Genomic DNA, 59,949 nt, shown 5'->3' with positions numbered 1-59,949 from the left:
AAAATAATCGGCGCCATCTGGTTATAAATCGGCGCCGGTACAAAAAAATCGACGCCGCCTGAGTTCTTAACCGGCGCCGATCAAGGATAATCAGCGCCATCTGGTTATAAATCGGCGCTGCCAGAGTCTTAACCGGCGCCGATCAAGAATAATCAGCTCCACCTAAATCTAAATCGGCGCCGGACAAGAATAATCGGCGCCTCCTGGTTCTAAATCGGCACCAGTCAATTATGAATTGCCGCTGCCTGAATCTTACGTGACGTCGGTAAAAATAATCAGCACTACTTGTTCTAAATCGGCGCCGGTCAAGAATAATCAGCGTCCCCTGGTTCCAATAATTAGGCGCCGGTAGAATAATGAAGAAGGGCCTATTGCCAACCAAATCTAGATCGGCGCCGGTCAAGAATGATCAGCGGCACCTGGTTATACATTTTATTGTTGAATGGTCATAACAAAGCTTATCGCATGCCCTTACAGAGTGGACTGGGGCGGGGCAGTTGCCCACAGAATGACAGATGTCATGAAATCTTTAATTTATTTTAAAAATCCCAGAATCATACAAAAGCGTAGAGCAAATCCTCCAATTTTAATCTTATTTTTAAATGCTTTAATAAAAAGAAGGTCAGTCACTTTTCTTCTTTACACATTCCACATTGTGCCACCTCTATGGCCTTTAGTTTAAGACAGCTACTATAGTGTTTTATGAAGATGATTCGATATTTTAGCCCAAAACTTTGCTAAAACCCGTTGCTAGTACCGGGAGTGTATAATTACGCAACCAGTCGTATATTGAGATTGAGCTACACAACTCGTTCTTTATTTAAAATCGTGCTTAAATTATCCGCTTCTCAGATTGGAATATAAAAAATTTCAGCTCGCGCTTCGCGCTCGCATAATTTCTGTAGCAAAACCCCATACTTTTCATGATTAAATAGGTGAATAGAATGTCCCTTTTTCAGGACTCAACGTCAAAAGAACTCCCACTTCGATTTGCAATAATCTTTTGCTGGATATAATCTTGTTCTTTATTACAAACGTCCATTAAACTGTCATTTTTTTGTCAGATCGAAATATCAAAATTTTAAGCTCGCGCTTCGCGCTCGCATCTATTGTTTTTTTAGATACCCATCTTAATCATTGGTACCAAAAATGCATAGAATATCAAGCTTTCTGGTCAGAATATAAAGATATTTCAGCTCGCCCTCGGCACTCGCATTATCTGTGTAGTGAGATATGTATCCTCCTCATGAGTTACTACAAACAGTCCTAAACAGGCACCTTTTTCCTGTTTTCAGGTCAGTATACTAAAAAATTTCAGCTCACGCTTCGCGCTCGCATTAATTTGTTGGTGAAATATGTGTTTCTATCTCATGAGTCATATAAATATATATATATATGCGTATGTGTGTGTGTGTTTGTGTGAGTTTGTTTGTTTTGTGTGATATCGAGCGCCTTTGGAAAGTTGATTCATGATTTTGCCCCCATTTGCCCCCAAAATCTTAAAAAAAGGATCGACGCCCCTGTGTATATATAATATATATAGTTAAAAAACTTGTATCTCTATTAATATACAAAAGTATTGGCCTCATCGCAATAAAAGGGTTAATACACGAGATTTTGAAATCGCACATAACATGCATAATTTGTGTTACTTTTTGCTTGTTTCTTTCTTTAATAAGTTTTTTAATCTCTCTCTATATGTTTAAATTGGTGTATATTTCTGTTATAATGAAATATGTTTAAGTGGACTTCAGGGAATGGTCGTACGCAGCAAGGGGGAAGGGGGGGGGGGGCACATTCGCAATCTGCTGTTGTGAAAAACATTTTTTTTCCTTAACATTTCATGAAAACTATGAAAAATGTGCAAATGTGAGATGTGCACCAAATTTTCGAGTCTTGCCCCCCCCCCGGAAATATTATCTGCGTGTGGTCATGCAAAATGGCATGACTGAAAATCCTACATTTTGAAAAGAGCATTTGACAGGGTCAGACTTTACCCCTTTTTCAACATTTTCTTTTATGGCGCCGGTGAAGTGCAAAAATATGTACGCCGCTCGGCAGTGCGCCCCCCCCCCCCCTTTCGCCAAAAGCTGGATCCGCCTATGGCGTGTACCAATTACTGAAAGGAACGTGAAATAAGTCTCCAACTATGAAATTCGTATTCAAATCAGCAGGTACTTAATCTTAGGGTGCATTTAGTGTTGGAGGTTAGGTTTTATATTTGGCCTAATGTGCATATTTTCCATCGGAGCAATAATTATCGACGGAGCAACCATGGCAACTGTCACGGAATCAACTACTCATGCATGCGAAACGATTATCATAAATATAATAATAATAATATAGGGCATTTATATGGCGCACATATCCACCTTGTTAGGTGCTCAAGGTGCTCCTATATTACCCGGCTAAGCTAGGCGTTCACAGCGCACACAGCTTCTTAAGGAATAAGTGTATAACACTAGCAAATTGAGTAGAGGACGGGTTATAAGTTCATTAGAAAGCTTTACGTGTTTTGAAAATGGTGAAGGGGGGGGGGGGGCTGAGCCAAAACAGTGCGGCCTGATCAAAGTCAAACTTAGATGGTAAGTTTACGGGGTTTTTTCAACACATTTGTTGAAAATAAATGGGGCTTGGGGCTGAAGGCCCTACCCTGTTCTGGGATCCCTGCTTATACTGTAAATGATGTTTTTGACACGGGATTTTTCACTCCTATCCAAGGCCGTAATAAATTGTTTTCAATATTTTGGAAAGCTGCGAGCGAGCAAAAAAATTCACCTTATTTATTGATATAAAAATTGTATTTCTTTGGATAGATTTTGACGTTATATTTAGAAAGAAATATCAGATTCTCCATTTTCCCTTCCTTTTTTTTCCTTTCTACTAATTGTCTTGGTCATGGAAATTTGGGGGTTCATACTAAGATGGCTACCTTGCCCCCCCCCCCACTTCTCTCTCTCTCTGTACGCCAGTGTTCCATCGAAATGTTTGTGAAGATCTAGCTCGGCCGATGAGTAAAATTGTCATTTGCTATCTCCCGTTAAAGGAATCTCTGTTATATTTGATGCTCTTGCTCTTCGCCTGTAATAAAAAGGGGGAAAAACCGGTAAAAATTATTAAAAAAAACAGTACATTCACATATTAATGCACGTGACCACGATAACAGAAAATGAAAACAATGGGGGTGTTTTAGGAAGCTGGGTGTTGGTACGTTACACAGATTGATGACATGTTCTCGTGCCGGTCATACGTAACAATGGGAGCTTACGAACAACATTATGCATGGCATGTAACACGTCATCTATCATTATTCAAATATGTTTTATGGCCCGAAATGTTTTGTTTCAAGACAGTCTAAGAACTTACATGTAGGTTTGCTGATATTTCGATATTTTCTTTTGAAAATTATTTGTTGATAATTGTGCTCTTTCATGAATAGCTAGAATAATTTAAAAATATGATTAGATTATTCATGCTCACAATGATTAAAAATACAAGGGGATAACCAACCAAAACATCGTAATAGATTTGCACACACACACCCTCACCCACATAGACATCCCCCTTCCCCTCTCTCTCTCTCTTCTTCTCTCTCTCTATATATACATATATATATATATTTATATGTGTGTGTGTGTGTGTGAATAAGTATGGGTGGGGGTGTGTGTGTGTATGTATATGTATAAATCTATTACGATGTTGTGGATGTAGGTTATCATCTTGAATTTTTTCAATCATTGTATCAATTATACATATAAATATATATATAAATGTGTGTGTGTGTGTGTGTATGTATGTATGTATGTGTGTGTAATATAATGTATATGTATCTACAGTAGATGTAGAGTCACTGCAAATTTGCAGTGTAAGAATTGGCGTATTAAAAGTGACGCCAATCGGCAATATTATTGGTTTACTAGAGCACCACATCCTAAGGTGTTAAGATTACACCCTATACTGTAGAGATTGAACAAAACACCAAAGAGTTAAATTGTGTTGTAATAATACCTATATGTGTTGATCACCATAAACTTAACACTAGAGTAAAATGTCTGGTGTGGACATCTTTGCCGGTCAACACCACATTTCCTTTGTAATATGTAGACCAAACACCGGCCTGGAAACTCTATCTGTCCACACCAAAGTGTTACAATCACACTATTTTTTGGTTTGAATTATGCTAGATATGTGTTGAAACAACACTGGCTGGTAAAGAAAACTGGTGTTTGTCAACACTTTACAGGCATGTCTGTTGTATACAAGTGTTCCGGACCGGTGTTCTTTATTTTTCTGGTGTTGCATTACGCATTTTGCATGAACTACTGCGACAATTCAATATTTATACTCATGATCATTGACTTATACAATTAGTATTCGTAAAGAAGAAGTTGTTTCATAAAATTATAACTACTAACAAATAATGAAAAACAGCTTTATAAGGGTTAAAGATCTAACCTATTTTCATAAATTTACTTCAAAATAAAATCGAGACATCAGTTTCTGCTGTCGTCGTTTTGTTTTCTTTGTCAGTAGCGTATTTTAGCATCTACCTCACAGATGCTTTCTGCAACGTTGATAATCTATTGAGAATGCCCCTCAAATCCCAAATGGACAGATCAAAAGTCATTGTCTAGTATTTTTGGACCTAAACAGCACATCGTCTTTTTATAATACAGACTGGACAAACATTTGCAAACATGTCGTTTGCCCAGTGTACAGGACGACACTGCGGATTTGATTCACCGATTTTCGGCAAAGGCTGCTTTGTTATGAAAAGCTTTCGACAAAAGATTCTGTCCGTTACAGAAAGCGTCTGCGAAGTGATTGGTAAAATGTCCTATTATACTCTTGGATAAACATTTAAGTCTCCTCTCCTTCTACCCCGTTTACTGGCCAAAATATTAAAATGAATAATAGAACAAATACAATACCTATAGTGCTGCATCCGTATTGTCAATAAGACAATGACAATCAGGGCAACGACAATGTACACCGCCTGTGCAATGATTAAAGCTGAAAATTGAAAATACGTTTGACATAATAAAAACTAATTACAAATATGCTGATAGCATAACACAAATCAGGGCACCGTAGCACAAAGGCTAGTGAATAATCGGTAAATGAAAAGGCTTATGAAGATCATCGTCCTATGCGTATTCTTCTCAGTAAACCGACCAGGAACTAATCAGAATAGTTCTATCAAATTAGCGAATAATCGCTAAACTTTGTGTTACCGCCGGGCCCTGGAGCCCGTTGCAGAAAACCTTTCGTTTAAACATGTTAAACGCAACTGAATAAATCAAGGGCGAGTCGCGGATGCGCGTATGGGATTTAGAGTTGCGTTTGGTTGCAATGTTTTTCCACTGATGTAATAAGTGTACAAGTATAAATTGTTATTTTGCTTTTATAAATAATTCATAAAACAAATTGTATAGATAGAAATGTAGATATCTGTGGAAATATAATGATTCCAAGATACAAAAAATCGGCCATTTTCACAACACTTTTTAACCTGCTGTCCAAACAAACATGGAACTTCAATTTGTTTTGTGGTAATATTAAAATACAACTAGGTAGTGATGTAAAAAAGAAAATGAAAAAAAAAACGCTTTCCATTAATGAATTTAGGGGTGAAAATGTTGCGTGTCGTATGGGACATTTATGAGTCCCGAACGACACACAACATTTTCACCTTTAATTCACCCGTACTAAAACATTTTTTTGTCGGTTTTCAGTTTTTGACATCACTGCCCGCTTCAACTTTATCATTGAAAACAAGAAAATGTTATTGGTCAAGCATTCAGTTAAGAGACTATAAATTATTGTCAAACTGTCCCATACGAGACGTATGGAATCGCCCTACATGTATTAATGACACATATCAAGATAATTATACATTGTTTTGCATTTATTCAACCTGGACAGTTTCGCTAATCTACTAATATGATAAGCAGAAGAATTTTTGGTATTTCTTTATTTTAAAAAGTAGAAGAAATAGGAGACTTAAGTTATAAGATAACGAATATGATTGCCTCTTTTGCTGGATTGTTAGTTCTAAAAAAAAATGTAAAAGGTCGGGTTTCAATTAATGTTTCGGCAAGAATGCACGTAGGCCTACCAGGCCATCAGAAGTTAAAAAAGAGTACAAAAGTGTGACGTCAGCATTTTCCCCCCAATTTTTTGCATTTTAGTATTTTTTTATTCAATTTTACCGTAGAGCATGATGAAATACCATAACTACCCAAATTTTGGGGGAATCGGTCTATAGGGGCCCAAGATGAGACCTCATGAATGAATAATAAGCGAATGGAAATCATCAGAACATTGAGGCCCGTATTCTGAAGTCAGGTTTAACTTAGACCATGGTCTATCTCTTTGCTAAAATTATGAGAAGCCAAAAGTGTCAAAATTTTTATTAAGTTGTATGTTTCTTAATATGTTTGCTGTGCTCTTTCCTGATTTATCGATGGTGAAGACAATCATCTTTTTATACTTCTTAGACAATTACGAATGATTTTAGAGCCGAATGAGCTGCAATATGATATCTCTACTGTTAGTGGTTTATGTAACAATTGGCTATCCATACTTAAACCACAGCTTTAAACCTGAGTTTAAGTTGAACCCGACTTAAGAATACAGGCTTTAGAGTCGGGCCAAAACACATTAATTTCAATGGGGCTAATTATGTATTAAAAAGGGCTCCATGACATTTGCTTTAGCAAACATTGCTCCGCTGTACATTCCACCGTTAATGGAATGACCAACTTGAACCCCCGGATTCAATACTATTCCCTATCCTAAGCCGATGACCCTATTAAAACCTAACATAAATCTTTATTGCAACCCTAATCCTAACCCTATATCTTAGACGAAATAAAACCCAGAGCAATTTTCGCTGGAGCAAAATGTCGTGTACCTACCGAATGTTCTTCTTGTTGGCACGGTCCAAGGCGGCATCGCACTACTCGTGACTTCACTGTTCCTTGCCAAATTCTCGCCAGTATCTGCATATTACAATATTACTAATCAATGTCATATTGACCACTTCCAGTGGCGAATAACGTTCTAACGCCAAAAACAAAGCTTTGGGTTGGGGAGGAGGTCTGGGAGTATGTTAGTTTGCGTTTAAGGGGAATCCTACCCAAATACCATGTAGTTTCTAGAGGAAAAGGGGGAAAATCAGACAAGTAGATGAAAGTTTGAACGGGCATCGGACAAAAAATAAAGTTTTATGATTTTGAAAAGTTGTTTAAAAAATGTTAATCACTATACCCATCGACAATTCAAATTCAGAAGTTTAACTTAAATATATATGCTTTTCTTTAACGAGGACATAAACTAACATATGCTACCTTGCTTATATTTTAATTACTGCCCCAGGGTAATAGTTACTTAGGAGAATACCACAATCCCTGTTAATCAAGTACAGGGCCTATGTGAAAGTTGTCCCTACCATTGGTCAGAATTTACTTACCCAGTTGCCAATTTTTGAATTTACAGTCTTAGATATTTAAATTTAAAACAGCCATAGTTTTTCATTGCTTATCTGATTTCTTTTAACTTTCATCATTCTGTTTTACTTATTTTCTCCTCTCTCACACAACATTTAATGAGCAAGGATGGATTCCCAACTAAGAATGGTCCAATACCAATTTTTTGTCGTTTTTTATCGTAATGGGCCATTACGTATCTGTGAAAATAGTGGCCTAATTATTGAAACGTGCCGACATTTACAGTATAAAACTACTTAGAAGTGCCAAAAAAGAAAGGTTCCAGAATAGCTATAATTATTGACGGCTTCTCTGGCAACAACTGGCCACTGCATACTAGATCATTCAATTCCACCTTGCTTGAAAGGGACACATTACCAAGAAGAGATGTAACAGCAACGGGTCGTGTGGTCCAGTGGTTAGAGCATCGGACTCATAATCGCAAGGTTGTGAGTTCGAATCCCCACTCTACCATTGTCTCCACTTTGATGAAAAAGCCCGAGAGTACTATCTGTCGTCTATAAGGTCAATCGCTATGACTGATTTACCAGACGTAAAGTGTTACCTATGGTAATTGGTTATATACCAGCTGGGCGTTTACCTGCTAAAATGCTGTACTGTCGAGTTCCTACGGGAGTTACGATAAACAGAAACACTCTTAAAAAGGATAGGTCAAAGCACTATATATCTGTTGGTTCTAACCGATAAGTCAACTAATCGGACGCAAACTCACCAGCACTTTGGATTTTGACTAATCCTTTGTGTGTTACAGAATAATGTCGGAAATGTATGTCCACTATTAATAAGAACTCAAAGTAGGTTGCCACTGTCACAAAACAAGGGCCGTTGCCAAAAGTCAGGGCCGGGTCTTTTATGTAGGAATCCTGCAAGAACCTTTCCATCGTTGATCCATAGCACATTCACAGTATAGGGAAATCAATCGAAAATGCTTGAAAGACGATATGTGAAAGACGCATATCCCATTTGAATCCTGCCTTTGAGAAATGTCTATTTCTAGTTCAGTACTTTCACAACCATGACAACGACTCTCCTGCATTCCCAATTTTCCTGTCAATGGTGAATATGCGGATTACAGAAAAGAGGTTTACACGATTCTAGGGGCGTATTTCATGAAAAGACTTGTCGGATGTTTTATCCGACAATCCTTTTCCCGCTAATCAAAGTCAAGGAAAGGCGTTATATCTGACAACTCATCGGACGAAAAAAATTTCTCCTGAGGAGCGTTTCAACAACATTTTCGTCCGACGTGTTGTCAGATCTTTCCCTGATTTTGATTGGCTGAGATGCAATGTTACTACGGTAACTGTCGGATAAAATGTGACTTGTCGGATAAAACGTCCGACAAGTCCTTTCATGTAACGCTCCCCAGATGAAAGACGCGACTCTGTCTCTTGGTTTTAAAGGTACCGTTGTGGAAGGGTCCATTCTTTGGAAAATGGTAAGAGAAAATACCTTTACCTGTTATTTTCTTTGTGTTACTTGGGGTTGACGACGCGGATGTAGTCCAGTCGACACATTTCACTTCGACGTCCTCGTCGTGTGAGCAATCATGCCGATGATGAACTCGACAATGTCCGATGTTCGTCTCCGTCCCATCGCATTCGACCTCGTCAAGGAGGATGGGTCTACGTTTGGACGTCTTCTCGTACAGGCCGCGGGAGTAGCTTTCCGCCCGCTCGTAGCCGAGCATCCTGCAGACTACGTTGGAGTCTGTCAAATCCCAGTTGTCGTCGCAAACTGTCCCCCAAATGCTAGAGGCGTCTGACTTCACTTCGACCCTGCCCTCTAGTGGGGATGGTCCACCAAGAAGCCGGATTTGATAGTCAACTGTAAACAGGCAGAGTTTCAGAAAATTAACCCATCCATGCCATTGGAGACTGAATAATTTGTCTATAACACGCGTTCTCAATAGACTCTAGCCCTCATTTGTGCTGACTCAGTCTCCGACGGGTTAAAAGAAATGTCTGAGGACAATAATAGAGCTACAATTTTCCCCTATTAGGCTACTCTTTAATTATGGTTTGAAATGTTCGATTTGATTAAGTTTTATTGATTAATTATAGTGAACGTTTTGTGTTCATTTTCATACGAACTATAATTGTTCCATTCATATAGAATTTAATATATTCAACATATCATTTCAGATTGTATAGATCTTTAGAGTACATGTACACGAAAAGAGGTACATTCCTAATATTCATCTTCAGACATGGTCTGGTTTCACGTTTTATGTCTGTTGGGTCTATACATCAAAGAAGACGAACCATTCGGCTGGCAAGTGACTCCGAGGTCCATGAAGTGATTGCATCTCCTGTGCAATCCCTGATCGCTCTTTGGGCATTCCAGAATGTTGGCTTCCTTGCCACTGCATTTAAGGGTGTCCAGGTAGATTCCTCCGGTCCCATGCCCGTACTGACCGCAGCACTCGTAGGACAACGCCCTCGGGAACCCAAGCATCCTACAAAGGACGTTTGCGATGTTCATGGCGTAGTGCTCATTTCCGGTCGTTCTGATCAGGTCGCCAGTCGCGCAGATTGTACCCCAAGACCCGTAGTGGAATATTTCGACCCTTCCCGAATTTGTGTCTTCGCTTCCCTGTAGTCTGATTGGGACATCCACTGAAGTGAAAGGATAACATATCGAAAGTAACATAGGCTTAGTAATGGGATATACATATACATATTAATGCCCAATTAGATGATATTTATATGAGGCCAATACATCGTTACTCTGCAGAGTATGAAACTCTAGTTAACTGAATGTATGGTTATGAGGAGACAAAAGACCATATTTAAGAATTAATTGCAGTGAATGATTTCGTTTGACTGATCGTTTCTGGTAAACAAAACAAGTAGATTTAAGATTAAGAAAAGCAAAAGACATAGTCCGTAAAATGTGGGTGTAGGAGTTTATTTGCCTTGATAGCTTGATTGAACAATATTTTAGTTGAATTATGTAAATCACACTGCACCGAATTCTCTACCTCTTAAGAGATGTATTTCTTGATACTTGCCATTAAAAAGTGCTTTATGTTTCACGTAATGTGTTCTTAATCAATATCTTTTCATGGGTGTGTGTGTGTAATTGCTAATCTTTAGTAGGCTGTTGTGAGACCTACGTGAGCTATATACATACTCTCTCCTTCACACCTTGCAGCTGCATATCCATCTGGGCTGTAAGTCAACCTCCGAAACTCCGACATGTTGCAATGGGCAATGTTTCTTTCTGTACCGTTACAGATGACTCTCTCCAACAGGACATTCACAGAGGGCGCTTCATACAGTTCTCCATCCCGGTACGCTGCAGAAGCGCCTGCGTAGCCGAGCATGCGACAGACAACATCGGCAGCACGGGAGTTCCAGGAGGAATAGGAGATAGCAGACCAAGATATTCCATGATAGACCTCAACTCTTCCCTCATCATCCTTTCTGGAGACTAGGCGGACTGGCACTGTAATGATAAGAATTTTTCAATGGGTTGGATTCAGGGGCGAAACCAGGACTTTACAAGGGGGGAGGCAAAAAAAGATTTTCACTACAAAATGGAGATCATTCTTTTCCAGGAAAAAAAATGACAAGAAAAAAAAGGTCCTCACTTGCGTATGCATGACAAATACCCCTAAAATGTTTTGTTTTTCTCTAAGGGGGGGGGGGGGCGGGCCTGATGTGCCCCTACCTGGATGCGGCAGTGGTTTGATTCTCTACATCAAATAGGAAATGCATACTCTCTTGGACACAATTAACAGAAAATACATTAAATGGATAACCTGGACTTCCTGTGCTGACCATATCAACATAACTGTTCTCATGAATGGCGATTTTAAGAGGGTCTTTTGAGGGGGTTGGAAGGGGGTGCCAGACATCCCTCTCCCATGTAGGCTGCGGTACTGAATTAGAATCTCGAGTGATTCAACCCCAGACCACCCCCATGACTGATCTACCTACATGTATAAACTGGCAGTAAAAAGAGATTTTGAGGACATCGGGATTATACTTACAACTGACGCACGTAATCCCTGACACCCATCGTTCCCGACTGCAGTTAAGTGTTGTCCTGTTCTGTTGCTCACAGTCAGCGACGTTGTCTTCTGTTCCCTGGCACGAATAAGTAACATTAAGGACAGCGCCCTCTTCATGGTCTAACAACTCGATATCATAGAAAGATTTAGCAGTATGTTCTCCAAGCATCCGGCAAAGGACGATGGCGAGGTTTAGGTCCATGGATTCGGCACAGAAAGCCTTCCATTGGAGGTTCTGTGCAAGTTCCACTCTGCCCTTTTGGTGACCAGGACGCTTTGATCCATCGTGAATACGAATATCAGCTGCATGTTTATGGAACATCAATAGATATCCGATACAATAAATAAAAAAATAACACAGGTGATCATAGAACATAGGCCATTAGAAGAGGTGATTCTTTTCATTGCTGTGTGATAATTTATATCGTCGATGGAAAATATTCCGCAATTATACCTGAGTGGTGTTTCATGAAGCTCTTCGTAAAGTTACGACGATTGGAACATTATTATTTTTTTATATATATATACTCTCTAGTGTATTGATGAATAATTTGAAAATTCAAATGGTTTCAGATAATTTCAATTGAACCAAATTGTCAATTGAACTGCCAATTGAAAAAAAATCATTTCAATTAAAGAAAGAGAATGTTACCTATAAAAAAAACAAATTGCCTATTCAAAGCAATTGGCAATTGCCTCCCCCCATTACCTACATTAAATTGAGACCAATCAGTTTTCAATGGGTCGACTTTACGTGGGCCTACCTACTGTTGCCCGTTCCACGTGCTCCCAGTTGAATACTAAATTTTGATTCAGTTGTGAGCTCCCATTGGGATTCGATAGCATATTCCTCTTGAGCATGCAGTCCAGCCTTATTTGCCTCTTGAGTGTTTCATAAAGCTGTTCATAAAGTTACTAATTATACGCACGGCTGGAACATATTCTTACGTGCTGCGTCGGCTACATAAGGTATATATCGTTTAGTGCAAGAAGGGGTCATCAGTCGTGAGTAAAGTCAACCAATGAAAGGCTTTCTGAAAGACCCATCAGGCGGGTATTTCATAAAGCTGCAATATTTTACGCTCGACTAATGACCCTTAATTTGTATGCTAAATGATACATTCCAATGTAGCAGACTGAGCATCTAAGAACATGTTCCAGTCTTGCATGAAGTTGTGAGTAACTTTTCTAAAAGTTTTATGAAACGCCCACCTGATATGTGTTTCATAGAGCTGTTCGTAAGTTACGAACGACTGGTGATTCTTTCTTTAAGCTCTAATTCAACATCAATGAAAATTCGGTGTTAATATCATTTACCACAGGAAAGGATCACCAGTCGTTCTGAAACTTTAAAGTCACTTACAGTAACATACGAAGAGATTTATGAAACATGGCTCACCTGGTATGCACACGAGTCCTAGATCATCAGAATGATCACAGTAAGTCCCTCTGTAATCCGAAGAAGAATAACCCGGTTGTTCCACACCATGGTCAAATGTGCAATCCGTGATATTCGCTTCATTCCCTTCACATCGTACATCACGTATCATATTTTCCGCAGCCCCTCGACCGAATTTCCCACAGCAGTGGAAGCTGCTGGCCCCGATGTGCCCCAACATCCGACAGAGGACATTGGCTTCTTCATTGCGGATCCTTTCGTCGCATACCGTTGTCCAAGCGTCCTCGTAGTAAATCTCTACCCGCCCCTCGAATGGAGTTGCACCACCTACTAGTCGAATGTCATGGGGGTTGTTCCAAGCGGTTCCTGCAAGAGGATCGGAGAAAATGATGAAAATAACTGCGGGTCAACTACAGTTTTGGTAAGGTCTCACTAACGATCAAATTGGTACAGTTGCTTGACTGTTTTAAACTCCGAATTTCCTTTTGTTTTTATAACGCGAGTATAAACGAACAAGAGGCAGAAATGAGTCAAACCTTCACAGCCTTTCATGAAGACTTGTCGGTGGTATTCACGATAGAAACAATGCTTTTTAGCCGATGATATTTAAGGACAATTGTCAGATCCGACAACTTGTCGGACAAGAATGTTGATGAAGCTCTCTTGTATTTTAAGATCATTTGGACGCGTCAGTATATAATATACAACTTTAAAAGTAGATAGTTTGGCAAACAATTTTCATTATGTTTCAGATCATACCTTCCTGCCAATATTGAAATTTAGGGGACGTGTGCCGACGTAAAGTTCTTCTCGTAGGTTTTAGGATATTTATCATCAGAACGACTTTCTTGAAAGATTATCAATCATAATAAACGCACATTTTATTCATTGTCTTTGATGAGTCTACACTGTTAAAAAACCCTGATTTTACAGAAAAAAAGAAGATTTTGCAGAAAGCAATAACAGAATAATTCTGTAAATTCATTAAAAAAAATTCTGCAATTTAACAGAACAGGTCTGTTAAAAAAGGGGAAAAGGGTGTTTTATTAAAGGAAATTTGTAAAGTTCCATACACCAAAAACCAATTTCCTGTAAAATAACGCAATCTGGTAAGATTACAGTTGTTCTCGAGACTCTGCTGCAGGAACTTCTTTTATTTGAAGGATAAATTTTCTAACAGTGTACATCAGCTCTAGATCTTACCATACATGAACGCTAGCGCTCCGCTGGTCTAACTTGGATGTAGACATAGCCCCCAGCTTTGTACTCACCTGGGTCGCACTCCAGACCAACGTCTTCATTATGCTCACAATAGTACCTCGAGTCGGAAGAATAAACCGGGTCAACTGGCTCCGTTGCAAAGTAATGGCTACAGTCCGTGATATTAGCCTCATCCCCCTCACAGTACACCTTTAATTTTCGTTCTGACGATCCTTCCCCGAATTTTGCGCAGCAGTAATGCGTAGTGGCCGAGGCGAAACCAAGCATCCTACACAGTACATGTGCTGTTCCGGCATTAAAGTAATCGTCACACACAGTCGACCACACATCATCCAGAAAGATCTCGACTCTCCCTTCATATTGGTTGCGTCCACCTACAAGACGAATATTTTTACCATTGGTCTCGGCAGTTCCTTTTGAAAATAAAAACAAACATGTGTAACCATATATTATTCAACTCGTGCAAGACAGTGGACTGAAAAGGGGAAAGTAGCGTTATCACTTTATTAATTCATTCATTTGAACATTTTTATGACCATTTTGCTGAAAAACATGCTTGGCGAAGAATTTCGTCATTTGATCATCTCTTCGAAATGATGTCGAAAGGATGAGATCCTGATCTCATAATCTAATAGTCTCTGCTAAAGGATATCGACATCAGATCCGACACCTCGTCTTCTGCTCATCTCTGCCAAAGGATGTCGATATGATGAGATCCGAGATCTCGTCATCTGCTCATCTCTCCTAAAGGATGTAGACATGATGAGATCCGAGATCTCGTCATCTTATCATCTGTGCTAAAGGATGTCGAAAGGATGAGATTCGGATCTCAATCATCTCATTGTCTCTTTTAAAGGATGTCGGCATGATGACATTTAGGATCTAGTCATCTGCTCATCTCTGCTAAAGGATGTAGACATGATGAGATCCGAGATCTCGTCATCTTATCATCTGTGCTAAAGAATGTAGACATGATGAGATCCGAGATCTCGTCATCTTATCTTCTCTGCTAAAGAATGTAGACATGATGAGATCCGAGGCCTTATCATCTAATCATCTCTGCTAAAGGGTGTAGATATGATGAGATCCGAGATCTCGTCATCTGGTTATCTCTGCTAAAGGATGTAGACATGATGAGATCCGGATCTCAATCATCTCATTGTCTCTTGGATTTCGGCATGATGACATTTAGGATCCCGTCATCTAATTATCTCTGCTAAAAGATGTCTAAAGGATGAGATCCGGATCTCATTGTCCCTTCTAAAGGATGTCGGCATGATGAGATTTAGGATCTCGTCATCTGATTATTTCTGCTAGAGAATGTCGAGAATAAGATCCAAGATCTCGACGTCTAATCTTTAGCTAATAAGATGTCGACTTTACAATTATCTCAACATCTAGGTGGCGCCCTTTTATTTTAATTCAAATTTTAATCAAAGTGCTCTTTTACCCTACATATAAATGAATTGAAATGGCATATGCATTCTTGGTAGCTATATGTGCAATTGGAGTTTTTTACGGATTTGCAAAAGCGATTATGAAATGTGTGTATTTTTATTTTTATTTTTTGTTCACAAAATACAAATAACATTAAAAAGCCAAATATATCATAAAGTATGTCAATCATCAAAAAAAGAAAGGGTACACTTGAACTTTGCTAAATGGAATACGTGAAATAGGCATATTATTCAAAACTAAAACCAGCATGCAAAATTAATGAACGACCAATGGTGCATAGTCTCATTTTTTAAAGATTGGATTGTAAGACATGTTAGATCATGCTTTATTTACAAAATCTTGTATAGCTAGGTATCAATTGAGAATAACAAGATCAGTTTTTAAAAGAAAAAAACACCGCTATCTTAAGCATACAAAACAATCGAAAGAGGAAAACGGTTGGTGGTTACGTACTTCTCCTAAACCAATCGCAAAACTTTCAAAACCCATGATTAAGTGTTGCATGTGCACAATGTTCGAAAGACTGACAAGTGACTATCCGGAACAGTTCTATCACCAACTACTTGTGTAATGGAGACTGTATAGTCATATGTCTTACCTTTACGGTGGGCAAGTGCAAGAAGATAAAGAATGCATATACATCCAACGACAAAACGCTCCATGTTGAAAGACATCTCTGTGATGAAATAGCCCTACCTTTATACGGCCAATCAAATGACGAACCGGTGACGTAATAGGTCTACCTAACAGCCAATCAAAGAAGACTATAACATCCGATACTACCAACAATTGGTTCTTAATTTGGACGCAACTGAATTTATCTCCTCATAATCCATTAGACCTATAGACCTATGCGTTATGTCTTTGCATGTTTACCATCATTCCTATTAAAAATAGTCCTTATATCCTAAATTTATGCAAAGTGGTAGAGCTATAGCACACAGCAGCCTGAAAAAAAGAGTAGAAATTGGCATGACACAAGTCACAGCACATCTCTTTGCATGAGTTGACGCCCCAAAAAGACGAACTTCCAATTATAGAGCTAGCCTAAAACAATTTAAAGCGTGTTTTCATTTTGTGTTCCAAAACGGCATTTAGTGTCGAAAGCTCCTTGAAATCATTAATAATGGGTGGATGGAAAGAGGAAATGGTTTATTTTTGTTTTAAAATCCGGTAGCCACATCGAGAGGATGTGATCACTTCCAGCCCTGCGTATTTGATGTTTCCACTTGGCCAGACAAATTAAAGGTCAAGTCCATCCGAGAAAAATGTTGATTGGAATAAATATGGAGAATTAAATAGCATAACGCTGAAAATTTCTTCAAAATCGGATGTAAAAAAAAAATTATGGCATTTTGAAGTTTCGCTTATTTTTCACAAAACAGTGATATGCACAACTCAGTGACATGCAGATGGGTCAGACGATGATGTCCCACACTCACTATTTCTTTTGTTTTTTATTGTTTGAAGGATACAATATTTCATTTCTTTTTACAGATTTGACAATAAGGACCACGCTTGACCGAACCATAAATTAAACAATGCTAATTCCACATGTCAAGGGAGGAATTAATCGTTGTTTCACTTGACAATGAGGAGAAAACTAGAATATTTCATATAATTAAATACAAAAGAAATAGTGAGTTGATGACACCATCAGTATCCTCATTTGCATACTGAACATGATGTGCCTATAAAACTGTTTCGTGAAATTAAGCAAAACTTTAAAATATCATATAACTTTTTTATTTTACATCCGATTTTGATGAACTTTTCAATGTTATGGTTGTTGGATTTTCTCTTTCTATTCAAATCAACCTGTTGTTGGGGTGGACTTGTCCTTTAAAGCAACGATTTTGTTACCATGTGGACAGGATGCGTACAAGTATATCCATTAAACCAAGGGGAGCTTGTTTTGCTGAAACAAAATAATGAAACTCGAATAGTGAGCATGAAAAAGGGATTTCTAAAGTCACAAGTTATCCTCTTGAGCAAATCATTATCTCATTCAAGGCGATTCAAGGCAATATGAGCGCGAATTGAGCGAGCTATTTTTTTTCGTTTTATAGGAATGTTGACCTGAAAAGGTTTTTTTTTCGATCATCACCCTTCTTGTTTCATTAATTTTTTCCCTCTCTTTTCTTATTTCTTTCTTCCTACCTCTCCTCCCCTTTTTTTATGGTCTTGAAACATTGACCTTCAATAATATGCCAGTTCGTAGTTCCACTCTGCGCATGACCAGAGGAAGGTCATTGGTACTAAAGTGAGATGGTGTTTTAAAATTGAATGAGATGAGCACTAACTTTGACGTCTTGATTATTCATATATTTTGCACTTTTTTTCATTTATATCCACAAAAAACAACAATGCGTTTCACAGTTTGCCAAGTACATTGTACAACATGCTATAAAATGCATTTAAAGGAGAAATATAACAATACCTTCATAGAGTGTTCATTGGTGTGCTATTCTAGTCACCTGGTCCATTCAATTTCTTCATACTGCTATGTAAGGCATGCTCACGTAATATCTTGCTTTGAAATCTGCCTATTTTAATGAAAGAAATGAAGTCATTTGATCAAACTTGTCCATGAAGTAACTACATACTGGTCTATTTGTATAGAGAAACTGAAACATAATTGAGAGGAAACATACTTGTTTAACATAATTATTTCTATATGATAATTGGCTTCTTGGTAACGTATTTCATAGCGATGCGAATGCATGTACTGAGTAGGAAAACTGGTCTCATTATTCCAGTGGGTTTTTGTTTGCAGGGGCCGCGGAACCGGGGGGGCTTCAGCCCCCCCCCCCACTTTTTTCCAAAACCGTGTACAAAAACGTAAAAATGACCATATGATTGTGATTTTTAGCATGGTCAGCCCCCCCCCCCCACTTTTGGCTCAGCCCCCCACTTTGAAAACCGTTCCGCGTCCCCTGGTTTGTAATATTACAAGACTATACTGCTCGGAAAGTTGCATTGAGGGTTAGAAATATGGCCAGATTTGAGTAGCGGAGGACTTGATGTGGTGCTATATTAGTCTCCTGCATGGCTCGTATCGATTTTATATCAATAAAAGGCTAAAAAAATTGAGGCCTGTCGTGAGTCCCCCACTTTTCCTCTTGTATTTTGTCCTCTGAGAATTGGGGAAAAAAGATTGACAACTGATTTAATGCATTAGATATTCATTACTGGAACTTATCATAATATAAAGAAGACATAGCATATAGGCCCTACACATGTATACATATATGAAAATATGGAATATTTATGATTTCATGTAATAAAATAAGAAAAGGGAAAGTTGGGACATGACATTACCTAATGAATATTCATGACGACGTGCATATAACCGTTTTCACAAAATATTGCTTTAAATTTAAAAATTCAATAACTTCATTATTTGTTATCAGATATTGATGATATTTTCAACTTTTTTCTCAATGAATTTTACCCTATATAATAAAAAAATTAGTTTGAGCCAGGAGTACTCCTTTAACCCTGCTTTTGCAAAAATAATTTCTTATACAACTTTTTCTGTAAAAAAAAATCTTCAATCTCTACTGTGACGAGAAGGGTCATTTCTGGAGGGTGAAAGTACTGTATTGCCCATAATAGTCTATTTGTCACAGAGGAGGTAAAAATAAAAATAAAGAAAAAAAATGACTACTGATAGCACTTCCATCTTACATTTTCTTTTCAAACATAGCATGACAGTAATAAAGAATACTTCAGAAAACAAACAAGGCATTATTTTGTGAAAATGTGCAATTTTTTTTTATTTTTCATTGATTGCCTCTACACAAAAACAAAAAGGCACATGAAATAATGGACAGTGATGGACGGACATATGGAAAGTTCCTCTTTCAACAATTATTATGTTAACGCCTGTTTTAGCTATCTCCATGTATATGTGTGATACAAACTGAATGTAGTTTTCAAAGGTGTACCAAAACACTTTCAATTATTTGTCACAAAGAAAAGAGGGACTCCTACAAAATAAACATTAAATCAATCCATTCAGAAAATTTAAATACAAATATTGAAGTGAGATTTCTATGATATTGGTTTTTTGTTCTTATTCTTTGTTCTACATGAAAAAAATAAGGCTTACATATAACACAATAAACTTGGGGTTAAACATTTCATCATATTGTGTGGTATATTTTCATAGCATCTATAGTGAAACCAACATACAATTACACTATATATTTTGATGGATTGGCAATTCCCCAAGTACAAAACACAGCAATTAGGCAAGACTATTAACATCAAATTAACACAAAAGGAACTAATGTACATTTGTCAAACTATACTACAACCTCAAAATGAAAATAATTTATTAATACCCAACAATCACACACACGTAGCAGAGATGTTGCACAATTCAACGCTGTTGTTCAAGTAGAGTTATACAATGTATACATGTTAATAAGTGCACTTAAGGATGGTCAAGGCTAGAAATATTTATGTCTCAATAAGTAGAGTAGAATTCACAAAGCAAAATGCTGAAAATTTGATAAAAATTGGATAACAAATAACGAAGTTATTGAATTTTAAAGATTTGCATTATTTTGGTGAAACAGTTCTAGGCATGTCTTTATGAATATTCATTAGGTAGGCTGATGATGTCATATCCCCACTTGTTCTTTTGTATTTTATTATATGAAATTAGGTTTATTAAAGATTTTTCTACCAAGATCTAAAACAATTGGATTGACAATTGATTAAATACATTAGTTATTTATTGCCGCAACTTATTTCATCATAAAGGAGACACATCATTTACACATGTATGAAAAAATGAAACATTTATGATTTCATGTAATAACATGAGAAAAAGGAAAGTGGGGATATGACATCATCAGCCCACCTAATGAATATTCATGACGATGTGCATATAACTGTTTTCCCAAAGTATCTATAAACTTTTAAATTCAATAAACTTGTTATTTGTTATCCGATTTTGATGAAATTTTCAGTATTTTGCTCAGTGAATTTTACTCTATTTACTTAGATATAAATATTTTTTGCCTCGATCATCCCTTTAATCACTATATGGACTAGTAACACAGAAGTTTGCATTTGATAGCAACATGACACTTAAGATTAATGTTGGTTACACAGACTGTTGAACATTCATGCACCTACCACTATCCAATCGCAATTCGTGTTTGAAAAACATAATTGAACACAAATCGTTGAGCTGCAAGCAAGGCATATAAATAGGCTTCTATTTTGTTTCATACCTGGGGGCCGTTTCATAAAGCTCTTCGTAAGTTAAGAGCGACTTTAAGAACGACTGGTGAACCTTTCTTACGCGCTAAATAATCACAAATGAACATTAATGGTGAATATCATTTACCATAAGAAAGGATCATCAGTCGTTCTTAAAGTCGCTCTTAACTTACGAACAGCTTTATGAAACACCTGTCGGATTGGAATGATTGTGAAATTCTTAGTACCAATCACAATTGTTGTTTGAAATTTGTTATTTATCGCAAATCATTGTGAAACAAGGTTCATCCAATGGGATATTTCTTGTTTCATAAGAAATTGGAATGATAGCACACTCTTTACGAGTTCCTTATACCATGCTGAAATGATCCTGATAACTGCTTCCAACGAAGCTAAAATGGGATATCTGTCAACTCTGGGCTTATTTAATAAAAACACTATTACCATCATATAAGCATAACAAAAAGATTTCTGTTTACCAAATGACAATTCGGTGGGCTATGAAAACCTGGTATCTCAAGATTTTGAGATTACCTCCGGACACATAAATTTGAATGAGCTAATTGTTCATACTATACACTTCCTGACATTAATACGATCACACACACACACCATGATAACTTACAGGACATTTAAGATTCAATGAATGAAATATACGGCAGAACTGAGGGCAAAGAAAGCTCAAACTTGCTCAAGAATATGGCTTCCAGACAGGAAAAACAACAACAAAATTATGTCATTCATGTAAATATCAAATATGCAGAAATAATGCTGAATGCTGCTTAGAACTTTTATTCCTTTTTTCATTCAACATCTGATTTCAAGTTCAGTGTTGGTGTATTCAACACAGTCCTTCTCCTCCTCCTCCTTCTTCTTCTTCATCATCATCATCATTAACCTTGTTTCAACAAACGGTCCAAAACCTAAATGTCAACACCAAACTTGAAATCACCAAATGATTGTTTAGAGCCAATTCAGGGTTCCCACAGAAATTTGAAAACAGAATTCCATGACTTTTCCATGACTAAATTGCTGCTTTCCATGACTCCCCGGGAGTTATATGTAGAATTTGGGGTGTTACAAAACTGGGAAAAATGGAAATCATGAACACCAATTATAATAGCAGAGTATGAGAGTTGCGAGACACAACAAAGCTGCCATTGCCAAGAGGAAAATGCGATTCCATGACTTCACAAATTTTCAGAATTCCCTGAATTTCCATGACCACAAATTTTCAGTCCAGGATTTTCCAAGACTGTGGAAACCCTGCAATTCAATGCATATTTTTAGAATGCCCCTTTTCTTAAATAGTCCTGAAACATTGTGTATAGTTTACCCTAATAATAAAAAAGCATGAAAATATATGAAAGGCACTTCAGAATACTAATGCATGTTCTGCTACTGATTTGCACATATTTGCAAACATAACAATCGCATGAAGTACAATATAAATCAAGATTTCCATGGTAGTTTTCACAATAGTAAAGTGACCACAATCATAATTCTTTGTGAAACAGGTCCCTAGCCTGTTGACAAAACTGTCTGAAAAGAGGCAGGAGTAATTATTCATATGTCGTATATCAAGTACAGGTGTTTACAATATACTGACAATGCAATTGAATTTCCAAAAGAAATACTGCTTTAGTAACAAGAGCTAGGCACCATTTACAATAAAAGGCACAAGTGATGTGTTCATAAAAGTGACAGCACCAGATATATATCAATGGATTGTTATCAAAAGCTGAGCCAGCTGCAAAAAAGGTACAACACTATAAACTTACCACAGTTTAAAGATGTAAAAGAAACAACTGTGGTATTGGTAACAGAAAATAAAATGTGCTCAGAATATATAAAAACTTATCTGCCGAGTGTTTTTATTCTTTTTTTAGGAAAATGCATAATCATGGAGTAATGAGCAAATGAAGATCAGTAAAATTACTTTAAAAATGCTGGTCCATTTATAGAGTAGTCCCATATGTTGTTTCCTGTGTTAGCTAAACAGTTAGGAAAAGCATGTGGTAATGAAATGAATATAATTTCAAACATGCCTGAATAATTTACATTCAACACTTTAGGATTGCTCTAACCATTTCCTATTAGACTTTAGATTTCTATACCAGAATTCGAATGTAGCTTTAACACAGGATGGAAAAAACTATGATAGTGAGTTCAATGCAGCAAGGCCCAAGTGTATTTCTTACAGGTGTGTGGTGTTGTGAACTTATGGGTGCAAAACATAGTAACAAAATAAACATTCCAAAATAAAAAAATATATTATAAATGTCGAAGAATAAATGGTTTCAAATTGATCGTCTCAAAATTTGATCTTACAAAATATACAAATGTGTGACATAGTGGAATACTTAACAATATCTATTAAAAATATATTGCAACTTAGAATTGGTCTTAAAAAGCAAAATACAATAAACTGTCTATATTTAGGCCAACTTTAATTATACATTTGTAAACAAGTAAACAATCATATTTGATCATGGCAATCATAGACAGAAGTTCTCACATCCTTTAAGAAAATGAATGCATGATTTCGTCTAATTCTTAATTTTCTCTTTTTACAGAAAAAACAGCTAACAAGAGCAAAGTCTGTGAAGACACAGCAAGACATTTGGACCTATATACACACGTTATAAATATATACACACACTCAAAAGGGATGAATCAACTTTTTCAAAATTAGAAATCTTGCTTCTGATCGAGGCATACTGTACAAAACTATACCTCTTCCTCTTCACCATATGTCGCAACATCTTAACATATAAACATGACTGCTTGTCTGACCTAAAGGATTGCAATTATAATTACATCAGGCATGATATTCCCCTCTGAAAAATAGACAAGGGTCACTAAGTCATTTACAAAGTCTGAGGCGCCCCAGTCGGGGTTACAAGCTCTTGCACAGTACAGAAATCAAAAGTGATTTCTCAAGGTGAGTCTGCATGATAGTTTCATCATTTGCCTTTAAAAAGCAGTAAAAAAAAAAACAGCATGAGAATGTTCTTGGGGAAAGGATTTCACGTAAAAAGAAAAAATGATAAATAAATAAATGAATTTTCAAAAATTAAATAAGTCTGAAATAAAAATTATTTAAAAACCAGAATTCCAATTTTACTCAGGAGAATATCATGCCTGTTGCATTCCCAGCTGAATGAGGAATATCAATAAATTACCGAATGCTTTTAATAAATAAATAAATTCAATCATTGCATAAGTGCTAACAAGTGGATGTATTTGACTTCATTACACTACTATACTCTATGAAAACGATTACACAATTGTCACCAGAAAGATTGTACAAAATGAACAAATTTCCTCACTTATCCTACCTGCATATGCCCAAAATACAAAAATATGTACACTCAACATGCATGATTGTCATACATTTTGGCAAAGCTATACATTTTGGGGAACAGGGGCTATTTTCTTTAAAATAAGTTGGTAACAAATTTGCAAAAACATTTAAAAAGCTACTGAAATAATCCACTTTTATTTGTTAATTGAAAGCTTGGAACAAAATTGCGCATTGTCTCTATCACTTGTAACAACACAATAATTCAATAATAATAAATAATTCAATTTGATTGCCTGATAGTACACTATGTTATAGGAATTGTGTATTTGTACAGAATATACTTAAAAGCTTTCCAGTTATAACCAGAGCTCTGTAACACAAACATTAGCGATCAATCGCTAAATGGACTGACCAATCAATATCAATGTTAAAAGCGCATTTAGTTAAAAATACTGACCGTGACCCAATCAGAAGTCTTCTTTCAAATTCGCTATCCATTGCTAATGCTGATGTCAGTCTCAACGCCTTCTCCACAGGATTTCTCTAAATCTTCTTGACTTCCAGAACTTTCAAGATCCAGTTGTTACCTGACCAGAAACTGGTCCTGCCGCATTTCCTGACCCGGCCGGCGGTGGCGCCGAAGGGGGCTTCGGGCGGGGTCGGAACCCTCTCTTCTTCTCCTTTGAAGGGAGTCGCCTTTCGTAAGTCTCCCGCGGCCATAGTACATAGTAGCTGAAAACCCATGGTCTTGTCATGCCTTGGGTGGAGCGCATCCCGTTAAGATGGCTCCGCTGTTCATTATTGCGCTCCCGACGCCTCAACGCCCACAGACGACGGCTCTCGAGCTTCTTCTGGACGCGTGCACGGGCCTCTTCCTCCATCGCTTGAATCTATAAATAGATAGGAATATATTTAATGATTAAACTAATTATAATAATTATGATGATGATAATAATGATAACAGGAAGAAGAATAAGGATAACGATAACAATAATGGTAAGGATAGAACAATGCAACAATAACTATGATAATAATAACGATGATACCATGAGTAATAGTAATGATAACAAATAATAACTAATAACTAGTCTTTAACTAGTCTATAAAAATGTACATTTTTGGATAACCATCAATAATTACAGAGAAAGAATTAGCCTATAACTTTATTCATAAAGAGAAACTAAAATGTTTTTAGAGCATTGGATCCACTTTTATCAAAGATCAATGAAACTGAAGTCCACCCCAGAAAAATGTTGATTTAAATCAATAGAGAAAAAACAAACAAGCGTAAAGCTGAAAATTTCTGTGAAATCGGATGTAAAAAATAAAGTTATGACATTCTAGAGTTTCACTTATTTTTCACAAAATGGTTATATGCACAACTCTTTGATATGATTACATCCCTCACTAGTCACAATTTTTGTTTTCATTGTTTGAATTATACAATATTACAATTTTTACAGATTTGACAAAAATGAACAACTTGATTAAACCACAAAATCTTAAAACAATGGTCATTCCACATGTTGATTGAGGAATAATTTTTTTTGGGGTCAGGTCTTAGCCAGAAACTCAATCCACGCCATCTTTACAAGGCCCAGTCCTTCAGAATAAATTTTGTTTCACATGACGATGAGGAGAGAATTACAATATTTCATATTTTGTATAATGAAATATGGAAGAAACAGTGAGTGGGTGATGTCATCAGTCCCCTCATTTGCATACCAAGAAGGATGTGCATAGAATTGTTTTGTGAAATTAGGCCAAACTTAAAAATATCATAACTTTCTTATTTCACATCCGATATCGATGAAATTTTCAGTGTTATGCTTGTTCGATTTTTCTCCTTTTTTTAACGAATCTTTTTGTTCGGGTGGATTTTTCCTGTAAACTTAGAGACAGAAGTTAATTTACTTTTCTTATTTTCTCAAGTTCCTCCTGCCTCTTCTTCTCAGCGAGTATCTGACGCTGTCTCTCTTTCTCTTCTTCCTCTGCTAGTCTCTTCAGTCCTTCCTTCCTGCAAATAAAAAAACAACAAAAAGAAAGGTTTGAGCCATAAGAGAAACAAAATTTTCTTTGTTAATCTACAAAACACTTTAAACAGCACAAACAGTACTTTGTTACTTGTATTGATTTTCATATGAAAAGTTATTTTATGCTCGAAATGAGAGGAACGAAGACTGATTTAGACGTTTCACTTGTACCTGCTATTTCTTTCCATGACCATATTCTAGATCTCATTTTTCACAACATGGTGTGAGAGATGGAACTTCAGTGCAAACTAATACATAAAAATTTTGTGTAGATGTTCAGTTCAGTTTTCAGTTCAATTTCATTTATTTCCAATTAAAAATCACAATATAAAAATTCATAAAAATACATAATTGAGCAAATGTAAACCATATTCATGTACATGTATTACAAAAGTCTTCCACATAAAATTTATATATATACAATAAGTTAACATTTTAAACAACAGAGGAAATAGGGAAATTATAAAAACCCCAAAATAGAGTTTGCCTAGATAACCTCCCTTAAAGGAATTAGACAAAATACAATTAACAAAGTAAGATATAAGAAACTTATTTGCCCACAATAAAACACAAGATCAAACAATAAAGGGGAATGTTTACATAGACCAAATAAGCAATCTTGTATCTTTTACTAAAATTCAGTTTCAGTTTTAGTTTCAGTTTATTTCCATAATTCACATATATACAAACATTTTACATTGGTTGACATGGGTATAACATATCATGAAATGAAATAAATGGTTCTTGAGACAAAAAAAAAGAGTTTATATACAATAAGAATTTAAACCAGTGAAGAATGGAGGGGCCTAAGTTGAAAGCATAGCTTATGAGTTATAGGCCCCAGAGGAAAATAGAAAAAATGGTGATGAGTGGTAATGATAATAATCAATTTTTATTTAGCACAATTTACAATTAAGTCTATTGGCATAATCTTAATAAAATGTTTAATTTTCCCCTAATAAAAAGCAATGACCTTCTAGAGTGCATGTGGGGGCGTCTTGGTCTAGTGGTTGTGATTTATTGAACTAATTTAACTTACATCCTCATTTCCTCTAGTTCTTTCTGTCTCTCTGCCTCTCCTCTTGCAAGTCTTCTTCTTTCTTCGGCCTCCCGTCGCTCACGGGATAATCTCTCCAGAGCCTCTTGCTCAGCCTACAAAAATTAATAAAATCATGAAATACACAACTTACAAAATGAGTAAGATTTGAAAACAACTAGGATGTACATTGGATGAGAGATAGCAAGAAAGAAACAATCCTTGTAATAACTCTATTGTATAGATTCATAACAACAACAACGAAGTAAAACGTTTCGGACAGTTTGCCTGAATTATGTGATTCAATATAGCAGCAATGTTGACTTGGAAAAAAACAAAGAAGAATATTCATTCACAAAAAATACTAAATAACATGCCGAATTTATTAACCCTAAAGGAACTTTGACCTTGACCTTGAGACCTCAAACTCGTGCAAACTGATCAGTGATATGTAATTGCTCCTATCTCAAAGGCCGTGTTTATGCTTCCACTTTTCAGGCCAGAATCAGCGTTTCCAAACGTGATAAGTCCAAAACACGGTTGCATCCATGCTTACTTTCATTTAAACGCTGTTTCAAAACGCCGATCGTAAACTCACAAAAAGGTGCGTTTGTAAAGGTCGTTTGACCAGAATCAGGCTTTCTGGGGAAGTATAAACAGAACCACGATCGTAAACGTGTTTAAATGACGTCATTTGGTACATGCTTCCGGTGAGATGAAAATCCGCGGGCAAATACAGTCGCATTGCTCCATGGTCGCATGTTACCTCCACGGAATTACCTCTCATCTCCCTTGTTTTGCATGTGTAGTACTCTTCCAATTTGTCATCACGATGAATGTTGAGGGATTTACAAAAAAAAAACCTGGAACATGAGTTATTATGAGGAGACATAGCCAGATGCCCCAGTAGTATAAACAAATATATATTTTGTATACTTAATATTCTTTATTTTTTCTTACTATTATCATTACTATATTGGAAATTATATGGCTGTATCAAGAAGCTCCATGCAAGGACTAAAATATTGGAAATTGTTCGATGTTTATATAACAGTCGATGTTCCTTCCCCATAACAACACTCGGAAAAAAACTTTCAAAAAAGGGCGCGCCCAATTTGACCTCGCTTTCCTGTTCAACGAAAATGACAATGCGAAGCCAGCTGGAGATCGTGATTTCGCCTCTGAAAAGTTAAGCATAAACAGCACTCCCAGAACCACGTTTACGATCGGCGTTTTGAATCGACATTTGAAAACGCTGATTCTGTCCCTGCAATGGAAGCATAAACACACCCAAAGTTTCATGGAATAGGTACATATACTCTTGAAGTCATAATGACATTTCAAAAAGTTAACTTTGGTTGACCTTTCAGTGTTGGTACCCCAAAACTGGTGGACTGTGGAAGTAAGGAAATATGTATGAAGACATTCATTATCACCAAAGACTACGTATATCAACCAAGTAAGACCTACAATTTCGTATCTACATCGAGATATCAAATCTTTCACATAATACTATATTTCAAACCATTTGTCGGGAAGAAATGGAACAGGTCAGTGGCATATTTAGCTTTAAAGTGGGGGGGGGGGTTGACAAGTTGGTTGACATAATAACAACGATCTGCGACGTAATGCATCCTACCCTCTCCTGCCCCCCTAATAGATCCGTAACTGTTCTGCTGGTGTGACCCTCGTAAACAGGGAAGAGGTGTTGGAGTTTGATCTCACACTGGCTCCTTTTTTATCATTTTTAGGGAGCCAGAATGTGGGGGTTTTAACCCCTAAATCCCCCCCTCAGATCCGCCACTGCAGGTGAATGGCATAATTGGTCCATCACCAGTAGAGTGCTTGCCTCGACTCAGCCCTAATTTAATCATTACAGGAAAAAAATGCCAATTGAATTTGATAAATCAGACTTAAGATAAATTCTTACCTGTCTTTCCAACTCCCTAATCCTTTCTTCTTCCTGCTCCATCCTCCTCTGTTCTTCCTCTTCTTCCTGTTCTCGTCTTTCTCGTTCTTCCCTCTCTCGTTCCTCAGCCTCCCACTCGGCCTCTTCTCTCATGCGCCTCCTCTCTGCAGCGTCCGCCAAGCGTTCCGCCATCTCACGTTCTCTCTGTCGAGCAGCATCCTCCTGTTAAATTTGAAAAAAAAAATATGTGTAAATTATTAATCATTTGTAAAAAAAAAATAATAATAATAATAAGTCAGTTCTTGTATAGCGCATAACACATTATGAATAACGTCTCTATGCGCTTCCAAAGGTCTTGGATATTATTACACCGGCTGTAGCTCAACAGCTTTCACGCGCTCGGCATTTCAAGGAATAAATTCCCGTCAGGTACCCATTCACCTCACCTGGGTTGAGTGCAGCACAATGTGGATTAATTTCTTGCTGAAGGAAACTACGCCATGGCTGGGATTTGAACCCACGACCGTCTGTTTCAAAGTCCGTAGACTAATCCACTGGGTCACAACGCTCCACATAAATAAAATAAATTATAAGTGGAAAACTTAACCCTATCTAGCCCGGGGGAGGGGGGCTTTTCTAGTCCCCCCTCGATATTCTTCACACTAAATCTGTTACACAAAGAGATATTTGCCTGAGAGAAATCTCATAAAAATTCAAAACTGACCATTTTTCTTCTCTCCTCACGCTGTCTATCTCTCTCCAGTTTCTTCTTTTCCATCTCCTCTTTCCTCTTTCTTTCTCGTTCTTCCCTGGCGGCTCTCCGAGATTCTTGGAGCATCAACCTTGCTTCCTCTTCCTCTTCCTCCGCTCTCCTAGCCTCTTCTTCAGCGTCCTGAAGCTGTTCTTCAGCCTCCTACAAATCAAGAAAAATCACAAACACAGATATAACAAAAAAATACTTAAAGGACAAGTCCACCCCAACAAAAATTTGATTTGAATAAAAAGAGAAAAATCCAACAAGCATAACACTGAAAATTTCATCAAAATCGGATGTAAAATAAGAAAGTTATGACATTTTAAAGTTTCGCTTATTTTTCACAAAACAGTTATATGCACATCCCGGTCGGTATGCTATTGCTTCAAATCAACATTTTTATGAGGTGGACTTGACCTGTTAATTTATATAGTGCTTAATACTTTACGTTTCTAATTGCTTTACATTGTAATTATTATTTCCCCGGTCATCGGACCCTGGGATACCAGCAAGACGAGAGAAAAACAGGATCGGACATACAAAAGTTTGACAATTTTATGGCATTACCAAACGGCATTGTATGGAAGATTCCAATTATTTATTCCCTCATACTCGTACTATTTATATGTACTATTATATGTGTATATCAAGCACAATTTTGAGAAAGAAAATTTTTTTTTCATGAAACCTGAAGTATTCTTTTTCTATAAAAAGATATGAAATACTCCAAAAGGAAAAGGAACAGCTGGCATATATAATGAACATGCATGTACATACCATTTTCTGTCTTTGTTCTTCATATTCTTTTCTTCTCTTTTCCTCCTCTGCTGCTCTCTTCTTCTCCGCCAGGGCTTTTCTCTCTTCTTCTCTTCGCTGAAAATGACAAGTATTGAGAAAAAACATGGCATACATCTATGATAAAGGACAAGTCCAGCCAGGGGGGTGTTTCACAAAGATTTAGGTATACCCTAGAGTCGCACTTAATTTCCTAGGTTTGTGCATAAAAGTAATGACCGTGCCAAGAGGACGCGTACTACTGCGTATTAATCAATAAGATTTTGCGTTGCATATCATACATGTATATGCGTCGGTATTTAAGTCATACTTAAATCTATGTAAAACGCCCCCAGGTGGGTGTTTCATAAAACTGTTCGTAAGTTATGAATGACTATATGAACGACTGGTGACGCTTTCTTTGGAACTTAATCAACATCGAAGAAAATCTGGTGTCATTTACCATACAAAAGGATCACTACTGACCAGCCCTTTATATAATCGCTCCTAACTTACAAACAACTTTATGAAACACTAGCCAGTTCACATGCAATTAGTATTATCTTATACCATGATGTGTTTTTGTTCTTAATTTTCCAAATATTGTTTTAAACAATAATGCACATCGTGATGCCACACAATTTACTGAAGTAACATAAATTTTCTATAAAATTTAATCATCTAAATTTTCATTTCATATATTTCAATTTGTTTATTTCAAGTTTCAATTTATTTACTTCCATTTTAAAATAATGAGCATAAAAACATATACATATATAATATATGAATATACAAAACAGAATAAACGTCATTAGAAATACTCCAAGTCATAAATAATACTGTAGGAAAATGATCAGTGAATAAATAAATTGTTTCAATATTCATTTTGATAATCAGACAAATTGCAAATAACATATGAAAATGAAACGAGGGACTTGATAATACAGCAGAGCTTGTATTTTTATGCCTCTCAGTATTGTATAGGTAAAGCCCCTCTATTGCAATGAACAGTTTTTAAAAACCTGTTTTTCTTGTCTTCGGGCTTCCTTGAGGGCAGCCCTTTCCTTGGCCAGCTGTTTCTTGGACTTCTTATTTCCCTTCTCCACCTTGCTTTGTTGTTTAATCTCTTTTTCAATAGCCTCGTCATCGGTCGCAACGGACAAACGGTCTGTGTCGTTTGGATCTGATGCAGGGGAAAAAAGTGTTGATGATAGTGTATTTTAATTTCCTCATGACATTTTCTGAGCAACTGAACCCTTTGTTCTATAGCAGCGCTTCTCAACCTTTTTTTACTCGAGGACCACTTTGACTCTCAGATTTGTTTTCGAGGCCCACCTACCAAAATTCTAAGAAAGCATCCATTTTGATGAAAAAATGTTTCGTGAAATTTGAACACAAAGCTCTGAATCACATTTGAAACAAAGTTTGAGAACTAATCTGCATTCGCAAATGTCCGGTAAATGGGCAACAATTGCATTAAAACAATCATAGTGCGCATGTGCATGCTTTGCAACATGCACGATACCTAAGCGTGCTTCAGTTTTGTTTGACCCGCATAGACTGGTCGGACACACCATGTTCGGACAGGTCTGTGAAATATATTATAGTTTTTCTCCTATTTTTTTCTCCCCCTGGAGCTTCTCGCGGCCCACCTGAGAGAGCTCATTTGAGGCATTTTCCCCTGATATTGGCATTTTTTATCAAATTCCCTGATTTTACCCTTGACTGGAGAAAAGTAAATTTTCCCTGATTTCCCTGACACATCATTATGAAAAAAAAAATCAAAGTAACTGGATTTATCTGAACTGCCCGAAATCGGAGCATCAGTAGCCACAGACAGACGGTCTACGTTGTTTGGATCTGATGGAGAAACCATGTCAAGGTGAACTTTAATTCCATTATGACATCGTTTCAGCCTTCAAGTACATGTACATTGCAAGCAAAGCTCCTTCTCTTGCACACAACAGGTCTCAGGATAAGTGAGTCTTGTGTTAATACAATGAGTAAATGAAACTGTGCTTCAAATGATTACATCAAAACTTCATTTAAAAAAGTTCTATAATATTACCTTTTTCTTCTTCCTTGGGTTCTTCTTCAGCTTCGAGGTTAATGTTAGCTTCGGCAAGTTGTTCAGCAAGCTTAAATAAAAAGCATTCAAAACATACAATAGTATAATGGCCCAAATTCACAAAGGTGGTTTTGAAAACCATGGATTGAACCCATGATGGTTTAGGCAGAATTCTTGTATTAATTATGCTTAATTTACCGCATATACTTAAAAATGTCCAATACTCATGAGTGCATTTGTCACAGTGTGGTAAATTAACGCCTGTTGCCATGGCTGATTACGCTATTTTATTCATGAGTCCACTGCTTTATTGAGTGGACTCATGAATAAAATAGCATATATGGCAACAGGCATCATTTTGACGCACTGTGACAAAATCGCACATCAGCATTGGACATTTTTTTAACATATGCAGTTAAATATGCATAATTTATACAGGAAATCTGCATAAACCATAGGTTCAACCGATGGTTTTCAAAACCACCTACATGTATGTGAATTTGGGTCAAACTGTTTCTCTTTACATTAAAACTTTATTACGATCATCATAGAATACAAATTTTACACTATCGTTCTAAGGATCTAATCTAATACTTTGAAACAACAGGCAATATGGTGTTGTTAATTTCAGTTTTGGATTTCTTTAAAACATGTCTCAAGAATGTGATTGTGGTCTTGTGTTTCGTCTCGGTCTCGGGGGTTTCACAAAGATTTAAGTATGACTTATAGTCGCACTTAAATGCCCAGTTGCATGCGTTATAAATGGCATGACCGCATTGGTCAGATCATGCCAAGAGAACGTGCACTACTGCGTATTAATCAATAAGATTGTGTGATATATATCGCATTCGCGTCAGCCTGTAAGTGCGACTCTAAGTCATACTTAAATCTTTGTGAAATAAGCCCCTGGTTAATATACAAATAGCGAATAGGCATGAGTGCGAGTGTTATGGTCTATTCAACGAGGCGTTAGCCGAGTTGAATAGAGTGTTTCTTTCTTTCACCGAATGTGAAATCTTGCACCATTGCACGAATAAGAATATTCGCTATTTGTGTTGTACAACGCCTCGGAGTTTAGCGAAAAATCAAGAGTTTTTCCCTGCATTAATCTATGAAAATGGAGCAAAAATAATGAGAGCGAAAAGAAAAATCCCACAAGCGCACACTGGCTTCATGCGCAATGCTGCCCGAGGTCATGTGCGCATATTTTTACTGAGCGCAATGAATAGAATTGTATTGTGACGTCACCTACCGTGCAACGGTACATTTTGGATGGTACGTCGTGTGTGCAACAGTACAAATGTTTGACATTCAGTCTCCCATTTGCTCTCGTACAACAAGCTAAGTAGGCGTTGTACAATACCGAATGTCTTACCTCTTCCTGTATCATCTTAGCAATCTCATCTTCTGATGGTCCGTCATACGCGCTCCCTCGAGGGTTATCCATAAATTCTACACCGGCAAACTTCCTACTGGGGCTTGAACCACCGCCCTTCTTCCCTCGTCTTCCTTTCTTGGCCTTGGGGCTTGGACTTCTCTTCTCAGGCTACAGGAAATGAAGAGGCACATTCACACAAAGAATTCAGGTGTGGTTTGAATCATAGTAAGAAATATGTTATTAATTGTAAATAAAAATAAGTATTTGTAATCATAAATTATAATTTTTCACTATAATATTCAAACTTTTATTAAAAATCACTTAAATAATCAGTGTTTTAATAATTTGAGCTTTCTTTTTGCTTGAGTGTCACTTGGCGTCTAATCAGGTATGAAAAAAGGGTATTTATTACATAAGCTTGCATTGCCTATGTACATTGATGTGAAACTAATGCATCGGTGCAGAAATGCCCTCACGCAATGCACTTATGCACGCTGCTAAGGGCATTTTTTGCATGCACGCAATGCGCGAAAGTGTGGTGTTAAGACTGTCCTTGCATCGACCCGATGATATCATTACTTTCATTAAATCATCACCATAATCATTTCTTTTTCTTTACAACATTTTTATCTACTTTGGTACTCTGATGACAATATCCCGCTACTTACATGTACCTTAGGAATTGAAGACCCTGTTGGTTTCTTGGACACCATGCTCTGCAAACCACTCAGATCAACCTTGGCCGTCTTCTTCTCCTCAGCATTTGCTTCGACCTTGACCTTCCCTACAGCAGACTTCACTCTGGTCGACGGCGGGGTGGGGATCTGAGGCACAACTGGTGGGGGAACTTTTGGGGTGATGATCACAGGTTGTGGGGTAGGGGGCTTGGGTGGGTCTTCGATGAGCGGCTGAGGTGCAGTTTTACTATGGCTGGTGGAAGGGCATGACGGGACGGAAGGGGACTTGACTATTTCTTCTGTAAGGAAAAGAACAGTCAAGCACAAATTTAATACAATGTTGTTAACATTATTGTGGCTATGTTACATACTGATTAATCTTTTATCTACTACCAGAGCACTTCCTGCCCAGTTGGCTCCCACTGTGGGGGCATTGGGCAGTATACCCAAAGAAGAATAAGAAAAAGATTTGCCAGAACATTACATCAGAGGTGATGAACAGCATAATGTAGAAATAAAATATTTCATAATTCTCTGAGTTTTCTTATCTTCAACCTTCAATTGCATATCCATTCATTACTGCATCATTACAAAATAATTTATCATTCCTCCTCAGGACATGTTCAAGTTGAATAGACAAAGTCTAATACTACAGTGGCAGATCCTATCACGAGACTGCCATACATTGAAGGCCATTATTCTCAGGACCTGCAAATACTAGTATTTGAAGATCTCACCTGATTCTTGTGCTATACCGACTCCTTCACCAAACAGTTGTAAAGTGTCTCCGTCACCTTAAAAAGAAAAGAAAAAGAAAAATAGTTTCCAAAGAATGAAACTTGGTAGAACACCTTCTTGTCTCTATCAATTGGACAAAAGAAAAATTAATGCTACCAGTAGGGCTGTACAGGAATTTGGGTCTGGTAACACAAAAGTGAGCAAACGTACAATTGATTTCTATGACTGGTTGCATATAGAGATCAAACCAATTAATTGTGAAATCAGGGTCCCACCTCACAGAGTTGTGAATGATCCGATCAACCTCAACTGTATGGATATCCATCAATACCTTAATTGATGGATGAAATTTGCACAATGTTCTTTGTAGACAAAGAGAAGCACACTGAATTGTCATGTCTATAATTACATCATATCTGGAAAAAAAATTTGAACAAGTATGCCTTTCAGATGCTGATGTTGCTGGCTTCCCACAGTTGAGGTTAATAGGATCAATCGTAACTCTCTGTAAGACAGGGCCCTAGACTACATTTAACATAATATATAAAAGCATGCGGTCATCTTTTTCAAGCTGTACAAAAATCTCACAATTAATTTTGGGGAGACTCATTACGGGTTTTGAGCTGGGTTGCCACATGTGATCAAATGTGAGCTACAATCATTCTTTTGACTTCATGATCCGTTCCATACCTTGTCCTTGAGCTTGCCGTTGGGGAGGTTGTTCTTGGGATTCTTCTGAAGGAATCATCTCCTCCTCCTGAATGTCATCCTCACCTAGGCCAACAGTCCTTGCTGAACCAGATGTTCCAGGTCTACTACGACTTGACTATAAGGAGAACAAGAATACGTACATGTAGCAAAATAGGAAAAGTAGCAACTATGTACATACAAAGTATTAAAATACAAGAAGCTAGGACTTGGAAGAGTATGTTGCATACAGAGTTTCAGAAAGAACAGAAAAATTTGAAAAAAAGTCATAAAGAAGGTAGCACTGGGAAGAGTTTTCTTTAATTTGTTTCATTTAACTCTTGCCCCCCCCCCATTTGTTTTGTTTTGTATTTCTATTGTATTATATTGTCTTAGGTACTTATACAACATTTCATGATATATTGTAAGGTCGGCCGTTATAAAGGTTTTTTTTCCTTTCTGGCTGCTTCCTGCCAAGCATCATCTTATATATTGTACCAATGTAAATATTGTATTTTATGTATGTGTATCATTTTTTTGTATTTTCAATGCTTTGGTTAAATAAATTGAATTTTAAAAAAAAGAAGGAACAGAAAAAATTGAAAATATAGGGGAGAGAAACAGAAATCTTGACAGTGTGCAGACTTATCAGTCAGGAGTGGAGGACAGAGAAGAGTACAGAGGGGGCTGGGAAAAGAAAAAGAAACCTTAGTGGAGCTTTTCCATAGAAGGGAGGAAGGATAGAGAAAGAGGGCCAGGGAAAAGAGACACAAGTCTATGTAGACTTGGAAAAAAAACTTGTTGGGATCAAGTATAAGAAGCGAACAAGGAAGTATGGTAGTGGTAATGGTTATCAAAAATTCATTCGCAGCCAAAGGCTGAATTGCAGAATCTTTTACAAAACAAGTACAAGAATATATATATAATAATCAATATTACATAGTGACACAATGCTTAAGAAATTAAAATATTATGCTAGTTCTAAAAAACAAACTTGCCTAAATAGATGGATACAGGATTTTTATCAAGCATTATAAAAATACAGACAGTTGACTTCATCATATATAAAATGAGAAATGTGGGAAGGAGACAACGAAGAGAAACATGAACTTAACTAAATATCATCGAGTTGATGAGAGAGGGAGGAGGAAGGAGAGAGAAGAGTAGGGAGGGGCCAGGGTAAAAGAGAGACAAGGCCTGTCTAGTGTCTAAGCAGCATACTGCTTGTTCTCATGGGGATGCAAAGGGAGAAATGGAGACAAGAGAAGAGCAGCAAGAGAATGGAGCAGGCAAACACTCACCTGTCTCGACTTGGCCGAGCTCGTCCGTGCCGCCCCCGAGGACGGTCTACTCCTGGCTACCTCCCCGTCTCCTCCACCAATGTCCCCCAATCCTGGCCACTCGTCACCCTCAGGGGGTGGGGTAGATCTTCTAGAGGACCTGGTCTGTGGGGTGTATACCCTGGGAGGCACCGAGGATGCCCTTGATTGGCTTCGAGGACCAGCAGGGGCGTCACCTTGCACCCCTTCAACCACTTCTCCACCACCATCATCACTCTAGTCATAAAAATACGTAAAGTAGAGGAAATAAATGTAATTATGTTGCCCCTCTCTTATGTACATATTTTCAACTCACTAGAATCTGGCCCCAATCTGTAAGCCTCAACCCCATATTAAACCATCAACAATTTTGTAATCAGCATATCAAAATCCATGGTCAAATTTCAATCAATTACAAATTGATAATGCTACAGTATTAAAGTACATTCCAATTATACCATAATAGAGAGGGGTGGCAATGTATTTTTTTTACTACTATTTATTTACTATCTACTATTTATGGACTGATGTACAAAATAAACGTAGGAGCTGCTTGCCAAGACGAAATGAGAAAACATGTTATCTTAAAAGTCCTGGAATCTGGATTGGCTGTCTTGAGCACTGCAGAAATATCATACAACACATTCGAAGGAATTGTTCCTTTCATCCCCCCCCCCCCCACTTCCTGGGCCTTCTAAGGTTAACCAGAACACTGGCTAATTATTCTAAAACAGATTATCAGTCTCGTAGTTCTACAGTTTAGCTTACCAACGGTTGCAAGCCAGCCTCGGGTTCTAGGTCCTCGACCCCAAACTCTGGTAGATCTTCAGACATCCAATCATCATCTTCCCCTTCCTCCACACCACCATCGTCCCCCATCCCATGCTGGGAGCGCACCCCTGCTGACGACATCCTGCTCCTAGCAGCCCCCCTTGAACTCCTCCCGTCGCTCATAACACTAGCTGAATCAATGGCTTCATCTGCAAGTGCCACGCTTCCCTGCGTTCTCCTGGAACTTGGACGGCTAGAGCGTGGCCTGGAGGACTGCCGGGAATGAGAGCTCAAGGACCTAGCCCCTTCCTCCACCTCCCCCTCCATCTCCTCCTCCTCCTCTTCTTCTTCTGGCGGTAGTGATGCGGTCCGGGGATGCGGGGAGTAGGGCGGGAACGGGGCACTCACTGGACGACCGAGGTAGCCACCGGATTTCAAGGATGCTGTCAGATCCTTGAGAGACAGTGGGGTTCCTGATCTAAGGCTTGTAACTGACCTAGTTGACCTGTAGAAACAAATGACAAGGGACCCAAGTGCACTTCACATAAGTAAAGAATGAAACATCAAAGTTATAGCCTAGGTTAATATTCCTTTATTTTGACAGTGCATGTTTATAGCAGTGTAACCTAATAATACTACTTTAGCCAGGTACAGAACTGTTCCCTCGATGCACTAACAACAAAATTTTATCATATTGTAATCCTCCTCTATTTCATACGTTGAGTGACTGACAAATAGGCAGAGGGTCCCTTTATTACAGTCTTTTGTATGACTCAGCTAGGGATCAGAACTACAACCTCCAGTTCATTAGGTTTGCACTATACAACTGAACCACCATGCCAACTACAGTATCTACAATAAAACATGCACTAACCTCGCAGTGTCCGGTCTGGTCATCAAATTTGATTCCACCGATTGCGCAGTAGGACTTCTTGGTACAGGACGCATATCTCCACTTATGCTTCCCTCAGCGGCACCGCTTGAGTTCATGGGCGTGTCTGCTCGACTCGCCCACGCTTCATTCCTGTGTTCCATCCCTGATGGGCGACGCGATTCCAATTTAGGGGCGGGGCTATCTTCCTCCTGCGCTACATCATCAGCTTCATCTTCATCTAGTCTTTGAAGTGCGTCATCGGGTTCATCTTCTTCATTGAGTATTGGTGTGGAGCCGTAAGAGAGCGATGATACAACACTCCTTACACTAGCAAAAATAATGGAAACGTATACAATTTAAATTACAAAGTTATCCATGCTTGCCGATGTCAAATGTCTCAGAACTAATTTTACATACATGTAGTAAGTTCTGAATTGCAAGGTTTATTATTACTAGTTCAAGAAAGATTTGACCTAGAATGGAAACGACTAGCAGTCAAGAGATGAAATGAACATTACAAAAGGTACATAGGTATAAGGAAGTGATTAATATTTAGGTCAAATCAAATAAATAAAAACTCATATCACAAACAAGGTGAATTAAATTATTATGCATTATTTAATTGAGTGGGACATATCAATATAATATAATTATTACAACTAAATTGGGCTGATTCAAATATTAAATGATAGTAAATTAAGCATAATAAAGGCTGTCTATTCCTTCCAATTTGTGTGTTCTCATGTAAATTGCTATTTGTGAAAATGTCAAATATAGTAATAATAGTAATAACAATAATAACAACAATAATGTTATTAGTAATGATGATAATAATTATAATAATAATAATGATAATAATAATAATAACAACAATACTAATAACAATGTTAATAATAATAAGAATAAATGATAATATAATACTATGAATAACATACGCTGCTTTGGTCTTTAAATCTTTGAGGTAGAAGACAAAATCACCCCCGGGCTGTATTCTGTAATCCACACCAGCGTCATCTTCTTCTTTGCGTAGAAATCTGAAGCAAGATGTATCATAGTCAGAAGCCAGAGACTCAAAGTCATCACCAATCTGAACACAAAAATAAAAATAGGTGTCTGATCAACAATGTTTAGTGAGGAAGAGGGAATGAAAGCTGTGGTTCACCAACATTATTTTTCATTGGGGAGCTTTAATTACTGCAATTTTCTGCCTGAGTCAATTGAAACAGTTTAAGTACAATTAGTCTGAATCAGTTCGAATCAAGACTTGAAAAATTTTGGCACAACCATCCACTGAAGTACAGACCTTACCAAAAAAAAGATAAGGAAAATCAACAAGGGGCATATAACTCAGTGCTTTACGTCTGAACATCCAAGCGAATCCGAGAAATATAAAGGAAGTAAAGACAGTGCTGACTACTGACATGTAAATTATTAGTTCTAGTTCGAAATAATACAGAGTCATGTCAAAACTTTGTATATTCCGGAATCTGATGACGTTTTTTCACATTCAGATTCTGATGTTCTGGCATGATGGATTTAGGCCATGACGGATTTAGGCCTACTTCTAAATCAATGAAATGCTTCATTATTGTTGCTTATCATTCAAATGCAGGTGCATTCAAGCAGGCATACCCAATACATACCCAGGCATTACTTCTAATTAGCCCAAGAAAAAGGTTAGCAAGGTCATTAAACACAGCTGTAGGCTAGCAATGATCAAAAACTAAATTCAAAATCCACAAAAATGACAAGATATACAACATGCGACTTATTAAATGATTGTGGTAGAAAGAAGATTAAAATTCAGAAATAGTGGTATGACTCAAGGTGTTAAATTATTCATGGGTTAAAATAATAATGATGCATGTTTTAACCAAAGGGTAAAGTCATTTCACCTTTGCGATTCTGGGCACGGTAACATAAGCTTAGCGATTTATCATGGGGTTCCGTTTTAAGATTGATTGTTCACAGTAATCAATGCAATAAATCTTAGTAGTTAGCCCCATGATCAATCGCTAAGCTTTATGGAATGGGGCCCAGGCATGAGTATTTACCTCTGATCCATATTGCATCACGCTATGGGTTAATCTTTTGAAAGACTGCAGGTCAGAGGCCCAGTCATCCAGGTTCACGGCCTCTGGGTCAACGTAATAACACCTCTGCTCCGGCACAGAGTACGCCACATTCTTGGGCGATGAGAATATCATGAGGGCGCCCTTCCTTGTCGTCAGCGTTTTTGGCAAGGCTGTGTCTATCCTCTTTGGCGAGGTCTGACTCTGGGAGGTCGGGCGAGAGAGGGGAGCACTCTTTGCTCGCTGGTGAAGGCGATGCGGGCGTCCGATGCCCAGGCTGGGCCGGTGCTGCTGCTTGTGGGGGCGGATCACGCCCGTCCGAGGGCGGTTCTTCACCGAGCCAAGCGGACGAGAGTACTCGGTGCCTTCCGTCTTCTGCTTGATGACATCGGCCAAGCCTTGCTCTGCAGCCTTTGAGTGTTGCGGGTACCTCTTTGATGCTTCTCGAAGGATGCTTTTGATCTGAGAGAGTTGCGATTTGATGCGGATTGGAATGTGGACCCTTTTCTCAAGGTGGTCATAGGATTCGCCGTCCAAAGATCGGTGTGGAAGGAGCTTCGACTGTGGGGAAAAATGAAGAAGAAATGTTTTCAATATCTTTTAGTTTCACAATATGATTCAAAGAGCTACATTTGAATAAAATTTAATCAATTATTTTCATTCATGACTGTTTGATTATGATTCTTGTTTTTATATTTTAAATTTCATGGTCAGAACTTAGAAATTCAAAGGCATTAGGTCTAATACATGTACATGATTCAGTTTGAAAAGACCAATCCATATTGTATTTATATTTCAGGAAAAGTATTATTTTGAAAGATTTTGAGTGCTACTTTTCACAACAAAGTCAACATGTATTGCCTAAATCTGCAACATTCCATTGAATGGAGGTTGTCTGGGGCTGTTTTTTTCCCCCAGGGATACTAAGCAGGGGTGTGAGTGGTTACAAATAAAAAGATCTGAAAAAAGCTGAAACTTGTAGAAAAAGTCTGAAATAGAAAGAGCTCCCACACTTTTTGTACAGAGGAAAGCCAAAAATAATCTGAAATTTAGCTGAAAATCAAAACGAAAAAACATCTGAAATCAGATAAAAATCTTAACTCTCACACCCCTGACTAAGTTTGAGTATTTCAAAAGTGCCCTGAGCCCCTGGCTTTATTTAAAGTGAAATATCAGTGCCAATGTTTTAAACAAAAAATATTTTGAGTTGAGACAGGGCATAAATCAAACCAAGGTCATTTGCCTTGATCTGGATGATTCCCCCTGCTCCTGGAAAATATGATTTTTTTTTCTTGCTCACCTTTTTTCCAAGTTCTTTCTGCAAATCACCGTCCCACGATCCACATCCCTGAGCCAAATTACTAAAGACTGTTTGTTTAGCCATCCTGAAGTTAAAATCTGGATGAATATTATTGCACTTTTAGTCTTTACTGAATTGATGACTGCGGTCGAATTAATTTTCAACCAGTTCCACGGCACTTAACTCTTGACTCAGCTTGGCCTTGGCTCAGTTTTCAGTCTTCTGATGTAAGTGACATGGAAACTTCCTCCATACAATTACCAAATAAATACGACTTTCCATCTTGGAAAATATTGTTGTTGTTGTCTCTTTTTAGTTCAGAATCTAGTCTTCATGCCATGGTCTTGCTGTTGTTGCTCATGTTGCGTGCTGTTGCTTGTTCACAATCACATCCAACTGTTTCCGTTCGAGTATGAACGTGGCAATCTCAAAGATCCTGTATCTATGCCTACTAGATACTGTCTCAAAAAAAGACTCAAGTCAAAACTCAAGCCAGGGCAGAATTTAATGACATTTGTCTTGACGCGAGACTCAACTTTCTCAAGTGATTTAGGCCCTAAATAAAATTATTTTACTCTAGGACTAGGGCCTAATTTCAAAATTAAGAAAATGTCCTTCGTTAGCAAAGGCTTCAGCCAGAGTAACATCCACTAGCAATGCGCACTAGCAGTCATGCCATAGAACATGTAGAAGTAGGCCTAGTCCAAGATGATAAAAACAGAACTTCTTTCAATTTCTCTGCTCATCCTGGTCATCCATATCGACCTCCTGCACTGGCGAACGCCGGAGGGGGCGGCGGAGAGACTTGGCTTAAAAATGGCACTGCTCCACCCGGTTAACAACGATGTCAATGAGCCGAATCTGATTCGACATGAACACAAACTAGACGATGCCGAGTCTGAGCTGAATAGCCCTATTCAGTCATAAAAAGATTATAAAGAGGAACATTCTCCTATTTATCGATTACTCCATTGTTCTGCATATTGATACAATGATGTTCAGCGTGAAAGGCTTTGAAAGAAGAAATCGGTCCACAGAATTGTGTACAGCCCTCCATGACTACCGGTTTACAGGTTTACAGCATTTAGTATTGCGAGTATTGCTCAATCAAGCACGTTCGAATGATCTGCAAATAGGGGGGAAGCAAAATACTTAAAAATATGTGAAGACGGTAGAAATTAGTATGATTACTAATAAACAATTGGTAATTTTTTTTTACATTTTTTATTATTTTACTGCGTCTCATATATTTCTTTTTAATATAAAAAATGGGTAATGCGAAGTCGCTTATTTAAAAACAAATTCAACACCCCTTTGTATTAATGTACGTGTCCATCTTCAATCAGCTAGCTTGTAGCGACCATTAAAGAAAGGTCGTGAAAACAGCGGAAGTTTTTTTTATTTATTTATGTATTTTATTTTAGTTATAAAGGTTATACCGTGTTCTGCTGGCTGCTTTTAAAACTGGGAAGCCCCCCCCCCCTTTCCTCCCTTAATTTTTCAAGTCCTGTTGAAAACAAGGGGATAGGAGGAAAGGAAGAAATGGAAAAGAAAGGATGCGGAAGCAACAATATCATCAAAAAGATAATAATAATTTTTAATAACCGTATATATATCCAGGATTTTGCATCCCGCCCGGGATTTTGGCGCCCTAAACTTGCGGAATTGGCCCCCCCCCCCCTCCTGCTAGGCAAACATAGCTGCCTTAAATACATATTGAATTGTCTTTTTTCATATTCACGTGAAAAAGGGCAATCGAATACCACTTTTTTTTAACCTAGCTGTATATGAAAAAAAATATCCATGAATATTGTCATATACCACTTTAAAGAATAAATGCGACCAGAAAGCATAAAAGGATATACACTTTGGGGTTTCATTTTCTCATCAGAGTAGGCATAGGCGGATCCAGGGGGGCCGAGGGGCCCACCCTCCCCCCCCCCCCCCCCCTATTGGCGGAGCAAAAAAAAGAAAAAAAGGGGAAGGAAAGAAAGAAAAAGAAGGGAAAGAGAGGAGAAAAAGAGAAGGGGAAACATAAAAGGAGGAAGGCGAGTGAATAAAATAAGATGAGCGGAAAGACTTGGAAAATAATGTTTAAAATCTTTCATGCCACTGTAGAGTATAAAACTTTCTCTCGCGCTTCGCGCTCGCATTGCCTTTTAGGTGATTTATCATATCTTGCTCAATATGGAGCTTAATAAATATCAAATTTTGTAGTCCGTATACAAAACATATTTCAGCTCGGATATTCGAACTTTCATTATTTTGTTTCATTTACAGATTGATTTTTAAAGAGTGCTTTGTAGGAATTTATATATATTCTGAGTATTAACATTTTCTGCTCGCGCTGCATGCGCGCTCGCAAAATTTGATTTGTCAGGTACCTATTATTTTCCTGTATTCCATAAAGTTGAATATCCCTATTCAGGTCAAATTGTCAGAACGTAATAGCTAGCGCTGCACGCTCGCATTTTGATTGGTCAGTGATTTGATATGTATATCTCAATCTTAATTTTATAACAAACTACTAAAAATCCCCATTTCATGACAGTTTATCAAAAATTTCGGCTCGCGATTTGCGATCACATTGATTGTTGGATATACAGCGCGTCCCCCAAAAAATGTCCCTCTGACAAACGGCTGAATTAATTCTAAAATTACGTATTATTCTGAATTAAATGTGCAGAACTAGAAAGTTCATTTCATATTCTAACTTCTGTAAAAATTTCATTGGTTTCGCTTCAGCGGTTTTGAATATACAATCTACTATGTAACAGTCGTGCTTTTAAGCCCATTCCAAGTTTGCATGCAGCAATGCTGTATGTTCTGCACTGTCTAGCATATCAACTCCCTTTGATCCTCCAAAAATCTGACAAGGGAATTCCCTAATCTGACCAGGGAAGTCCCCATGAACCCATGATCAAACCTAGCTCATCAAATCGCAACCTGAGCATGTTTAGTAGGTCAAGAAATGTTACACCAATGCTGGACAGTCCATTGCAAGTTTGATAATGTTAAATGCAACACTGGTGGAGAAAATAGGTTATGCCTGTTTCAGGCCTTGTTCAATGTATCACTCATTTCAACTACATGTAATGCATTCTTGTTGCATTAATAATTTGTTATTAAGTTACTGAGGTCAAGTTAATTTACCTATTTGATTAAAAAAGTCAATTTCCACTGGTAATGTTCGAATTTGCAAAGTTACACTTGTGATTTGTCCATCATTGTTAAGCTCATTGTACTCATCCACTTTTTTTCAGGTTGATACATCTATTCCCCATATCAATCATAAAGAAATCTTCATAATGGATATTTCATTCCCTTCTGAACATGCTCATGTTTGTGATTTGATCAGCCTGGTCAGATCAGGGAATTGTCCTTGCTCAGATCCTGGATGTTAAATGGGGGTTAACATGCTAGAGGCAGTGCATAAATACTGCATTGCTGCAAACTTGGAATGGGCTGAAATTTACCACTGTTACATAACAGAATGTGTATTCAAAACCGCTGAAGCGAGACCGATTAAATTTTTATAGAAGTTAGGTTATGAAATGAGCTTTCTAGTTCTGTTCATTTAATTGAATATGATACTATATTTTGGAATTAATTCAGCCGTATGTCAGAGGGACATTTTTTTGGGACGCGCTGTATATTAACTCATGCATCTTATTTTATAATTACAAAAGTGCTTTAAATGTCAAGTTTTCAGTCCATAATAAATTAACAGATTTCGCGCTCTCATTAGGCTTATTAAATTAATAAATAAGATCTTAAGTCAATAAAGAAAATTGCTCTTTTTTCAGAATGGAATATCGAAAAGTTTCATCTCCCGCTTAGGAAGAGAAAAAGAAGATAGTCATCATGATGATGACATAATGTTCTTAGAATGTCCCTGTCCTATGTCAAAACTCACAGTATAATAATGAAATATATCAGTTCTTTTTTTAACTGTGATTCATATCCACCTAATAATTTTCCTACAAAGTGCTTAAAATACAGAGCTTAAATTGACCCTTTTTTAAAATTGGAATAGGCCCTATCAAATATTTTAAGCTCGAGCTTCGTGCTCGCTTTATTGATTTTCATGATGAAAAAAGAGTATTTAGAATGCCCAGATTCTAGGTCGAAATCTGAAATACGCGCACGCATGTTTATTCAGAGACGGTACATTTCATGATTAAATAATGCAAGCGCGAGCTGAATTTTTTTTTTTTTGACGTTCCGGCCTAAGAAATTATCGTTCTGTGCACTTTTTGTAATCATGAACAGTATACGTATATAACCAAACAAATGATGCGAGCGCGAAGCGCGAGCAGAAAAAAACGGGACACTCTCTTCATGTTTTGTAAATCATAAAAAAAATTGGGTATAACTTGGTATCTCCTATATTAATAATGTGAGCGCAAAGGGTGAGCAGAAAAATTTTGATATTCTGATCTGAAACTGGATATATAGGCTCATAATGATTGAAATATTTCAATCATTATAATAATTAATAATTATTAATTGTAATAATATTTACATCAAATTAATGGAATTGGATAAAATTTTCACACTATTATCAATCTGGTGTGAGATTATCAATAGTTATAAAGATATACCCGGATTTCTGCAATATTACGTTCATGAAAACCACTGTTCCCTGTTTTGAAGCTGTGTATATAATGATCTAAACAAATCGATGCGAGCTGAAAATTTGAGATATTCTTTTTTTCCGACCTCAAATGTGGAAAGTCTGCAACCCGGATCTGTACTGCACTTTTGGTAATCAAGAACTGGATGGGTATCTATCTCTGCATTTAATTTATGCAAGCGCAAAGCGCGAGCTGAAAAATTTTGAATTTCCGAACAAAAACTGAACACTAAGCACTTTTTGTAACCATGAACAGCGAGGGTGGGTGTCTTTATAAAATAGTTGATCACGGCGAGAGTGAAGCGCGAGCTGATTTTTTTATATATTAATTCTGGCCTAAGATTGGGACATTGCCCTATCATGAACAGGATGGGTATCTAACAAATCATTTAATCTTAAAAGCTGAAAAGCGCGCGAGGCGTGAGCTTAATTTTGTTTATATTCCGACCCCAAACTGGGCATTCTAAGCTAGGAATCTAAGCACATTTTGTAACCATGAATAGGATGAGTATCTATCTAAAAAATATTGATGCGAGCGCAAAGCGCGAGCTGAATAATTGTGACATTCTTCATTATTTTGATCACTCTTGCCGATCAAGAACAGAATTAGTACCTACAAAATAATTTTATGCGAGCGCGAAACGGAGCTTGAAATTTTTGATATTCCGACCCAAAACTGGACATTCTATAAGCTCATTGTTATAACCATGAATAGGATGGGTATCTCTAAGCAATGGATGCGAGGGTGAAGAGAGGGCTGAAAATATTGATATTCTTACCTAAAATTTTGATATTCTACGCAATTTTGGTAATCCTGAACATGATGGGCATCTAACTATGCTTTTGATACGAGTGCCAAACTCATGTGAAACATGAATTCAATTGGCGCCACCGGTCAAACATCAATTAGGCGCCCCAAAGCTCGAATATGAATTTAGCATCCCATCCCTAGATTGAACATGAATTTGGCGCCCCAGGACAAATTAACATCAAATTGGGCGCCCCTAGGTCGAACATCAATTCGCCCCCCCCCCCCATGTCAAACAAAAAAATTTATTGATATAAAATCCTGACATTGAAGGATCATCATAAAAAAACAAAGAAACATAAACAGAAAATAAAACAACATAGTAACAACGAGGTATTAAAAAAAAAAAAAAAAAAACACACAGAAACAGAAAAAATACCAATCTTGGAATTCAGCTCCCCTAAGTAAAACATCAATTCGGAGCCCCCAATACATGTCGAACATCAATTTTTAATTTCAATTCAATTCTTTATTTCATTTCCATTCAAACATCATACCGTCAAAGTAATATAAATCGGGTACATTTTTACAGATAAACATTCTTACCTCGTAAAAAAAAAAACGGTATAAAATTGAGCATCAATGGAAATGAGACTCTACCCACTGGGCATTTTACCTGACATTACCCGGGTTGTAACAGGTAATAACATGGATATTACTACGGTAACAACAGTGGGTAATAACAGGGAAATAGTAGACCAATCCTTCCCTCTTATTACCTGGACCTGATATTACTCCATTTACCCAATATTTCTCAGTATGATGTAACTACTATTTCCAGCATTTTAATGATATCACCACCTCATATTACTCTGTTTACCCAATATTAACCAATTAATGTCGGCTCATTAAAAAAACAATTAGTGTCATTAGGGTCATTGAAGCACATTTTTACAACTCCATACTCTAAGCCATATCATCTTATCCTATCCTAAAATCCTACATCCTAATCCTAATCCTATCCTACACCTATCCACCAAACCCTGTCATTTACTTCTATATATTGAGCGAGTTTACAACACTTGACAAATTATGGTTAACAATTATTCAACCCTAAAACATTTTTCTAAAATTAATGTCATGATTATGACTAATATGATATATAAACTACACATTTTTCTGAAAATTTTATGGGTGGAATAATTGCATAAACATAAACACATTAATTATTACAGCTATATTAGCTAAAATTTTGGCCATTTATTGTAGTAATGAATATTCATGAGTAACTAATATTCCCAGCATTTTCCTGATATTACCATCTGATATTACTCCATTTACCCAATATTAATGGGTTCCGCATGGGTTGGAGGTGTCGTCCATCTGAGTCCTATCTGGGCACCATGTGGGTTCAAGATATGTTTTCATCTGGGTTCCATGTGGGCCCATATGGGACCCAGATATCCCAGATAAGAACCGTATGTGATCCAGATACTTTGCTGTCTGGGAATGGAAGCGTTTCAACATTACCCATTACCCCTTATCAACCTGTTTGTAACTGGGTAAAATGTTGGTTTCATCAGGGTGATAACAGTAATTTTTTGGACTTTGAAAATTTCGCTGGGATTGCTGTAAGATTGCTCTTATTACTAAAGTTTGCAATGTTATAACCAATCAAAGTCATTCAACATTACCCTTATTACCCCTCATCACCCTGTTGTAACTAGGTAAATGTAGGTTTCATCAGGGTGATAACAGTAACAGGTATCAACAGGAATTATAATTTCGGTAATAACATGGTAATAACGGTAATATTTGGTGTTACTCAAATTTCCGGGTGATATTACCGGTAATAACCGGTAAAATTGGTAATCGGTAACAAATTGCCCAGTGGGTAATTTCAAACGATGTTGGAACAATGGACCGGAATGGGCTGCTGTCCTGAATCCACCAAAGATGCGCAGGTACATTCCTCGAACCTGTCTCACAAAATGTTGGTCCAACCCTGGGTTTTTTTGTGGTAGCTAGGGTTCAAGGTTCCAACTTTTTCTAGCTCATCGTTGATAATTTTTGCAAGTACACTCGCCCATTTACACTCCTTTGGAAGCCGAAAAAGGGTCCAATCAAACGATTTTTGCCAGCTCAGGTATCCGATTATTTAATCAGCAGCTGCCCTTTCATTGAGTTTTCAAAAACTTGGAAAAAGTGGTATATATATATATGTATATTATATATATACATATATATATATATATATATATATATATATATATATATATATATATATATATATATATATATATATATATATACTGTCTATCTATCTATCTTTACATTTTTTTTGTCTAAGTATTGTTCCGAAGTAATGTTTATCTTTTGTTGTTGTTTTTGTTTTTTGTTTTGTTTATTTACTTGTATCAGGGCCTCCCGCATACACACTTTGTCGCTTTATCCAGCTTATTGGTCGCTAGCGCCTAGCTAGCTAGCTCGCTGAAAACTCAAACATCTCCCTTCGCCAGCGATCCTGCGGTAATCATGGTAAGCAACGAAAAGAAGATGCTATTTTAATGCTTTTAATATGTTAAGTATTTTAATGATGGTTTGATGTCACCATGACTTCCTTTATAATGACTTTATTTTCTTGAAAATTATTTAATTAGCTTGTCTATTTCCAGTTAAATTAGGAAATATTAAATTATATTCTCAACCGGAAGTGCATTTCTCGTGCCTTTTCAATGCATACGTGGCAGTACGGTACAGACATCGGACAGCTTCGCCTGACCGCTGCGGCGGCGGCGCTCGAGATCCAATGCCATGCCGTGCGTGGTGGAAGATAAGCAACTAATCATCTAGTCGGGGTCCAAAAAATCAATTTTTCCCCCCATCGAACTTTTCTTCCGGTCGTCAGAGTAGGGTTATTTAGTTAACCTTGTGAAAATTGTCACCTGACTTGCCTCTATCATATTTACAATCTCGTGACGTGTGTCAGAGTCAGACTCAGAGACAGAGTGCACTTCCAAATCCAATTCAGTCAGACGTCATGGACGTGTAACTTTTGTTACGAAATAAATGCAAAAGGTCCACCAAAAAAATTGACAATAACAATGAATATTGAATCAAAGAATAAATCAGCACTCACAAAAGGAAGAATGGACTGGTCAAAGTAGACTACACATCATGAATGGATGTAAAAACTAGTAAACTTAAATTTATTTTAGAATTGAAAATTTGAATGTGTCTGACTTGTTGAATACTGTTAAATATCTAGTTTTATTTAAATCTGATTTTTTATCTATTTGACAGTCTGCTGCCATTGAGTCGATGACGCGGTACGTCAGTCCGGTAAACCCGGCTGTCTATCCCCACCTGACCCTCATCCTCTTGGCCATTGGGATCTTCTTTATGGCTTGGTTCCTGGTGTATCCTTTACAAATACGGGAAGCCTCCCTGATGACCGACATGGTTGTAACTTGTATAACTATCTAACCCAGAAAAATATTGATTTGAAACAAGAGAGAAAAATTGGATGGTATATGACTAGAAAGAGAAAAAAGTTTATACTGTTCCAGTGCAGTTTATTGTGCCGTTCCTATATATAACTGCAAAAATAAAACACTTATCAAAATATGCAAATTGGCAACTGTTTGATAAACCCAGCATTCATCATTAATTTTGTGTCAAATTATATCCATATTTTTTCAGATTATATCCGAGCGTGTACTATATAAATAATTGTAATTTAAGGAGTAAGGGAAAAAAATTATTTTGACATGTGGAACCTGGTGGGTGTTTCATAAAGCTGTTCAAACAGATGAAAGTTATAAGGGACTTTACGAACTACTGGTGATCCATTCTTAGGGACTAAATCATCTATGAAAATTTTTCATTTACTACAAGAAAGGATCACCAGTCGTTTGTAAAGTTGCTTGTATCTTATAATCAGCTTTATGAAACACTGAAAGTTGAATATCTTGGGGGGTGTTTCACAAAGATTTAAGTATGACTTAAGTCGCACTTAAATGCCTACGCGTACATGATATGGAATGCGCGATCTTATTGATAGACACGCAGTAGTGCGCATCCTCATGACACAATCTGACCAATGCGGTCAAGCCTTTTATACCGAGCGCAACTATGCATTTAAGTGCGGCTCTAAGTCATACTTAAATCTTTGTGAAACACCCCCCAGGATATTCAACTTTTAAAGTAGACTTTCTATTCTTCCAGATATGTTTTCCTGTTTCTCTTTTCTGTAAAAGGACAAGTCCACCCCAACAAAAAGTTGATTTGAATAAAAAGAGAAAAATCCATTACGCATAACAATGAATGTCATCAAAATCGGATGTAAAATAAGAAAGTTACATGACATTTTAAAGTTTTGCTTAATTTCACAAAACAGTTACCGGTATATGCACATCCTGGTGGCTATGCAAATGAGACTGATGATGTCATCCACTCACTATTTCTTTTGTATTTTATTATCTGAATAGGGAATGTTCTATTTTTTCCTCATTGTCAAGTGAAACAACTATTAATTCCTCCCTGAACATGTGGAATGGAATGAGCATTTTATACTATATATGATTCAGTCAAGATGGACCGTAAATTATTGTCAAATAACTATAAAAAAATATGAAATATTTTATAATTCTAATAATAAAAAAAAAGAAAAATAGTGAGGGGCATCATCAACTGTCTCATTTGCGTTGAGCATATCACTGTCTTGTGAAAAATAAGCAAAGTTTTAAAATGTCATAACTTTCTTATTTTACATCCAATTTTTGATGAAATTTTCAGCGTTTTGCTACAGTTTAGATTTTTCTCCATTTATTCAAATCAACATTTTTCTTGGGGTGGACTTGACCTATAACAATGTTGGAGAATACCTAATTCACATTCTGTTTCCTACATCTATATGTGTGTATTTGTGTATGATGTTTTTTAATATTTATTTACTTACCTTCCCATGACTTGAATTGCATAATACAAACGTTTGTGAAGTTATGATAGGAACCTAAGGATTTATGACCTTTAACCTAAATATTTATTACCTTTGACCTTGACTTGAATCAATCAGTTATGAGGTCACAGCTACAAAGTACACAAGAGATCTCTACAAGGAGCTGTTAGTAGCCTTAGTTGCCAGTCTTTTTATGGGGTTTGGAGTCCTTTTCTTGCTTTTATGGGTTGGCATCTATGTATAGCATCCCCTCATCATATTTTCTTTCTTCATCTATAGTATTATAGGTGAGTATTATTCAAATTTATGTATTTTACTGTCTATGCAATGGGTGTCTTAATTTGGGGGGGGGGGGGGCGTTTCATGAAAGTTGTCAGCACTGACTAAATTGTTAATTTTGCCATTTTTGGCTTCCCATAATTTTAGCACAGAGTTGACTAAAATTGTTGATGCTGACCATTTCAGTGAAATCCTTGCTTTTAATTTGCTGAGAAGCACTAGCCTTTGAATGTTACTATTATAACTGTCGTAGAAAGACAACTTGTCAGTGCTGGCAACTTTCATGAAACGGTCGCCAGGTTTTACCTCGATTAAATAAAAGGTTTAGCCCACACTTCTATGAAATACAAATGGATTAAAATTCATCTCTCTAATCAATTCAATCCATAGGTCATATAAATCACATTAAGAAAACAAATCTTACCATTTAATATAACTTTTGCAGATTGATATTCAGACACAATATATGACACATTGTGTTGGTAGTTTGAGTAGTGTCAGTAAACCTAAATCAATCAATCTACCTAATTCAATATAATTTATGAAAATTGTAATGTTCCGGATTCATTAAAACCTATTTTACTCTCATATTTTGCCCTCTCAGATGTTTTTTCAACTTTTTGATGTGCTGTTAACGTAATCTTTAATGCATGGGTTAGCAGCAGTCACCCCACGGCCCCATTTTACAAAGAGTTACGATTGATCCAATCAGTCGTTACAATTGATCCAATCAATCGTTACGATTGATCCAATCAATCGTAATGCTATGGAAATCCATCAGTGTCATAATTTTTTCTACGTGAAATTTGTAAAATGTCCTTTGTAAATAAAGGAGAACACACCAAATTGTCAAGAAATCAATGAGTTTATTGTTATACATTCATATCTAGAACAAATTTCGACCAAACATGCATTTTTTATGTTGACTTTGCTGGCTTTCCATAGTTGCGATTGATTGGAACAATCGCAACTCTGTAAGACGCAGCCCTGCTAACTGTGCTATATCTAATTATTGGGGTTGATTTTCAGGGCCGTATTCTGAAGTCGGGTTTAATTTAAACTCTGGTCTAATGTTATGGTTTAACTTTGGATAGCCTTTTGTTACATAAATCTCTAACAGTAGAGGTTCATATTATCAGCTCATTTGACTCTCAAATTATTTTTAACTGTCTGGGAAGAATAAGATCATTTTCTTTACCACAAAAGAATTAGGAAAGAGTACAGTACACATATTAGGAAGCATATCATGCGAACAAATTTTGACATTTTTGGCTTCCCATAATTTTAGCACAGAGTTAGACCACAGTCAATTAAAGTTAAACCCAAGTTCAGAATACGGGCCTCAGAGTCTGTCATATCATAAAAAAAGAGTGGAATGATTTGGCTGTTTGTAAAATGCGATCAACATGCAAGCTCGTGTACATGTAGATCTCTAATTGGCAGTATATGAGTAGATGATGACAAGTAGGGGGAAGGGGGTGTGGGTGGACTAGTTTCAGATTTCTCCTTTTGATTTGTTTTAACTAATTACAAGGATTCAGTCATTTCTGTGGTATCCCAAAAGGATTATGAAATATAACATAGCATATTGATGTCCGCAATCATGAAATAAAAAAAGGTCATTACTGAGTAGAATTTTGGGAAAATATGACATTTCAGGTGTTGTGTATTGAAGGAAATGGAGTATTTGCCCTAACCCTGCATCACAATGACCTTGACTTTGTGGCCAATTTGAATGAATGAATGAATGAACTTTGTTGATCCTCCTTGAAAAAGTAACATATAACAAGATACATGTACAATATGATATGCTAACGCATATGTCGAAAACGTTTAAAAGCAACAAATATCGATAATTAAAGGAAAGTAATATAAAGACAAGGAAGACGAGGAGACCTTTGGAAGCCAGGCTTGTTATACGGTCCCTCAGTATTGAAACAATACGTTATTTGTTTGTTTAAAGCAAAACTTGATTCTAGCTAAACTGGTTGATAATACTATAAAAAAAGAAAGAAATAGGTTGTACTAAGGTTATACAAGGATACATATGTGGTTAAAAACTATTTACAGAAGAATAATGGATATGTTGAAAAAAAAGAGTAGGTATAAAAAAATAGATAGATACATGTAGATAGACAAATAGATAGAATAACGGGGGGAGCACGAAGTTACAAGATAGAAAATGGTAAGAGATAAGAAATTTGTAACAAAAACTATAATTGAAATGACTACTAGTACTTAATGACAGGAGTACATGTACCAGTTGGTCGAGACATTTTACAGAATTTATATTGCTAATCACATAGTTCTGCATGTATTTAAGGACGTTCCACAGTTAAAGTGAAATCCATGTCATTTTCACCAAACTTTGCACATAGATACTTTAGAACCTTAATATTCGAAATATGCAGAAATTAACATAGATCCATGTGCTTGATTTTTTGCTATAGAGCTTCAAAGTTCACCCAAATTGATGTTCTTAAGAATTGCGCATTCAAAAGAATTTGGCATTTTTAGACCGCCCAAGATTACTACAATGAGTTTAAGCCTCTATTACTCAGTCAAAATACATGAAAAAGTCATCAAATTTCGCAAGAGAGTTAATAATTGTATAGTTAGAATGGAGAATCTATTTATAGTGCTATTTGTTTGCAATTTTAAGTTTAACAGCACTGTCAGTTCTTAGAAATGGCGTAAAAGATAACAAAATCCCAATCTAAAAAATGTAAAATTTCAGTAACAAACTACAAACGTACAATAAATGCTGCACTTTATTCAAAATCCATGTCATTTTCACCAAAATTTGCAGAGTTGTAGAGGAAGGTATACCAAAGAGGTAACAACATTAAAAAATAGGGGTTCATGCGCTTGTTTTTAAACTATCAGCATTTTTATTAGAGCAAATGTGCTTTTTAAAACACCAAAAATGCGCCGAATGCTTAGTATCTATGTGAAGAAAAAATCAAAACCACTCTACCACTTATTCAAACTCGGGGTAATATTCGTGATTCTTGGCAGCACTGCAGAGTAAAGTATTTTGAAATTGTAGAGAATATTTTTTTGAATGGTCCATGGAATAATCCAATTTTTTTAGCTTCATGAAATAACGCATCGGATCTGCAGTTAAAGTGCAGAAGATGAGAAAAATCAGCTCATACCCGCAGCTAATTAATCACCTGTTCATCCATTGTGATGTCAGCGCGCAGAGTGTAAACTATGCGCAGATCATAATGCGCACAAACATAACTGTGGAACGTCCTTAAAAGAAAAACAATTATACATCATAAATGTACTTATTCAAAAATGAAAGTTTCAATTTGAAGTCCACATAGGCATAGTGATTGTATTTTTCACAATTTCCAAAAAGTGTATTGTTTCAGTCTGATATTATTCAAACTTTCTCATATATCTGCTTCTGTGATTTTTTTTTGTTCTTTTGAAATAATAATAATAATAATATAGGGTATTTATATTGCGCACATATCCACCTTGTTAGGTGCTCAAGGCGCTCTATATTACCCGGCTAAGCTAGGCGTTCATAGCGCACACAGCTTTTTAAGGAATTACTTCCTACCGGTACCCATTTACCTCACCTGGGTTGAGTGCAGCACACTGTGGATCAGTTTCTTGCTGAAGGAAATTACGCCATGGCTGGGATTCGAACCCACGACCCTCTGTTTCAAAGTCCGAAGACTAATCCACTGGGCCACAACGCTCCACTGAAATCAACTTTCCATTTCGATTGGATATTATGTCTACATGTACATTTATATCTGTTACTACAATTCAATTTCTTTTTCCTGTTTCTCTTTTTCTTCTATCAGATATAGACCCGACAGCCTTATTTTCTGCCAAAGGCGACCAATCTCTCCAACGGGCTCTATGTGAAGGACTGGAAGATGTTTATTAGGACTCATTTCAAGATTGATAACTGATTGATCTGACCAATATACCATCTTTCTTCAGAGAGTCCAATAAGATTGCTACCTTCCTATCTCTTCTCTCTTTGCCCATTCCTTGCTTTTTCTAATCCTTTATCTTTTCTCTTTTTTTCTTCTCTTCACTCACTTTGCTATATTTTCTTCCCTCACATTCTCCTTGCTCCATTTTGCTTTATTTTGATATTCTCTGCTTTATGTGAGAAAATAATGTGTAAATAGTTTCATTCTCTGGACTGGCAATGTGTAAACTCTTTTTGTTTGTCTCAACTGTATAGCAGAATTGAGACATAGGCACTTCTTCCCCAACAGCAGTTATGAAAAGTTGAGCCGGCAAATACTGTCAACCCTCTGGGTTGAAGACTTGGCCCTTTCACCATAAATGGTAGTCTTCATTTGTGGAAAATGATTTTGACTACATTCCGTTCTGAAAATTTCTTACCATTGCCAGTTCTTTGAATGTTTCATAATGATGTTACGTAGTCATCATTTTCACTTCGATTTCATTGTGGTGAAAATGCTGATATAAACAATTTATGAAGTCTTGTTAATTAGCTATGAATAATGATATGATCTATAATATAGCAAGTACCATCTAATGTATATTTGTAAAACAGGGAAAGACAATGCTTGGAGGTCTGAGGGATGTATTTGTTAATGTGCTTTGAAAATATTTCAACGGTTATGTTAGAAAATCACTGAAAGTACAGATTTTGCAGACATTTTCATAGCTAATTACCATTTATGACTTGGGGAAAAAATACAGTGAAATTTGCCAAAGTTGCATGATTTTACTATATTCTAAAGTAGATCTGGGGCATAAAAAATAGAGAAAGACAATGAATAATTGCAATTGTTTGTAACTTTTTGTACATAACCGTGACTGTTATGCCTATTTGTACAATCAGTTGTACTGTTTTTCTACAGTTTCCAGACTTGTGCAAAGTTGTCTGTATTTTTTTCATTTTCTGGAGATGTTTCCAGTCATCATCATCCTCATCGTCGTCATCATCATTGATAGCGAGATCAAATCAGGATAATTCCTGAGGAGCTCCCTGCTATCACCTTGAAAAAGTTCTTGAAAAAAACTATTAAAAAAAAGGAAAAAAAAAATGTGAAAAAAAAAAAAAATATGGGATACAGGACAAATTTATTTGACAGATCATTAACTTCTCAATGAATTAGTGAAGACCTACTTATACCGGTATTTTATTGTCTGTTCAGGTCAGGGTTTGAAGAATTTAAAGTCAAGATTATCATAGATGGGTTATCAACCTTTAAGGAATTATAAGAAGGCAAAGGTTTTTATGAAAGAGGGACATGTGGAAGTCGAGTATCACATTTCTTGGCATGGCCAAGTTTCGTGCAACTAATCTAAGTATTTAGATGTTATCCCTTGAATGTGCCTGTACTGTTTATCAGTATTGAAATTTCTGCACCATGTGATATTTAATATTAATTGCTCCACACATAGTGGAAATGAAAGTAAAAGGTCTCAATTATCCCTGTGATCGACAGAATTATACATATCCCTGTTACAGTAAATTTTTGTATCAGAAAGGGCCATGAAAGTTTGAAACATTCCAACTCAAAAGCGAGAGAATTTCATGTAAGATTTATAGAAAAAAGAACCAGTGGGAGCATCATGTGTTTGATATAAATTGAATAAATCAATAAATCCATGGTATATCTTGTCCAGAACATGTTCTTGTATTACTTTTATTGTTGCTTTTTGCTTTGTTATGTGCATTTGTGAACAGCCACCCAGAAACCATCAATAAGTCACCCAAAACAAATGTTGAGAGTATGGAAAAGCACATCCTATTCCTAAGCTTTAAAAAGATGATAAAGACGATTGCAGATCAGAGTTCACTCAAGCATGAGATGTGCGCATCTCGGTGAAACTTCCAAGCAGTTCAGAAAAACTTGTGTCAAAGAATGTCTTTTGTCTTGTTTTCTATTCAGCTGTACAACTTCAAAATTTGATAGTATGAAGGATTGCTCTTTCAGATGATTTTGTTTTCTTTCCTTTTTTTGAAGATTGAAGACCAAATGAGTATTTTGGCTATTTGCAAAGACCTTGCTTGGTGACTTATTGTTGGTTTTTGGTGTGGCTGGTCATATTTATGTGTATGGTACATTATTGTAAGGTTATGATCTGTTATGATCCCACCGCTGCCACTAAAAGTAACAGGACCAATGTTAACACTGTCACCATGTGTATCATTCAAATACTTTATCCCCTTGTTCTGAATCAATACCATATGGCGTTGCTTGAACCTTGGACCTAAAGACCCTCATGTCTGCTATAAACTCCATGTTGGGCAGGTAGAAGCTATGAGACACAGTCATGTGATGAAGGTTTTCTTCTACTGATGATGTCGATTAACCGCAGAAAATACAATCTGCAGCAGGTATCTCTTCACCTACATCCATTCTTCCTCATCCATCACTAGTAAGCCCATGCTTGTACAGTGTGTATTGATAAATGAAAAACAAACTTTATCATAGACACACAGGCATCACTTCTTCAATGATGGTGAACTTTAAAATACACAAAAGAAGACAAATAAGAGGTAGATTAAAATAAAAGTTAATCTTGGCATGCTTCAGTCACCATGGATATTTTCCACAACAGAGCTTGCTATGTCCAAGTCAATTATTTACTGTCCTCTTATTGAAAGTTCTCTAATTATTTTCTTGAATAATTCAAGTAGGTTCATATTGCACTTTTACAATTGTGCAGCTGTGTGTTCGAGTCCATCATGGAACATAATTAAAGCAAGAAAAGAACATTAATCACACATAATTTTTTATTGATAATAATAGTAATCAAAGCTCAAACA

The 59,949-nt window shown here is 36.9% G+C and overlaps 2 protein-coding genes across 4 annotated transcripts; both read right to left on the bottom strand.

Moving 5' to 3' along the window:
* Positions 1–1,686: 1,686 nt before the first annotated feature.
* Positions 1,687–16,706, bottom strand: LOC129282453 (deleted in malignant brain tumors 1 protein-like). Of its 2 annotated transcripts, XR_010296620.1 has the most exons (11): positions 16,206–16,365; positions 14,200–14,562; positions 12,929–13,294; positions 11,509–11,832; positions 10,647–10,961; positions 9,776–10,129; positions 8,970–9,338; positions 6,921–7,004; positions 4,932–5,013; positions 2,950–3,081; positions 1,687–2,077 (listed from the first exon to the last, which is right to left on the bottom strand). XR_010296620.1 is itself a non-coding variant. In XM_064113957.1 (10 exons), exons 1-10 carry the CDS (start codon positions 16,279–16,281, stop codon positions 3,024–3,026), a joined length of 2,391 nt encoding a protein of 796 aa, XP_063970027.1. In that variant the 5' UTR covers positions 16,282–16,706; the 3' UTR covers positions 2,547–3,023. The 2 variants fall into 2 exon arrangements, 1 of the variants encoding a protein (XP_063970027.1); XM_064113957.1 differs by lacking the exon at positions 1,687–2,077 and having other exon boundaries at positions 2,547–3,081; positions 16,206–16,706.
* Positions 16,707–19,357: 2,651 nt separating this feature from the next.
* LOC129283045 (inner centromere protein-like) lies at positions 19,358–43,636 on the bottom strand. 2 transcript variants are annotated; one of them, XM_054918879.2, is made up of 18 exons: positions 42,543–43,636; positions 41,225–41,803; positions 40,106–40,257; positions 39,171–39,497; positions 38,294–38,801; positions 37,508–37,762; positions 36,210–36,345; positions 35,519–35,575; positions 34,779–35,080; positions 34,102–34,272; positions 32,727–32,796; positions 31,681–31,841; positions 30,662–30,757; positions 29,855–30,043; positions 29,152–29,352; positions 27,225–27,337; positions 26,067–26,169; positions 19,358–25,042 (listed from the first exon to the last, which is right to left on the bottom strand). In XM_054918879.2, exons 1-18 carry the CDS (start codon positions 42,624–42,626, stop codon positions 24,722–24,724), a joined length of 3,825 nt encoding a protein of 1,274 aa, XP_054774854.2. In that variant the 5' UTR covers positions 42,627–43,636; the 3' UTR covers positions 19,358–24,721. The 2 variants fall into 2 exon arrangements, with proteins under 2 accessions (XP_054774854.2, XP_063970076.1); XM_064114006.1 differs by having other exon boundaries at positions 34,773–35,080; positions 42,543–43,634.
* Positions 43,637–59,949: the final 16,313 nt, after the last annotated feature.

Source organism: Lytechinus pictus, chromosome 19, assembly GCF_037042905.1.
Source record: "Lytechinus pictus isolate F3 Inbred chromosome 19, Lp3.0, whole genome shotgun sequence".
NCBI classification, from domain to species: domain Eukaryota; kingdom Metazoa; phylum Echinodermata; class Echinoidea; order Temnopleuroida; family Toxopneustidae; genus Lytechinus; species Lytechinus pictus.
Note: the sequence above shows the minus strand (reverse complement) of the source record. Positions and strands in the feature narration are given on the sequence as shown.

Coding starts and splice junctions, on each gene's coding strand:
- LOC129282453 (XM_064113957.1), bottom strand. CDS start 16,281: ATGTCTTTCAACATGGAGCGTTTTGTCGTTGGATGTATATGCATTCTT. Junction 10,130..10,646: donor TGCAAGGTGTGAAGGAGAGA/GTATGTATATAG, acceptor CTTTCACTTCAG/TGGATGTCCCAATCAGACTA. Junction 5,014..6,920: donor GCCAACAAGAAGAACATTCG/GTAGGTACACGA, acceptor TTCAATTTTCAG/CTTTAATCATTGCACAGGCG.
- LOC129283045 (XM_064114006.1), bottom strand. CDS start 42,626: ATGGCTAAACAAACAGTCTTTAGTAATTTGGCTCAGGGATGTGGATCG. Junction 35,576..36,209: donor ACGGCAAGCTCAAGGACAAG/GTATGGAACGGA, acceptor TTTCTTTTTAAG/GTGACGGAGACACTTTACAA. Junction 26,170..27,224: donor GAACTAGAGGAAATGAGGAT/GTAAGTTAAATT, acceptor TTTTATTTGCAG/GAAGGAAGGACTGAAGAGAC.